This window comes from Prosopis cineraria, unplaced genomic scaffold (assembly GCF_029017545.1).
Source record: "Prosopis cineraria cultivar Desert tree isolate PC_DT_omini unplaced genomic scaffold, ASM2901754v1 PC116, whole genome shotgun sequence".
NCBI lineage: Eukaryota > Viridiplantae > Streptophyta > Magnoliopsida > Fabales > Fabaceae > Prosopis > Prosopis cineraria.
This window is the reverse complement of record NW_026555443.1, coordinates 1-72,089: the sequence shown is the minus strand read 5'-3', so window position 1 is coordinate 72,089 and position 72,089 is coordinate 1. Positions and strand designations below refer to the sequence as shown.

The following is a 72,089-nucleotide window of genomic DNA, read 5'->3' as shown; positions in this document are numbered from 1 at the left end:
AATCATCTAGAAGATGATGACATTCATTGAAAACCACAACATTACTTACTTAGCTTTTTTCTAAATGATATTTACATGTCCTTGGAGTTTTCTTAATCAATAATTATACACAATCATTATTAGCTTTTTTATTTTTGCTTTTCGGGTTCAACACTCTATAAATATATGCGCAGATTAAATCTTATTAATTGGGTGCACAAGCATCTAATACGCTTTAATATTTTCCTGAGTTGCGTACGTAGTGGGATGAATAAATTCTAAGCTGTAAAATATTCCCAAGAGAATCAAACATAGACTGTAAGAAGGAGACCAATTCAGAACGATTAGTTTTGGGATTGCCACTTTTAATTAAAATAATTAATAATTAATCAGACAACACATAGAGATTCCGACTCCACCGTTTCAATCGCCAATATCATATGGAGAATATATTTCTTGTCGAAACAAAGCATCTCTCCAATAAGCAGCTCAAATAGATATATATATATATATATTTGACAAACAAATCACATATATATTAACGCCCACTATATATAGTTATGTGTATAAATAATAAAGTGATTTTTATTTTCCTAGTAGGTGATAAGAGAACCTAACAGGGAAGGAGTTTTAGAAGTGAGATCCTGATCATGGGAGGATTAATTAAAATATTATACATTATCATCAAATTAAATTCCAGGTCTTGCCATTCAATTACTGCAATTCGTTCTTTTTCTATCGGCTAGCTTTTGTTTTCGTGTGTTTTCTTCCGGTTCTTGGTTGGCCAGCATGTTGTTTCTATATTTGTCCATACCATAATCCCTGCCCAGTACTCTGATGTAAATGAATTTTTATATATGGAAAAAATTATTTACATTTATTTATAAAAATAAATATGTATAAAAATAAATATGTATAGTATCCATTACATCTTTATTATTATAATATTATTATTATAGATAACTATTTTTTTAATCATTTTTATCTTATGGTACAGAAATATATGTTTCTCATTTAATATATTTTCGTGTCAAACAAGTTTTATATTTTCGTGTCAAACAAGTTTTATATTTTCAGGAATATGAAAAAAAGGAAAGGGAGGGTGTGTAATATTCTGAAAATTTACCTCCAATAATAAACATAATTAAGGGTAAATAAGTAAGATTTTTATGGTGTGTGGTCAGAGAAGACTAATGAGCGATTTTAATTGGGATTCCAAGTATAAATTGGGTCTAAATTGAAATTGAATCATTTTGAAATCAAAAAGTGAAGAAAACAAGTAGAAAAAATTTTGTGTTACATACCACAGCGCATAAGGCCAAGAGACATAAGATAACCTTCTCTATACCATATGCTACAGCGTACGGTATGATTTCTACAAAATTTTGTCTTGAATTGATGCGAAAAATAGAAAAGAGATAAAGGAAATGAAGAGAATGCCTTTTACTTTAACAAGTTTTTTTCCTTTGAGATTTGGAAGCATTTTGAAGCTAAAAACACCTAAGGTAAGTGTCCTAAAGTCCTTTCCTTCCTTTCTCTTCCATTTTCATAAAGATTTAAGTTAGAGTTTGACAATGGGAGATAATTTTGGTCCATATAAGTTATGAGTCCAAATCCGTTGAATGATTTAATTGGAATTGTTTGAGGTATTTAAACTTAAGGATATTAGTTTACACATTTGATAGTTATAGGCCCATTAATGGTTGAAAATGTCATTTATTATAATAGATAGACTTGGTTGGAAAGCCATTAATGACAATATGGGAGTTTAATGAAGCTATTCGAAGCCAAAGAGAATTAATAAACCTAATGAATAGGCTCAACTATGAAAAATAAGGGTAATGAGTAGGACTTGATTAATTGTAAATTAATCACCGGAGCACTGTATGTAGCTAGGAAAGCAAGCTTGGAAGCATATTTTGAGGGGTAAAATTTTAACCTTTCAAATGTTTGAGGTAACCGAGAAACCTTTTCTTAAGTAGTTGTGTATTAATTGAATTGTGAAGTGAAATATGTTTATTTGTATATATATTTGTGATTATGAATGTGTAAACATGCTATGAAATGTGTGATAGTGTATTCACTTTGATTTGAGCTAAAATATAAGGGTGAAATGCAATGAACTTCAAACTATAATGTTGTATTGAAATGAAAAATTTATAATGTGTAATACATGATATGAATGATGATGATGTGGTTGTATTAGTATTTAGTTATGATGTGTGAGGCTAAATGAGAATTGAATAGGATAAACTAAGAATAGAATTGAAGAATGTTGTAAAAATAATATTGGTGCTCATTGGGTAGCGTATTATCGTAAACTTAAGTGTTAAAATTGAAATAAATAAAAATTGTGAAATAGTAAGTATCGTATATTGTATGATCAATTGACGGGAGTTCGTATAAGGAAAAAAGTAGGTAAAATCTATATGATATATACGGTTGCCTTTCGGTGCACGAAGGCATAGCTTTATCCCACTGTTTATTGAGGGATTGTACTATAGTTTGTCAAGAGACTAAAACTTAGCTATTTTCACCTATTGTTGAGGAGGTTAGCTTAGGGTATACGACACCCCAGAAATTTAAGACTGAGTGTTATGATCTTTAGTCAGGTCACATCTCATAATTAGTGATTTTAGATAATCCATTCATACGGACGAAGTCCTATTTGATATTATAGCTCATGATTTCAGTTAGAAGATATAAGGAGAGTATAAAGATGGTTTGATCATATATATATGTTTATTCGAAGTGTCACATGGTTGTTAAGTTTGCAGCAAGTCGTGATAAAGATTATGCCATTATAGTGGCAAAGTGTATTGAGATGATGAGTTGAGTCATTGTTGCATGTATGTGTGTTTTGTGACAATGCACTCTGTGATTGAAATGAGAAATACAATTATATATATCGAATTGTGAAAATATAACTTGTATCATATGTAATTAATACATTTGAATAATCAACTCATAGTTATATGTGTTGTTTCATTTGATATAACTTTTAAACTGTATAGGGTGGATGTACCTTAGTTACTGAATGTTAAAAAATGTGCCTTAAAGCCAATCATTGTACTATGCACATTGTTATTTAATGAATTTTGTTATCATATCAATTGCATGTTTACCGTGATAATTGTATTCTTGGATAAACTGTAGCAATTGTCCTAAATATCCCTAGTCGGTCATCTATGAGGGATTATAGATGAAACATGACTAGTATGACTTTGATTAATTATATAGATACAAATCAAAGTTATAAACATTCAAAAGAGTACAAGGTGCTGGATAGACTCGCTATGAAAAAGTTACATGGTACAAGTCATAAGCTTATTTCATATATAACTATATTACTAAACTCTTTGACCTGAGATCATCATGAATTCTTACATAATGATCACTGAACTTTGACTTAGTCAAAAGTTACCTTTGACCGAGCGATCATAAAGCCTATGATTGAGTTTAGTGATATTCATGCATAGGAATATGAGTGGTTAAGATAAAATTTTTCCCTCACATTAAGTGAAAGATATTACTGGGCCCCTTAATGAGTAAGACTGGGAAAACATATGGTCATACTACAATGGAAAGAATTTTTTCATTACTATAGTCATTTCACTTAGAGATCGAGAAAGTAATGATCAGGTAAAAGAGAGTGACAATTTTATGTCTCATACTTGACCAAAATATTGCGTGACAAAAAAGATGTGATACGGTTGTACGATAGGTTACATCGAATCATCAATCCCTATGTGAATTGGGTAGTTGCAATGTCTTGCTAGAAGCCACTTGTAACTTGCGGGCTAATAGTATAATTAGCCTACTACCAACTTTATATGGGCTTACAGGATCGCACACAAGAACAACCTAACTTAAGCTATACTGTCCAAGTTCATTAAATCTAGAATATGTCTAGATTCAATGAATGTAATATAGAGTGAATGAATTATATATATATATATATATTTATTTATTATTTAATAAATATTTATATATTTTTTATATGAAATATGAAATATAAAATATAATTATATATATATATATATATATATTTTTGTGTGTATATATCTTATATATATATATATATGATATATGTATATGATATATAAAATTAAATATATACAATACAATATATATTTTTGAAAAAATACACACACACACATGTATATATATTTGTGTAGATATATATATATAAAAATATAATTTGTATATGTGATATATATTATATTATATTATATTGTTTTTGTTTTAAATTTAATTTTATATGATAGATTAAATTTAATAACTAACATGATATGAGAGAATATCATGTCAGTTTTATAATTTAAATTTATAAGATAAATTGAATTAGATATGATATCATGGATTAAATTTATCTTATAAATTTAATCAAATTTTTGTGGGCTCTTTAAGTGAAAGACGAAAACCCTAATCCATATAATATATATAGATAGGGACGTGCTTCATAAAGAAATAGAGTTAAAAAAAGTTCTAATGGAAAAAAATATTTAAGAGCCATGAAACACCCTATAGAAAGAAAAACTAACGTTCAAAGAAGAACGGATACTGGGAGCACTAGTACGCTAGTTGAGTTAGAAAGTTGTTCATATGAATACTGATAGAGGGAGCAGATTTACATTATTAGCTTTTGAGATCCAAACTTTTAAAGAGAACACGCGCCAAATTCGAAGAATTAAAAGATAATTTTTCTATTCACCTTGAATTAAATGAGTTCGTTCGATTCACATTAGGATAGAAACTTTAAAATTTTAATCTTCCGTTACTCCTCCTTATCCAACACTAAGTGGCTAGACTCATCCCTCTCTTTTAATTTTTTATAGGCTCTAACTCTAGTGCAGAAAAGGGAAAGACTTTGGAGGTTTAGTAATTCATAAAATTCCTACTATAAAGCCTCCTCGTTCTATTCTTTTAAGTAATGCATTGGATATTGCCAAATAAGTTATCTTTTGCATGTACTTGCATTTTTTATGTTAATGACTTTTAGGAATGTATTTTGGATCGTGAGATGTTCGTATGTTGTCCAAGTGTTTTATAAGGTTAAAATATTAGTGTAAATGTAGGGTTATTGATTTGAATTCAATTGTAAACATTGATGGTAAAGTTGCAATGCTAAACCTCTCCTTTCAGTTTTTGATATAAAAAAGGTTGAGGAGTGAAAATTTATTATGGTTGGAAATATTTGCATTTGGTGTATTGTATAGGTAATCTTGAATCAATTGAATATGATCTAAGTATTAGGAATGACATTGGTACTTATGTGGGTTTTTGAACACCTTAGAGTTGAGAAAATAATTGAAAATGTGTTTGGGTGTTTAACTCGTGACTTAATATGGAAATAAAACCTATGGCATTAGTTAGTTTGTGTAACACCCTCAAAACTTACAGACCGATTTTTCGCAAATTATTAAAATCATTATCATGGTAGAAAATTTTCTTACCATGATACATCCAAAACATGACGCAAGTCTTAAAATATCCAAAAAGGCAATTAAAACCATGAGGGACAGATATAATCCTCTTGGTCATATAAATACTTTTAATAAAAAGGATTAGAGTTTACATGCTTTACAAAGAAGATATGTCCTAAGTTGGCACAAAATACATTGTATAATCCAAAATAAGAGGCAACGTAAAAGATGGTGTCTCATACACCATAGTTATACCTCTGGTGCTTTCTCTGCCGGACTCGATCCTGTAAAAATTTAACCACGGGGAATGAGACTTAAAAGTCCTAGTAACTAAAATTAATATGTAATGATGCATGCGGTTGTAACTAATCATGCGATTGCTAAGTGGGCACACAAAACATTTAACCGAACAATATTTTCAAACAAACCGAACAAGTATTTAATTTGCATGACTACACCTTATATCCTCCTTTCGCCATACTCGGACGCCAAATCACCCGGCCAAAGGTGAGTTGGACCAAGCGACACGCCACTCATTGGGTCCAATGAGGGCTTACCACGTGGTAATAATTAACTGAACAGAAATTCCCATTAACACCATACATTAAAATACCCTGATAAGTCATGCATCATTCAAATATCCAAACAGGAATATATCCGAACAATAATATCTCATCATGATAAATAAAAATAAATTTTTGACCCACTTGACAATAATTTCAAATAAGTATATAACAGTATTTATTTTCAATAACTCATAGTTTTTCCAAACAACAAGTCAACACATAATCATTCACAAACACACTCATCACAATACATTAATAATGGTTACCTTGTGTCTTGAATAACAAGTTTCCTTCACAACTCCTTTTTCACCACTATCTTTGTCAATATAATCTACATAATTATTTCACAATACTATATATTAATTTTACATTAAAATAAATAACTCTAATTTAAAGAGTTAGAAAGTCTTAGATCTATAATCCATATTAATACTAATTTAAGATTTATTCCTCATTTAACTTCCCAAATTCTTTTTCTAAAATTCTCGTATCCTAATAAACTATTTTTTTTATCCTCAAATCACTTCTCGTATCACAATTTCATCCTTCTATATTCTAAAAATTCGTCCAAAAATAAATTAAAAATTTTAGAATTATCCTGAAGCCTCAAATCACCTTTCTATAACCTCAAAAATACCTATCCATACTTAAATAAATATTTAATAATCATAGGTTTATCCCTACATCTCAGATTCCACATAAATTCAACCATATAGATCTAGATTTTAACTCAAAAATTCTTAAACATGAGTTTCAACCTCAAAAAAATATTCTATAATATTTATTATATCCCTAAGAGTTTTAACCTATATTTTTAATCCATCATATCATCAGATTAACTATCATATAGAAAAATTCTAATCAGAATATTTACTCTATCCTACAAAATAATCATATCACTAGAAAGCTAATATTATTTAGAAAATAACAATAAAATTAATTTTGTAATTAAATAAATTTTTAAATGCTAATCTAAACAGGAAAGTTAGAACATACCTGAAGAAAAAGAAAATAATCTCCCCTTGCGAGAAAACGCCGGGCAACGTGAGAGGAAGAGAGAAAAATAATATAAAAATGGGATTGTGAGTCCCAAAATTATATTAAAAAAATTATAGGTTTGAATTTAATTATTCAAACCTTTGGGCCAAAAGTTGCAATTTCCTCTAAATTGCATCTTAGCCTCTCATGCTTCCTAATGCACACACCCCCTCCTTTTTATACATGAAGGCACCTCTTCTCTTCCCTCATCTAACCAATGTGGGACTTAGAAACAACAACCTTCCACCCCCCTTTTTTTTTGTTCCTTCTACCTTCTCTTTTTTTTTAACACACACATAAAAAAAAATTATTTATGTATTATATCTTAACTAAATATTGCTTATGTGGTTTTAAATTTAAATTTTTAAATTCATAATTAAATACCTAATCATAATATTATTTCTAAATAGCCTCAAATAATATAAATTCCTATTATTATCATTTTTTTCCTCAAAACCTAAATTCCACAATTTCTTTATTATATAAAAATCAGGATGTTACAGTTTGTGAAAAGAACTTTCTACAGACACTTAAATCGTTTCATTCGGATGTTGAATGAAGAAATAGGGCACGTTGAAAGTTACTTAGATTTGTTGTCAAATAATGACAGAAATGTTGTTTGATATGGTGCAACACGCCGCAGGTGCATGTGGCATGGAGGAGAAGTCCTAGCGGCACATGTGCACATGCCATGACACACTGCTCTATTTTTCAATCTTTGATATTTTTCAATTGTTTTGAATTTTTTTATTCCTTTGAGGTATCTCATGCTTCCGATACATTATTTTACTCTGATTGAAAGTTTAATAAATGATTTTGAATTATTTTAAACTATAAAAACTAAGGATCCCATTTGTACTAATTACAAACTTGGTAATTCTTATAAGATTTAGACCCTTGATTACTTTTGATTTGGTAACTAAATATGCTGAGCATTTGGAGATTTTACAAGGTACAAAAATATGATATTTTTTATATAACATTGATCTATTTAATTATTATTTAATGATATCAGTTTGCATATTTGTTATTTATAGTGAAAACAAAAAGGTCATTTGCTATTTTTTTGGGGACAAAAAGGTCATTTGCAACCTTGACGGAGCGCTTTCTAAACATTCCCATATATATGAAAGTGCTACATTTAGGAGCCTTTTTAAGGTACTTTTGTAGGCAAAAAAAAATAAGCTCTCATATAAGTTTTTATTGTTGTAATGCATCCAATGTAAGTTAATAATAATAAAAAAATATGGATAAATTTTTATAAAGTCATTAGTAATTTACATTTGATGTCACATAAGCTACTATATAGGTTTTTTAAAATATAATATGACAACTTCTGTTAGTTGGATAATTAAAAATAACAATAGTGGAGTTTGTCGCAAAGAAATAAAAAGGATAAAAAGGTTTTGTTTTAAACTTTTAAATATGAGAAATTATATGCAATTATTTTAAAGTTAAGGTGAATTTTGCATAATTTAACGTTCTTTTTATATTAAATGTCTAACATTTGAATAAAAGCATTTCATTAACTTCCATCAGGTTCATACAACTTCATATCTGAATTTTGATTCAAAACCTTACAATTCAAAGTCTTTCTTTTATTTATCGCTTTAGCGAAAAGATAATGGCTTTTCGCTTTGCCTTCCTTAAAAGAAAAAAAATAAAAATATCAATGCAAAAGCCTATATATATGTATATATATAATTATTAAGTGAATCTAGATCTTGTACAATGTAGCGTATAATCATTCACCGCATTAGAACAAAGTGGTGGATGACTTTATAATATATCTTTTATATTTAATGTAAGATGCATTGATGTCGTTAATTGGGGGAGGAACTTCAATTTGTTAGAAAATACAAAGTCTATGCTTTTCAAAAGTATTACTTTCTCAACTCAATGCTGAGCCTAAATTAACTTAATACTCTCTTCGTCTTAAATGATAAATTACTTTTAAACAAAATTTTATATATCAGTAAATCTTATTAAATATATTTAAGTGCTTACAACTTTATATTTTCAAAACAAAAATATAAACTTTCAAAAATACCTATTATATAATATATTAAAAAGAGAATGGAGGAAATTTAATTACAAAGAGAGAAAAGTAATATTGAAATTTGTACATTTAATGAAACTTTAATATACCTAAAGTATTTTATATTTTGAGATAAAAAAATTTCTTTAAAAGTAACCTAAAATTTGGGATGGAGGGAATAATATGAAGGGAAAATTTATAATGCGCATGTCTCTTGACTTTAGATTAATTACGATTTTGATATAAGAATTTTAAATACAATATCATATTTTTCAAACCACTAATGTTCCAAAATGTTAGGATCATTGATTTTTACCATGAAAAATAAAAGTTTTTTTTGGTAGAAAAGACAATCACACAAGTACACAACTATGACCTACCAAAAAAAAAAAACAATCACACAACTATGCCCATTTAATTCTCCAGTGGCATGTGGTTGAAGAGGCAGACCCCCCTCAATTTTTTTTAATTTAAAACTTGTGCTATATAATACAAAATTTTCATATTAATTTTTCATGCTTTAAAAATTTGAATTTGAAAAGCATTAAATTCAGGGATTTTTTTTGCTTTCACATGTGTATTTTTATATTATTTGATGTTTTAATTTAAATTCAATGAGTTTTAAATATGTGTATCCTTTTTTTTTTTTATCCACTCCACTTGATCTGTCTCTGTCTCACAATTCTTTTTTTCTCTTTGCATTTTCTCCTTGCCTTTATTTTTATTCTTTTTTGTTATACTATTAGGTTGATTTGTCCTAGACTTAGGTGACTTTCTTTTTGTTCTTCTCATTCATCTGGACTTTGGTTTGTTGGATTTCCCTGAGTTTTGGTGATACTATAAACTATAAAACTCCTAAAATGCCTATTGCAAGACTACGACGATGTTATTAAAAGAGCAAATGAACAAAGGCAAAAGACATGCAAGATGAAGCCAAGACTTTAATATCCTTACATTAAGAAATTTATTTTGCTTCACTTGTAAAATGGTTTTTTCAGTGCTTTTCTCCTGATTCGAATTATTTTCAACGTTAAAGTGAACTTTTCACCCTTGAATTTTGGCCAAATATGATTTCTAGCAGACTGTTCGAAAATGTTCGACACAATCTAGAGTTATTTTGAAATTGAACATAACGTATTTGAATTTGTGTCAATTAAGGATCTATTCTGACATCCTTAACTAAATATATTCGAATAGCGCATAATGAATTATGTAACTAATGTTAGAATATTGTAAGAACTTGGTCGAATATTTTTGCCATAGAAAAACTTCGGATGCACTCAAATTAGTTTATCTTTTATGTTTGAATACAGTGTGGTCAACGCATTTGAACAACCTGGTCGAGGTAATTTCTATAAAAATTAAATTCAAAAATTAGTACATCATGGTCGAACAAATCCCCTCAAAGCTCTCAAAATTGTTCTTTGGATATTCAAACTTCACTGTTTTGCAAAGGAAATTATATACCAGAATATCTTCTGCTATGTTGTCAGGTAAAACAATTCTATATAGTAATCATGCATTTTTATATTTCAATTTTAAATTTAAAATATTTCGAGTTGTTATTTGTAATGATAAATTATTGGGTGATAGTATTTTTTTTTTAATATATCCTCATCAAGAATGATAAGATTATTGATAATACTGACATGTGTCATGACGGATATTTAATACCAGACACTAAGACAAAGGACATGTTTCGTGTTTGGTCGCGAGAATTTGATGTCAGGGAAAATGAAATACCTCTCCATGTGTTCCCACCTGAAACGAACGTTTTGTTAGCCTGAACTCGTTTGCAAAGGGCAAAAATAAGGGAAAATTACAATTAAATCTCAAAGTGAATTTATTATTGGGAGATTACATAAAATTTATAAAATATTTTTAATTTTTAAGTCCTGCATATTTACAACTTCAATGCTTGCTTGATCATCACCTAAATCTGGACCATTAATTTAGGGTTATCAATTAAAGCCACATCTATTGAGCCAATCCTTGTAAACTTAAAAAAAATAAAAAGTTAAGTTACTACTTTAAAGTATAAAATAACAATTTGGACTTAAAAGGGCCCTATTAAGTCCTAAAATAAAATGTTAGTCTTTTTAAACCATTTTATAATTTTTTTTAAATTTTAATATTAAAAAATTAAATATTACATTAATTTTAAAATCCTAATCTTATTTCACAAAAATGAAGGAATATATGAAATTTTTGATATCTTTGCCACTGATGAAGCTCTATAAAAAAATAATAAAATTATATTGATATTGATAATAATAAAAATTATCAAGATTTAGTTGATAATACTAGTAAAGTTTGATTACTATCAATGTTAATTCTGTGATATTTTTATTTTTTATTAGATTTAAATTTATTGTTATGTGTATTGATTTAAGTTTTATTTATCTAAACTTAATATTATGTGTAATAACTTTTTAAAATTTTAAATATGTTATTTTTTAAAATTTTTTAATTTAAAAATGAAACAAAAAATTGGGTCGAGGCTTTAAGGGATAGGGACGGGCTGACCAAAATAAAGTTCTAAAGTAAAATCAAATTTAATAAGGCTAGCCGATTGGATTCTACTTGATAGCTCTATTTAAATTGGGTGGTTCAAATTTTTTCATCGATTACTAATATTTTTCTATTAAAGACAATCCTATTTAAAATATTGTTAAGCATTAAATATGAGCAACTCTCTTTATTAGGATTTAAATTTTAGTTTGTCACGTTGTGAAAGTTAGCTTTTTTATTAGACTCAACTCCGTTAGAGAGTCTAAATATAATATAATTTTATTTGTATATGATCAAAAATTTTAATATATACATAATTTAAAACAAAAGTAATCTTTTCACCGTCATTCTGTCCGGAGATAGTTTTTTATTTAAAATATAAAGGAATTGTGTGGGGATGAAAGATGAATGGTGTTTCTAAGGAGGGGTTGAATATGTAAATGTTTAGAACGAATCTGCGCACTGCGCTCAATCATTCTAGAAGCCACGTCCCCTGTTGGAACTTGGAACAGTATATGATGAGGCTGCGGAGAGAGAGAGGGGGGGGTGTGATGAGGATCTGTCGTGTCTCGCCAATTAAGTGGGGCCCACGTGGGGACGCCCACTCTTTCATTATTGATCTTCTCAATGTCACATCATGCTGCCTCCACTTTCCTGGCTTCCTGCCACGTCACCCCTCATTTCTTTCTATCTCCCCACATTTTTTCCCACTGCTGGTGATTTTATCGGAAGTGACCTTGTTAAAAGAATGGTCAGATTCTAAATATCTACAAGAACGACGGATTAAGTGCTTCCACTAAACTCAACTCCGATGGCTTTCCATCATTTTTCTTGTGGAATGAAGAAAGAAACAGCAAACATGTCATTTCAAGAATTGAAAAAACAAGAAAACGAAGGACGAAGGGTGAGGTGGGCTTTTTCTCGTGGGCTGTGACTGGTTCCAGTTTGCCTGTCTGCTCCTCCTCCAGCTCCGTACAACAATGTCACTTTGTTTTGATATTCAGGATTTTGTTTTTGTTGCCCCCTTAAATTATTTTGTCGTCACCTGTCACCCTCCATTTGACATTTCAACTCTCAATCCATTCCTACGTATATATATATATGATCGCATTTAGTTGGCCCGAATTGTAGTTTATAAGCTTAAAACTAGTTGTTGTAAGGAAATAAATGTTTGAATAAGAGTACTTAACAAATTACTTTTTCTTTCAAAACATAGTTAGGGTAAATACGAGTTTTTGAAGCTTTTATATTGCTTCCGTTGTCATCTAATCACTATTAGCACTTCATCCGTTTTATAATTACTGAACAACTCTTTTACTCTTCCCTTCCCTTCCCACTATTGGTCCGTTGTGCTTAGAAGTTTCTTCCCTCGCTCTGTGTTTGTTGTTAGTTACTCTTTTCTAATCCTATTTATTAATCACTTTTAGCATATGTCATCTCGAATAAAAAAAACTTAAATTCTATTAAATCTATATTAAAATTTAATAAATTTTTAATTTTATTTCTAATAAAGATAAAAAAATTATTTTTAATAATTTTTCCTAACATTTTATAAAGACAGAAAGATAAAGATAAACATAAAAAATAATAAAATATATACCTTATAAATATAATATATTTTCTCTCTCTTTCTTTCCCTGATCAAAGAAATATTTATTAATATAGAAATTTGATATCTTTATTATTAGTAACTTATATATGGTTTTATTTTGGCATTTTTATAACAATGCCAAAATAGATAATAAAAGCTTGTGTTTCAAAAAATGGCACTGTTAGTTGATTGGGGTTAGTTAGGTGTTAAGTTTAAAAGTATATGATTTTATTCATTAAATAGGTTTAATTAAGTGTTTAGTATTTGCAAAATGTTTTTCACAATAATATATGAACTACTTTTTATTTTCATAATTATAATGTTAATTTTAATATTTTCTTAAATCTATTCACTTTTATACTTATAATACACACACACACGCATGTCTTTTTTAGTTATTGTACATCTAAATTTATTTTTATCTTATATCATCCATACAAGTTTTAATTTATTAAATTAACTTTTTTTGTAAAAAAGTGTTTAAATATAAACCATGCACTTACTTTTACCCTACTTCAATTTGCAAACTGTAATTTGCATAAACTTTAGCTTTACAAACATTAAATACCAGATATCAATATTCTTTGTCTCCTTTTAATATTTTTTTTTTTTCACTGCCGTGGTCTGTTTTAGAGTTGGGAATCAGGCCAATCCATCCCAATTCAGCTCGCCAACCTACCCAATACACGCACATGAATAAAAAAATTTTAATGCACTTGGTTGGCCACTTGTTAATGTAATTTTTTAGTGCTATAAATGAAATTAAGTTTCTTTCAAATTAATTATCTAAACAAAAATAAAACTCCTTTTAAATTATTAAAACACATTACAAGTTCTAAATAATCAGATATCCACCGCGAATACAATAAAAAAGTTCAATCCAAACATAATATTTCAAATATACAAATTAAATTAGTACAGCATTTTGCATAAACAAATATTCGCATCGAGCACACGATCCCTTTCTGTGAACCCCCTACTGCTACTGGAGTGCATTTATATGACATTCGTGCACACCATGTTTTGCAAAACCTTATTAGACTAACCACGTGTCCAGTTTGGATTGATAATTTCTTTGAGTTTCAGTTAACTTGGGGTGACCTTGTGTTAACTCACTCAACTCCATGAGTTAGGTGGGTTACCTTTTTTTTTCTTAGAAAAAAAATCTAAACCCCAAAACAATGTCATTTTAAGGGTTTGAAATAAAAAAAATTAACAATCAAAAGCCCTAGGTAAATCGCACACATTCAAACCTTCTCTATCACTTCTCACCCTCAAACCTTAGTCCTCAAGTTTATCAACCCTTAGACCCTCACTTCTTGCATGTGTTCTCAGTGTCTCCTGCATTAGTGGCTTCTTTCTTCTTTGTCATCTTCAAGGCTCAAGTAGCTTTTCACCCAAAAAAGATGAAGAAAGAAGGAGGAAGAAGATGAAGACACAATGTGTGAAGGAAGGTTTAAAAGGTGAGTTAACTGATATATATAGATGCAAGTCTGCTCCCATGGTTCAGCCTCATTGAACCCTTGATCCTTGATGTTGACAGGTTTAATGATTGATTCAATTTTCAATGCATTAATATGTATGTAACCATCAAGAAACCAATAGAAAAGTTATTCTAGCAAAAAAAAGAAAGAAAGAAACGAAAAGAAACCGAGAAAAAAGTAGTACCTTGTGTAATACGTGCATAACATTGGGCATGTTATGTTGATCTCAATGTCCGTATTAGTATCTACCTACGGTTTTTTATTGAACGTGGTCATGCATGGATTCACATATATGTTTTATCTTCTTGAGTTTGGTTGTATATCAAAACGGTCTCTGTGTGATAGATTTGCCTCATTTTTGTATAACATATTCATTATATATATGTATATATATGCATGATGGAAATGCGTATGTTAATTCTACTGTTTATATACATGCATAGGGAATGAATAATTAAAAAAAATAGTAACAATGCAGGCCAACCTGTGGCGGGCTCAGGCAATACAGTACGGGCCCAAAAAAATCCACATATAAATGAGCCTCAAAATATGCAAAACTACCCGTTATGAGTTTAATCAATATTATCAGTTCTAGTATTTCATATTTAATACCCTCATTGAATGAAAAATATTCTAAAAAAAGCGATACTCTTCCATATTTTGCCAACAATCATAGTAAATAATCAAGTAAACTAATTTATTTATTTTTTGTAAGTTACTTAATAAGGTCTTATAATAGGATCCGAAGGAGCAATGAATAAATTGGAGAACTCTTTGAACTCTATATTGCAAACTTCTATAGATGTTTAATGTAATAGTTATAAAAAAAATGTCTCTCATTTTTTTCCAATAAATACTACTCCCTTTATTTCAAATTATAAGACACTTTTAGAATAAACCTTATTAAATACACTTAACAACTTTATCATTCTAAAATAAAAATATAAGCTTTAAAAAATATTTATTATTTAATATACTGAAAAGAGAAGGGACGAAAATTAATTATAGAGAGAGAAAGGGTAATATTAAAATTGGTGCATTTAATGAAACTTTAATATACTCAAAGTATCTTATATTTTGAGATGGTGAAACTCTTTTAAAAGTGTCTTATAATTTAGGAAAGAGGGAGTAATAATCATTCTTCCAACTACATATGCCATTATTGGGGCAAAATAGGAAAGATAAAATACCCTTTTAGATATTAAAATGTTTTTAATGCGTGTCTTCCGTATCAAAATATGAGCCTTAATTTTCGCCTCTGTGTTGTTCATAAATATAAGTCCTGACTTCTTATACAAATTTCCAACTATAAATAGCAATTTAGCACTTATTTCCGAAAGTATCTCATGCAATTTTTAAAATATAATTAATACTTGTTTCCAAAAAATAATATTGCAGCATAAAGTAGAGGATAATTTTTTTTTTTCAATCATACACAGATTTTGGTACCTTCTTTTTTGCGCATTTTTCAATACATTAGAACTGATATTTAGGAACGGTATTCGATAACTGGAAGTAGATCCATTGCAAGTCACCCCAGCTTCATATGGAACAACCGAACAAAACTCCCATCTAATTCCCAAGTTTGCATCCTTTAGCTACAGTAATAATCTTTTTGTTTTTGTTTTGTTAAAGACTTCATATATAATAAAATTCTTTGCCTTTATAATATATTTACTTTGTGCCTTTTTTTTTTTTATATAATCGATTGAAGATGGAATATATGAGATACCCGTGTCATCGACCAGCTACTCCAGTAGTGATGGCACAATTTTTTTTTTTTAAAAAAAAAGAGGTCCTGAACTCAAATCCTGCCTTGATATATTAATGCGCATATGTTTAGAGGCAGAATATGATTTAGAGAGGTGGATTTGAACTGGAAAACGGAAATGATACGATCCCTTGTTCTGGCATTAGAGCATCATGTTGCCTTCAAATTAAAGTAAGTAATTCAATTTATTCATTGAACGTTATTAATTATAAAATATTTTCTTTAATTTTAATGCTTTTTATTTTGAGGATTTGAACCAAGATTCTATAAATAGGTATGAGCACATCTTAAATTGTAAGCCTTTGATTATAAGTTGAATAAGATTGATATTTGAGTTTCTTTTCTGCTCTCTCAAATAATATTTGTTTGGTTTTCCCTTCTTTCTTTCTATCCCTCCCTCCTCTCTAGTCTCTCTTTCCCCTTTCCACCACTATTTCTACATCAACAAGACTTATTAAAAAGAATGCCATTTTTCGGCAAAAAAATTTTAAAACATAAGATTCATGAATCTTTTCATTTACATACTTCTTTATTTGTTGTTGGTTAGCTTAACTTTTACCATAATAAATAGACATTTTCTTATATAATTCACTTGTGACGTGAGTCAATATATGACATTAATTCGAAATAATGAGAACAAGAGTCCAGGCATGTCCTAAATCTTTTGTTAGGTAGAAAGTCTGAGTTTAAAATTACCCGGTAAAGAAGAGACCTAATTTTTTTTTTTTAAAAAAGGAAAATAAAAAAACAGATTGCATGAAGCTAAAACCAAGTAAAATTTTTTTGGCTGAATTATAAGAATTGCTATTTCTTAAACAATCTTAATCATTTTTTTAATTTCTATGTTATTGGGCGCGTAGCAAATGTTTTTATTTTATTTTATATTATTATGTATATCGCCTAGTATGTCCATAACTCGATACTGACTTGACTCTTAACAAACAACATTAAAACCAATTGTAGAATTGCTTGTCATTGCGTTCCAAATTCTCATTATCGGGGTTGAATGATGAGATATCAATAATCTCATTATTAATTGCATTTTTAAGGCTTTTTTTTATTTTTCATAAATGTTCTTCTGCAAAAAGCAAACTCTATTTGAGACATGGTTAAGTATTAAATAAAAATAAGGACTAACTTATTCATTTAAAATAACTTTATGTGTGTAAGGCATTTTTAGTTTTTTGAAATATAATTATTATCTTTTTTCCTTCAAAAATACTCCTATTAATAATAATTTTATATTTATTATAAGGTGTTTAATAAAGATAAATATAAAAAGATAGAATTAATTTAAAAATAGATAATTACTTTATTGAGAGATGAGATTCGATTAAAAATAATTTACATTTTTGAACGAAAAAAGTAGATGTTTTTTAACAAAAGAAAATTTCATGTGAGACATGGTTAAGCATTAAAGAAATACAAATACTAACTTGTTTCGCTGGATTCAACTTCATGAAGGCATTTTTAAGTTTAAAGAAGCAAAAGTGTGTGTGGTCATCTTCCACAAATTCACTCGATACAGTATGAGAAAGCTCTCATTTGCTAAGTTGAATTTGAATTTCCAAGGAGTGTCATTCCAACATCATAATGCTTCATCATGGCAGCCCATCAACTATCTCTGGCTCCATCAACCACAGTGAATTACTATACCCCACCAATTTCATCCCCAAAGCACCTTCATCAAATTAAAATCCAAACCAATGTCCCCTCCGTTTTTTTTTTTATATGCAATCTAAGGTATTTTCCATATTGATTAAGAATTATAATTAATATATTAAAATCGATATATGTTTTAAATCTATTTTAGTAATTAATATTACTTTGAGTAAAAATATGGATTATAAGTTACTTATCTGGTACATCGTACGTTACTACTCCCTAGCAATTGATTATTTGATTTTTCCTACCACAGGCAATCACTTCACACTTCCATTGTATATGCAATCCAATGCATGATTGAATAATGTGATATTGCGATTCTTAAATTGGCTTCAAAATGTAAATGTAATGGAGTGCTTCGTATCTGGTTGGGCTTTGAGCATTGTCCTCAAACAAAAACTGGATTAAAAGGGGCCACATCAAGACTTGAAACAGGACCCATAATCACTTTTATTTTTCTTTTTTTAGAAATTTACTTTTAATGTGATAACTAATTAATTTTAACTATGCCAATTACTGTATAATTCCCAGTAAACTAACAAAACCTTTTACTAGCAGAGTTATGCACTCATTGCTTGTCTTAACTTTTAATTTTTATTATATTATTTTTCCTCAAACCAAAAGAACTAAATATGTACTCCTTTCATTCAAAAATATAAGATTTTTTAGTCTTTCGAGATATAATCATTGTTTTTTTTTAAAAGTATTCCCATTGATGAATGAATTTATATTTATTGTAGGGTATTGAATAAGAGTAAATATAAAAAGATAAGGTTAGTTTGAAAATAGGTATCCACTTTATTGAGGGTGAGTTTCGGTCAAAAATGTCTTATATTTTTGAACGGAGGGAGTATGGCTTTTAATTTTTAGGGACATTATTGATAAATATTAATTTTCAAAGATGAAATCAATATTTAAAATAAATTTAAAGGATTCAAAATGCTATTATCTCAAATTAATATTTTGCCAAAAAGTTAGATCTTCATCTTGCTACTTTCCTTACTTGTTTTTTTTTTTAATTACCCACACGTATCTTCCTATGAGGGACATTAAGTGGGAATATCTCTCTCAATGAGTATTTGAATATTGATTCGTTATGTTATAAGGAGCTAACCCCTTCCACTAGACTTAACCCCATTGGTTCCTCACATGTTTTTTTTTTTTCAATTTGACCAATGGTCTTCTTCTCCATTTTTATTAGGTTAAATGGCAATTTAAACTTTAAACTATAAGTTCATGAGTGATTTAAACCCTAAACTCATACTTGGTATATTCTAAATCTTAAACTATTAAATTTAAGACAATTTTATCTCACTGTTAAATAAAAATAAACGTCCGTTCCCTTTAAATAAAAAAAAAGAGGCCAAATGTGCAGTTTCCTTCAAATTCTACTCTCCTTCTCTCTCTTACCCTCCTCTCTCACTCCTTCCTCGTCTCTCTCTACCCCCTGGGGGGGTCTTGCTCTCTCTCTCTCTCCTCTCTTGCTCTGAAAATACCACACTAAGCTGAAGATGATGTTGAAGCAGAAGAATGACATAGAGTCGCTTTGCTCTTAAGACGAGGAGGAAGAGATTGAAAGCTACAAATAAGGGCAAAAGAGGCTACCCAAATAAGGTAAAGGTGCAAATCTTGCTTCAAAGTATCACCCTAGGGGCGTCCAGTATTAACTAACGAAAAGGGCAATGTTGGCTCTGAGCTTTATAAGACAATGCAATGTGGCCCAAAGTTAATGGATGGGGCAAACGGCGTGTGCACGTAAGTTGGGCCTGCAAACCACTAGCATAAAGCTGACATCATCCTTCTTTACTCAATCCTTCCCATTCTAAGTATCAAAGCTCTTCACCACATCATTCCTAATGGCTTCCTCACGTTCACTTGCATGACATCGGACGGTGACACTCAACATCGATATAATGGACCCAGATTGTTTAGCGTATGATCACCCTCACCATGCGCTTGATTCCAAGGGCCACGCGGCCCACGCCCTTCATGTTCACTCACATGACACAGTCGAGTTCATCGACATCGAGGTTCACGATGCTCTTTTTCTTCTGCTCCATCATCATTTCCAAAGCACCACGAGTCATAGTCCACAAATTCTTCTTGGTTCAAAAGCACGCGACCCGATTTGTTCACCTTTATGCCAGAGAAATACAAAAGCCCATTTATTTGGTTGAGTTTTATTAACTTGTCATTCTCTCTCTAGATCGTGCTCAAAAGTTTTAGGGAGAGAAGGTGAAATCATGAGGAAGGCTTCCAGGCAGTTGAAGGCATTGTCGGGGTTGAAGAAAGACAGGGACGGGATCAATATTTCTGCCTTACTGGTTCCTGATTTCGCTTGGTTTAGATCCTACATGTTCGAAGCAGAGAAAGAGCAGAACAAACACGCAACTGCAGTGGCCGCCGCCGCCGCAATCGATGCTGCTGTCGCCACCGGTCAACCCACCGTTTCAATGAGAGGAACTTTGTTTAGCGGGAGTAGAGACTTCAGTTCTAATTAGAACTCGGACTTCAGTTTGATCACACCGTCGTTTCGTTAGTAGAAAAGTTTGAATTCAGAGTAAGAAGATCAATGGTGAAAACTTGCTTTCATTTCAATTGCTCTTAGAATCAAGTTTTGAGGTTTTGTTTTTCTGGGCTTGTGGGATTTGATGAAATAATAAGTGAAATCTACATTATATAGGATAGGATATGTTTTTGGAGACAGTGACTGAAGGTGAATCCATGTTGTAGAATTTGGTGACTCAAGATACATAATGATATATTTTTTTAATTTTAAAAAGGACATTTTACTCTTTTTTATATTTTAAATGAATGTATTAAATCAAAATTATATCATATATATCCTACTTGGCTTGCCATCATGGCATATTTTTTGTTAAAAAGTTAGCACTTTAACTATCAACCTTTTTATCTATTACAATGAGGACACATTGGACTAATTTAGAAAGTTTGGGGGCAATATTACCTTTTCATTAGTTAAGGATATTGGGTGTCCTCATGATATTACGGGACAGATCTACACCTTTACTCTCAGTACATATATCTCCAGTTTCTTCGAAGCCTCGCTCCAACTTATTGACCAAGACCAACCCATCAACTACTTCCCTCCGGTTTTTTTCCTCCTTTATCATCATCCCGTTATTATTCATTACCCAGTGAAAACATCTCGATCTTAGCTTTCAATCTTGTACATTAGTCATACAACACGTTTATTGTTATTGTTTTTTTAGTACTATCGTTTGTACTACGCTTCCCATTTCTTGAACCGGAAGCCAGACCAAAATTAAGAAACATAGCCAGACGGAAATCACGAGCCTACTGGGAAACAAAACCAATAGAATAATTTAAGTTATGACCTAAGAAACTTTCAATAATGCACCCGTTTCAGTTTGGCTAAACATTCTAATTTCCATTATACCTAGTTTATGCTTCCATCCAGTGATTCTTCTCAATTTCCCTGGAGCACACGATACGCCATGTGGCATGTGTTGAGGGCAGAAGAGGCTTCTTAAATGAGGCATGGATCAGAAATTTCCATGGTTTTCTCGAGCACCGTTTTAATATCGGACCTTGCAGCCATCACATCCTTCCTTCCTTGTCTCTTTCCTCCCTGCAGCTTTCAATCTCTTCCTCACCATCTTGGAAGCTGCTTTAACGTTGTCTTCGACTTAGTGTGGTATTTTCAGAGCGAGAGAGGAGAGAGAGCGAGACACGGGGGAGAGGGAGGGAGAAGGTAGAGAGAGACGGGGTAGGAGTGAAAAAGAGGATATGAGAGAAAAGGAGTGTGAAATTTGACATAGATTGCAGGCCCCATTGTTTTAATAATGAACATTTGTTTTAATTCAAAGTAGGACCAAAATTACCTTCAATTCAATTATTTAGAGTTTATTATTTGAAGTTTGATTTATAATTTAAAATTTAAATTATCATTTAATCTTTTTTTTTTCATTCTTAATTTATATCCTCTAAATATATTTTCAAGTTACAAAAACTGATGTGTCTGTCTAATTAGAGTCGAAAATGAGGGTTGAATTTGGAGATCCGAATTTGGAAGTTCTATTTAAATAAAAGTTCAAGTTTTGAAAATAAATTTTTTAAAATCATCCAGCTTATGAGTTTGACCTTGATAAGCTCTGTAAAAAAAAAACTCGAGCCCGAATGATTTTTCAAAGTCTATTACATAATTATTATTATTATTTTTCTTTGGTGAAACATTTGGTTGAAACCAATAATCTACTAATCCTACATGCATTATATTATTATTAATTTTAATTTATTTTAAAATTAATTTAATATCATCAAATAAATATAAGTGTATAGTATAAAATTTTTGATATTTTTTATTTTTTTATAATTATTATGCTTGTGTATTTATAAAAAATATTTTTAATTAAAATTTAAATTTTATCACTAAACTAATTTAATTTTTAAAAAATTAAGAATTTTAATTTTTTTAATTTTAAAATATTTTAATTAATTTATAATATTTAATTTTATTTTAATTTTTTATTTTTTAAAACAACACTTGCAAATCTGAACCTGAGCTTTTTATATAAAGGCCAGACACTTTCCTAACTCTACATGTAACAGCATTGGATTGATGACATTTAAACATCTGTCAACAACTTTTCCTGATCAACAACGAAGGTCATTTTCAATTTACCCTAAACAAAATTTTAGAGCAGGATAAATCAAAGCGGTGTTCTGATGCGTAGAAGCATATTGCGAGTTGAATAATAGGCATGTCACACGTCAATATTCGAACATTATAACTCTTCTAACTACATATAAACCAAAGTAATGAAATATTCTTCAAACATCAGAATAAAGGCTAGAATGGTAGAACTTGCACTAGTTAGTTACATTTCAAAAGGGCAGGGTAGAAACATATCTACACATTGCAGGAACAAAAGGAACCTAAGAAACTACCAGAAAGGGAATACGTTATTACGTAGGCTAGGAATCAAAGAAAGGCACTAACTACCAGTTGCATCACTGGAATCTCTCACTTGTTCGTGTGGAATTCCACAGGCGCCACAATCCTGGGAATCGCTCTCAGCTCTGGATGCCCCAGAGAGTGAAGCTAAACCCATGGCTGCTATGCTGTTAGCAATAACATCAACGTCTCTGGTTCCGGCATAAAGACCGCGGCTGCCAGTCACAATTACACTCGGTTTTTCATCCGCATTTGTTAAAACTGCAGGCAAAGTGTCCATAACCTGTTTGCTGGTCTGGCTTGAACGGCCCATTAGCAGACGTAGAGTCTCTCTTGCGCCCTTTACCACAGAATCAGATTCAGAAATCAGTGGCTTCACAAGATTTGGGTGCAATGGTGGAATGGCGGTTGACATGGCAGGGCCAGCGCTTACAAGATAGCCCTGACCTCCTGAAGAGCACACATCAATCACTGGGACATGAACGATTGGATCGCATATCAAAGGTGTGAAGGTGGGAATCTGCTGAGAAGCTGGCAGAGGCATTCTGATCAAGGGATCAGGCAGGAATGGAGGGAATTCCATAGGAGTGCTTAGACTAAGGGGCGGTGTTGGCGCCAATAGGCTACCTGGAATGGCGTTAGGGAACAAGGAGGCATCCAAGGGAAGAGGATGCGATTCAATTGACGAGACAGGAAATTTTGAAGGTGCCGCTGGGGATGGATGAGTTGAAACCCCGGGGGGGCACCAACAATAGTGGGGGGCAAAAAGTGGTGTAGCCAAAGGAGGGACTTCCACTTGTTGGCCAAGGTTTGATGGGACAGTAAGATTTCCTAATGACCCAAGAAAACTTAAAGGAGGAAATGCTTTTGTGACTTCTGGAAGTTTATCATGACCAATATGACTTGAAGTTGTATCTGAGGTATTCAACGAATCATTTGACAAGTCGTCAAGTGCAAGCTGTTGGCTATCACAGCGACGTTTTAGCTTCTCCCTTACAATCCTGAAAGAAGAAAAGTTTCTAGGGGTACCCTCTTTGAACGAACTTGATTTTGGACTAAGACTACCAAGGTAAAGTGCATTTCCCTTCATTGCTTGACTACCACTATGTCGAGATCTGGCATATTTTGATGCGGACAGAGAAGCATTGTGAGCCATGGCATTTGCAGATGGTGTTGAGGTACAAGCCACACTTTCATGAATACTGCCCATTGACGATCCCATGAGAAAAGCACGAAGCTGAGTAGCAAAACAGTCGAGCCTTGATTTGCTAATCCCACTCAAATCTGCTACAGAAGGTTTCGTCTTGAGCAAGTCCTTCAACTGGATTAAGGGGGGAAAAGTTTGTAATATTTGTATGAATCTCTTACAAGGGGAAAAAAGATACAACTTAAAATATACAGATGAAGAGGACCGAGAGGGAAAATTTAATGGAAGACTAAAAAAGGTGCAACCCAAATTACCTTTCCTAGTAATTCAGTTCCTAACAGCTTAGATTTCTCTGAGCACCAGAAGTAAAAGGTTACACCATCTGGAGCTCTAATAAGGAAGGAACGACCAGAACTGTCTTCTGGGATTTCTTCGATCACAACAGCAGCACAATGTGATTTTTTGGTTAGGGTAAACATCCTTTCTACATTGCCATCATCTCCAATGAATGAGAGACGAAGATCAGAACTTGGCAGCAGTGTAAGACCCAAGTTTCCCCTGTAAACAACTCAAAATAGAATGATACCACATTAATAAACTAGTAGAAAAAGAAAAGTATCAAAAAGAAAACAAAGTATCAAAAAGAGATACCATGTCACAACTTTCACCAAAGTATAAAACTGAATCAAAAAGCAGTAACCCAATGATAAAAAAGCCTTGTCTAATTAACCATCACTATCTATACAAAGATTCTAGGAGTTTGTACGAAATCATAAGTTTAGTTTAGCATTTAATTTCACATTGAATATAGCCTCTGATGTTTTAAAAAAAAAGTAAAACTGCAAGAGTAAACAAGTAACCCCAGGCTATAACCACGAACATATGTGCTCCATACCAATGCACTGGTGTGTGTGTGTGTGTGTGTGTGTTGTAAACTATAAAATCTGCTTCTTTTAGATCTCATGACAAAAATATATTACCTTTTAGTAAGCCTCTCAAATAACAAGTCATAATAAAACTAGTAATAGGATTTGCAGAACATCAATATAATTTTATAGCAAAGTTTTTATGCAGTTAGCTCAAAATACTTATCAGTTCTAACTGGCTCCCCCACCTGCATGATAATCATTGCTGATCAACAAGAATCATAAAAAGGGACTTATGGGCACATAATTTATAGCCACATACTCTCCATTTTTATTTGTAAGAAAAACTATCACTTTTTACTTGTTTTTTATATAAAAAAATCACCCATTTCAATGAGCATTTATTACACATTTCCTAAATCACCTCTCATAATTTACATTAACAAGAAATAATGCATCCTTATGTTGATTAACACAAGGCATTTTGGTCCAATTGTTCTATTTTCAGACACAGTTGTTATAGTTAACTAACTTACTTAAACTATGTGATACAGTTTTTTCCTCTTATATATAGAAATAGAGGGAGCACAGCATGCAAGAACATTCTGTTATATACACATGTATGTACTTGTGCGAGTGTGCACACAATGCATGCTTCAAAATGAAAGATATACTCTTCAAATGATCAATAACAAATTTTATGGAGTAAGATGAGGCTTCTTCTTGTTGTTGTCAACATATACCATAAAGAGTCCTGAATCCAGAAATTAATGAAACAAATGGGATATTATTCCACAGCATCTCAACATACAGTATATATACCATATTTTGCTTCGCAAAAAAAAACTAGCATATCAACACAGCCAAATACCAAATGGGATCTTATTACAGCTGGGTGGTCTAAAACTAAATAAAATAGATTCTTAGCATAAGCAACCACGTTAATGAAAATGAAAGAAAAATAACATGTCTATCATCCTAAAGCAAACATTAAAAAACCAACACACACAACAAAGACAGTATACAAATATGATAAGCAAACAACAACTACAATACTGATTAAAGGTGGACCTCAGCACAAGATGTTAGTTAATTTTATTCGACAAAAGAACTTCAAACCTCAAGATCTGAAAAGCAAGACAGCAATATGTATAATATAGGATCATGGAACTACCTTTACTTCTTCTTAATTCAGAGATCATAATAGAATACGCCCAGTTACCTACAAGCCAAAAGACATATTTACTTGGAAGAATGAACATATTACCATTAATAATCTAAACTATGGACTCCTACAATTTCTATTGATCACCCAACAAACTACGCACTTCAGTAAGAAGACTACAATTAAATTCAGAATAACAACCAGCAATTCAATCTCAGATAATGAAAGCAAGTCGCTATAAGAGATATGTGAATCCATGAATAGCAAGTCAATAATTGCTACTTCGAGCTTGACCGGACGTGTCAATGTAAGCAGAAAAATCATCACTGTAGTTGCAGAAAAGCCAGTTAAGACAGACAAAAATGTAACGGCCCAAAGAAAGAGAAATATGCAGTGAATGGAATACAATCATACATGATGCCTAAGGAATAAATTTGTATGCGAAACATAAAAGGTATCAATTAAAAAATTGAAGAAACTGTAAACTGGAAAGTGTTCGTGGCCATGTGACAACTGGTTTCCAATTGAATAACATAGAGAAACCAAATGAGAACTCTTGAAGGCAAATAATCAGAAAATATCAAGCTTTGCAAACAAATAGTTTTAACATCCAAAACCTATGCACTAAAGGAGCTAGTTTATATATTTATAGCAATCACTGAATATCATAAATGGACCAAAAAGTCATAGCTTATCTTGAAGTTGAAGGAGCTATAAAATGATTTTATTATTGGCTTCTGTTGAGATATGAAAATCAAGGATAAAAGCGGTGTCACAGTCCTATTGTCAAAAAGATTGGAAATAAGATAGAAAAAGGACGTTGCCACAAAAGAAAACAAGCAACAGAGACCCAACATAAAATCACATATAATTTGACAAAAGATTTACACACAGGCGTGCAGGAAACAAATGCATGCTTCAATTATCAACAAGGAATGCAGAAGCACAGAATGTGCAAGCGTGTAAGGGATAGAGAGGTCAATGCTTTCAAATCATACTTAAGTACACAGAAGATCATACACACAGACACTAACTTACAGGTACATTTAGATCCGTGAGCAAGAGCGAAACATCAGAAAACTATTATAACAACATGGATAATCATAAACCCAGCAGCCTGCATAGTTTATGAAGCATAGTTTGAAATACAGAACAAACTGCTAATAGATATAATAATTAAGAGGACATATGGCAATGAGTCCAAAATTTGAATACGTTCATACGACATTGAATATATAACCATGGCAACAATAAATCATAGGGACAGAACGGTAAACTAAGATAATTAATAAATCCTTCAGGTCGCAAAATGCACTCAAGCTTTATAACTACATCCCTCAAAATGCACAGTACAAATGAGTTGTGTTTGTGTAAACGAAACGCTATAATATCTACAATAATATCCATACAAAGATTCTCCCCTTGACGAAGATATAGGGGAACATCTAACAAGTAGATTTTCACAAGAGTTTAAATGAGATTACCTATTGGCAGTAGGACACAAACGTGACCCTTCCTTGTGAATCGTTCCAACTCGTATCGAAACAAGAGGTACACAGAAGCATCTGGCAAGCATCCCAACCTCTGCTGGCTCGAAATGCTGCACAATTAAGAGAAATTAAAGGGCGGTTAGCCATTTACATGACAAATCTGACAGAAGTTGAGGAGAAAACAAATAAGTTGTTGGTTCGATGCAAACTCGAACAAAAAAGAAGTACGAACAAGTCGTTTGTGCAATCTCGAAAATTCAGGCTAAAAATGAAATTTACAGTGGCCTCATCGCTCAGGCCGCCAAGACTCAGGACATCTTTCAGATAAAAACACCGGGAAACAGAAATACAACTCTTACCTGACTTAATTGGGTTAGCAGGGGATCTTCTGCGACGCCGCCGGAGACGTTCATCTTCAACAAGGGTTTGAGCCTCTCATCAGCGCGACATGCCCCCATAATCTGCATATTAAGAGCCTGAAACCACTGCAACAGATGATCATCCGGGTTGGTCTGCTGGAGCAAAAGATCACCATCGCCCTGATCTACAAGTATATCCGTCAACCGCTGCGTAAGCATCGTCTCCCTCCTCGATCCACCGCTCTCTCCTGGAAGCCTACAACTCGAACCGGCGGATTCGACGCCGTTCAAAGAAACGCTATCCACGGACGAAGAATCCTCAAAATTTTCAGCAATCGCTGGATGGTCGGAGGGATCAGATCCACTGGCCTTGTCAGCATCAAACAAATCTCGTCGTCTCGCGTTAGACATTAATTTCAGATTATCTGAAGACAGAGCAGAAATCGGGAAGCGCAGCTAGGATTCGTTACGAGATCGGAATCAAAAGGTTGGAATACCGAAGCCAAAATCCTATGGATGGCGAGGGCAGAGAAAACTGATAGAGAGGGGAAAGCTAAAGGTGGGGTTTGAGATGGAAAGAAATGACACCTAAAAGCAGAACGAAGGGCGATAAGAGAGGGCTGGCTCACATTTATAAGGCAAGTTCGATTTCAATTACAAATGAAGGTGTGGTTTTGGGGTAACATTTAAAAGATATTTGATTAAAGTATATATTTAATTTTTTAATTTTATATAATATTTTATTTTAAATTTTTTAATTTTATAAAATATTTTTTAATCCTTTAATTTTAATATTGTTAATTTTATCTCAATAATTTTTTATATTCCCTCCATTAAAAAATGTAAAGTATTTTTAACAAAATCCCACCTCTTAATAAAGTAGTTACCTACTAACAAATTAACCCTATAGTTTCATATTTATTTCTATTAAACACTTACAATAAATATAAAATCATTCATTAATAGAGACACTTTGAAAGAAAAGATAATAATTACACTTTAAAAGATTAAAAATGTACAGGAAGTATTAAACTTTTAAATATTAACATATTAAATTTAATTTTTGTAAAATAATAATGAATGAATGGTATAAAAATAATCATTTGAAACTAATAATGTTAGCATTAAATGAATAAAAAATAATTTATACAATTAAAAGATTAAATTAAAATTTTATATAAAGTTAGAAAATTAAAAATATATTTTAATTAAGATATTTTTAAAATTATTTTTATGAGAATATTTGTTAAATAGGTATAAATTTAAAATTTTATATATTTTATTTTTTTATTTTTTATATTGATTAGTATTGATGAGATTGATAAAATTAAATTGTAGAGAGGACTAGCAGAGCATATAATAATGCGCACGCAAACTAAGCATAATTAGGTCGCCCGGAAACGACAGCGTAAAGAAGTGGCTTAGCCGCTTGGGGCTATCGTGTGCCCATCCAATGCCAGTGGTGATTGATGAAGACGTAGGTGATAGGCCGGTGAACTGCATTAAAGAATTTCCAGGTGGCGAAACTTAAAAACAAAGTGGGGTGACGCATGAAAATGAATGGAAGTAAATCTTTAACCCTGTATTTCCAAGGGGGGAAAAAATTCTTACTCCCTTAAAGTTATTTTAATTTTTCAAATTTAATTTTCCATGAATACGATATCATATATAATTTTTAAATTATTTTATAACTTTTTTATATTTTAAAACATAAATTGACCTACAAATTAATCTGATATGTAAAAGAAAAAAATTATATAATTAGCTTCATATATATAAAGTACTTATTTTTAATTAAATTAAGACATACATATCTTTTATAAATTATGTATTTCATAACAAACTCTTGTTATTAATATTATAATCATATTAAAATTTACTTGTTTTGATTTGATTAAATAAAAGTATATTAAGTGCAAAAGACTAAATACATAAGTAGTCATATGTAAAATATGTAGATATATGATTAAAAGAGTATGAATTTTGTTTGTTATATTATTTTTTTTCTAATTTTATTATACACGATGCTTTTATTATTCACATCAGAAAATTTTAATAGTCTTTTATCTCATTTTTAAATGACCAAATTTATAACAAAAATAAATTTAAAGGATTAAACCAATAAATAAGATAAATTTAAAAGACTAATTTTATCATTCCTAAAATTTAAAATTATATTTACCAAAAAATACAAATAATAAAAGAAATGCAAATAATTTATAAATTGATTGCACATATTTGTAATAGATGGAATATGCTTTTTATTTTGTGTTGAATTTTTCTTTCTTTTTGTTTTTGTGTCTTATTTTGGGTGGGGTGGGGAATGGACCGAGCATGACTTTAATAATTGTGGTGAACCTTCGTGGGCAGATTAGTGAGTGAGTGAGTGAGAGATGTAGCAGCATGTCCCATGAAAAGGACAGCTTAATATATTTAAAATAAAATCTGTGAATCATAGACATGTGGGGCCAGCTTTTCGATCCACATCTCTTCTCCGTGGGCCCTCCTTACATATGGTACAAATCCATTCCACTTTTGGACAACAGAATTTTTTTTTTTTTAAAAAAAAAAGAGTCCATTTTACTTTGCGTAAGACTACTATTAAAAATTCAGAATTCTTTAAATTTAAAAATGAAGCTATCCAACCAAACGTTCCAAAAATGATAAATATTTTATATCATCAGATTCTATTTGCTATTTTTTAAACAAGAATAAATATATTAAATATTTTGGCACATTGGAAGAATCTTATCTTACATGTTGTTTATTTTATGGCATAAGAAGTACTAATCTTTTATATAATATGTAACCAATCTTATTTTATTCAAAAACCTATGCTATGTGGAAATTAAATTTCATTGCTAAGATGGATTAAAATAGAGTCAAATAGAACTGGAATTTTTATGAATTTAAAATCTTAAGTTTAACTGCTATGTAATTTTTATGAACTGAATATTATGCATAGAATTATAAATTAATAATAATATAATATGAGAAAAAGAATAAATTTTGAGGCCCGTTGGATGAGGGAATGAGGATGAGCCATGTGGCACAGGCACAAGACCTAGCGAGAGGATTGGATTCCAAAATGGCCTATAAAATAAGGTTCCAACTTGGAATGATTAGTGAGCCGGGCAGTCACTGCTTTTGCTCCCGAGGAGGGATTTTTTCAGAGAAAATTGACCCACTCACATGACACAAGGTACCCTTTTTAAAGCAAATTGACTCCAGTATTACAAATATGTGCGCTCGCGCGCGCACGTCTAGATTCTATACTTTTGCAAATATTTTCCTATATACTACAAATTTAAAATTCAATTCATATCAAGTTGAGTTTCTTTTTTCTTTTTGTTAAATATTGGAATATAGAAATCGGTCTCTACTTCTCATCCCAAAAAGTTTTCTTACCTACTTGTCTTTTCTACTGTGCCCTTCCCCAGCTGGACTTGGCTTTGATCCTCTTACCTCCCACAATTCCGCTGTATTTTGGAAAAAATCTTGACCATATAAATAAAATTCAGATAGTTTAAATTTAATATTTTTATTTTTATTTTATAGTTATTAAAATAAATCTAAAATCAGTTTGCACTATTCAAATTTAATATGAATTTTAATTTTTTTATAATTTTTATTAATTGACTATTCAGATATATTTTAAATAGTGTAAATTTAATATTAAATTTTTTTATAATTTTTATAAATTTTTAACATTAAATTCAAGCCACCCATATTAAACCTAAACTATTGCGACCAATGATCGTGTTTACTCCATTAATTTTCTTTTTATAAATTTAAATTATTCATATTAAATCTTGAATTGTTCAAACTGCTAATGAGATTTATTAAGTTATATATAAATACATGGATCATCCATGCTAAAACTGAATTGTTCAAATTGGTGATTAAATTTACATATATATCATCCGTAAATTTAGATCACCCATGTAAATTTTTTATCTTAATAAATATAAAAAAATTAAAATTAAAATATTAAATATAAACCATACAAATTTCATATTTTCTCCTAAATGCAGCAGAGCTGTGAAAGGTAAGAAGAGCAAAGCCGAGTCGTCCAGTCCCCTCTCCATGTGATATACACGTGGGATTATGATTATAACATAAGCATAATAATTTGGACAAAAAAGCAAAAATATGATATAAATTTATAATTATAATTATTTTATATTATAAAACGAGTAAAAAATAAAATTATTTTATATCATAATCTATAATTTTGTCAATTACAAATGAACATGAATTTATGTTTATAACTTCTGTATTATTTAAATTATCAATATTTACATGAAAATATATGATTGATTTTTTATGTTAGTTAACTTTAACTGCTTTCTTAGCAAGTGAAAATTAGATATAAAAAAAGTATAATAGGAATCCAGTGAAGTATTATTGATATAGATTATGAGTCAGCTTCCATCTTTCCATTCTTTTATCGAGCCCATTTGTTTTAGCTTTTTTCTGAAAGAATAATTTATTTTGGAAAAAAATATATTTTTCAAGTTTTTATTATGTTTATTAAAAAATTTTAAAATAACCAAAATATGAAAAAAAGAATAAATCTAATTCTTTTAAGAAGTTATTTTGAGCTTTTAAAATAATATGATATAGTAGATGAAGCCATTTGTAAGCATATTTTTTTAATATTAGAATTCTTTTAGCATAAATATAATATATTATTTTGAGTACGCAAAAATAAATTATTTTTTATTTTTTCATTTAAAAATTTTTATCTTTTAAATTGTTACCGTTTACCTACAGTTAAATGAAGACTAAAACAAATTTTAAAATATAATAAATCTTTATTTAAATTTAAATCTATATAAAGTAACATATCACACATCCACAAAAATAATTTATTTTAAAATTTTTATTTTTTTTATTGTATGCTCACTCTTCAAATGATAAAAAGATCCTTACAAATATTCAAAAAAACATTTCAAATGAGTTTTTTACAGTACTTATAAACAAGTAAAAAAATATTCTCATACATCGCCGGGGTCAAAATCTGGTTAATAAAATAATATATTATTTTTTGATATATAATATTAAAAAACATATATGTTGATGGAAAAAAAGCAACTCACCAGGGATAACACGTGCTCGCTCCATTTAAAAATATAAGGTATTTTTAATTAAATTTTACTCTCTAATAAAATAGTTACATACTGTTCATGGTTAAACAATAAATACCAAGCATATTAGAAATGCTGAGTTTCAATAGATAATGAAAAAAGTCCCAAATTCCTTTACCACAATTCGCTTGGATGTAAAAAGATAGAAGATTTTAGTAGAATAAGTGTGTAATTTGATTAAAGTGTAAAAATTATAGACTAAAACTCAAAATTAAAAAAGGGCTAATGAATGTAAAATATGCGAGTCTTGATCGAGCATTAACTAAACTTCTCTATTTTTCTTCTTTCTATTTATAGTGTCTAATAGTAGAAGCCTTTTCTTTGAGACTTAGCATATTCTATCGAAGAATCAGGAATCCCGCAAAATTTATGGCATGGTCTCTCCATTTTTGATAAACGGCTCGTTTCACCGAACTACTTAGGCATAGATTTCAACATTACTTAGGATCGTGTCTTCGTGCCAACGGTCTGATATTTGAAGCTGATAGGATTTCAGCATATTTATTTATTGTGGACTTTATTGAGCTTAAGGGCCAGCCTCTTTTGTTTCGGTTGGGCTTGACGTTTCAATTACTCAGCCCAACTAGCCTCATGACCTATTTGAGCGACGTTTTATATTTAGCCCAAATAATGCCCCTTAAGTGCCAATGGCTGGTAACAAAAGCTGTAACATCCTGATTTTTTATATAATAAAGAAATTGTAGAATTTAGGTTTTGAAAAAAAAATGATAATAATAGGAATTTATATTATTTGAGGTTATTTAGAAATAATATTATGGTTAGGTATTTAATTATGAATTTAAAAATTTAAATTTAAAACCACATAAGCAATATTTAGTTAAGATATAATACATAAATATTTTTTTTATGTATGTGTTGAAAAAAAAAGAGAGAGAAGGTAGAAGGAACAAAAAAAAGGGGGTGGAAGGTTGTTGTTTCTAAGTCCCACATTGGTTAGATGAGGGAAGAGAAGAGGTGCCTTCATGTATAAAAAGGAGGGGGTGTGTGCATTAGGAAGCATGAGAGGTTAAGATGCAATTTAGAGAAAATTGCAACTTTTGGCCCAAAGGTTTGAATAATTAAATTCAAACCTATAGTTTTTTTTAATATAATTTTGGGACTCACAATCCCATTTTTATATTATTTTTCTCTCTTCCTCTCACGTTGCTCGGCGTTTTCTCACAAGGGGGGATTATTTTCTTTTTCTTCAGGTATGTTCTAACTTTCCTGTTTAGATTAGCATTTAAAAATTTATTTAATTACAAAATTAATTTTATAGTTATTTTCTAAATAATATTAGCTTTCTAGTGATATAATTATTTTGTAGGATAGAGTAAATATTTTGATTAGGATTTTTCTATAGGATAGTTAATCTGATGATATGATGGATTAAAAATATAGGTTAAAATTCTTAGGGATATAATAAATATTATAGAATATTTCTTGAGGTTGAAACTCATGTTTAAGAACTTTTGAGTTAAAATCTAGATCTATATGGTTGAATTTATGTGGAATCTGAGACGTAGGGATAAACCTATGATTATTAAATATTTATTTAAGTATGAATAGGTATTTTTGAGGTTATAGAAAGGTGATTTGAGGCTTCAGGATAATTCTAAAATTTTTAATTTATTTTTGGATGAATTTTTAGAATGTAGAAGGATGAAATTGTGATACTAGAAATGAATTGAGGATAAAAAAAAATAGTTCATTAGGGTACGAGAATTTTAGAAAAGAATTTGGGAAGTTAAATGAGGCATAAATCTTAAATTAGTGTTAATATGGACTATAGATTTAAGACTTTCTAACTCTTTAAATTAGAGTTATTTATTTTAATGTAAAATTAATATATAGTATTGTGAAATAATTATGTAGATTATATTGACAAAGATAGTGGTGAAAAAGGAGTTGTGAAGGGGAACTTGTTATTCAAGACACAAGGTAACCATTATTAATGTGTTGTGATGAGTGTGTTTGTGAATGGTTATGTGTTGTTTTGTTGTTTGGAAAAATTATGAATTATTGAAAATAAATACTGTATATACTTGTTTGAAATTATTGCCAAGTGGGTTAAAAATTTATTTTTGTTTATCATGATGAGATATTATTGTTCGGATATATTCCTGTTTGGATATTTGAATGATGCATGACTTGTCAGGGTATTTTAATGTATGGTGTTAATGGGAATTTCTGTTCGGTTAATTATTACCACGTGGTAAGCCCTCATTGGACCCAATGAGTGGCGTGTCGCTTGGTCCAACTCACCTTTGGCCGGGTGATTTGGCGTCCGAGCATGGCGAAAGGAGGATATAAGGTGCAGTCATACAAATTAAATGCTTGTTCGGTTTGTTTGAAAGTATTGTTCGGTTAAATGTTTTGTGTGCCCACTTAGCAATCGCATGATTAGTTACATCCGCATGCATCATTACATATTAATTTTTGGTTACTGGGACTTTTAAGTCTCATTCCCCGTGGTTAATATTTTTACAGGAACGAGTCAGGCCGAGAAAGCACCAGAGGTGTAACTATGGTGTATTAAACACCATCTTTTACGTTGCCTCTTATTTTGGATTATACAATGTATCTTGTGCCAACTTAGGACATATCTTCTTTGTGAAGCATGTAAACTCTAATCCTTTTTATTAAAAGTATTTTTTTGACCAAGAGGATTATGTTTGTCCCTCTTGATTTATGACCTAATTTAAATATCATGCCATGAGGATCCTGACTGTCCCTCATGGTTCTAATTGCTTTTTGAGATATTTTAAGACCTGTGGTATATTATCTTGGATGTATCATGGTAAGAAAATTTTCTACCATGATAATGGTTTTAATAATTTGTGAAAAATTGGTTTGTAAATTTGAGGGTGTTACAAAAGCCACGCTGAATGACCGAGGGATATTCTTTCTATTCTACCACAATTACTTTTATGGTGAGTTCAGGTGACAACCTTAGCCCTAACGCTATTTAAGCTAATTCATTAGCTTCTCAGTTTTGAGCTTGAGGAATGTGAATCAACGTTATTGTTTCAAACTCCTTTAAAACCTGAGAAGCCCCAGCATAAAACATCACTAGAGTTAGGCTCGTGCACTTTTACTGGCCAGTTAACTGTTTGATAACTAATTGAGAATCCCTCTCTATGACTACATTATGGGCCTTCATTTCTTGAAGAATCTCAAGCCCTGTGAGCAGTGCTTCGTATTCCACTTGATTGTTAGTACACTCAAAATTTAATTGAATAGATAGTATCGTTTTTATCCCCATAGGAAAGGTTATCACTATACCGGCCCCGGATGCCTGTTCATTACTAGATCCATCGAATGTAAGGACCCAAGGCCCCAGAACTATTGAGAACACAGGTAGTTCCCGCTCATCTTCAAGGAACCCAACTGAGGGATAATCAGCTAGGAAGTCTACTAACGCTTGGTCTTTTACTGATTTTTGAGACAAAAATATTAAAGAAAATTTTGCCAAGGTGAAACTTCATTTTCCTATACAGCCCGTCATGACCAGCCGATTAAGCATGTACTTAATTAAATCAAAATGAGAAACCACATACACAACAGCGTTTATTATATAATGCCTTAACTCAGTACAAGCGTAATAGCGCACTAAACACACTATTTTCACAGCTGAGTATCTAGCCTCAATGGGAGTTAAACACCTACTTAGATAATAGATTGCTTGCTCACATCCCTTATCCACATTTTGGGCTAATATACAATCCATGGACGTGGCGGTAGAAGCTAAATACAGTAAAAAAGGGGTGTTCTCCCTCAAGGCTGCTAAGACTGAAGGTTTTGTCAAATGTTATTTTATCTTGTCAAAGGCCGCCTAATGATGTCCGGTCCAGGCGAATTCCTCAACATTTTTAAGTTTCAAGAGTTTGAAAAACTCCTTCATCTTTCCTGTAAGGTTCGGGATAAAATGCCTGAGATAATTGACCTATCCCAGGAACCTTTAAAGTTCTTTCTTATTGCTCAGCGCCTTTGCCTCCAAGATGGCTCGTGCTTTATTCCGATCTACTTCAATCACCTTTTGTGGATCAGGAATCCAAGGAAGTTACTAATAGTTACACCAAAAGCACACTTTAGGGGATTTAACTTAAGGCCGACCTCCCTCATTTAGAGGAAACTTGTCCTCAAATGTTCCATATGATCATGTGCCTTCTTAGATTTTATCATTATGTCATCTATGTATATTTTTAGATGCTTTCCTATCATATCATGAAAGATGGCATTCATAACCCACTGATAGGTGGCCTCAGCATTCTTCAATTCGAAGGGCTTAACTACCCATTCAAAAGTTTCAATGGAGCTTGGACACTTGAAAGCGGTCTTGTGAATGTCTTCTTTTGTGATAAATATTTGATTGCATCAGAAGAAGAAATCCATAAATGACAATAAAGCATTTTCGAACCCAACATCTATTAACCTGCCTGCAATAGGCATTACATACACGTCTTTAAGTGTGGTTGTGTTTATGTTTTAAAAATCTATACAAACTCACAGTTTCTCATTCTTCTTAATTACTGGGACTATGTTTGATAGTCACTAAGCATACCTGCAGGGCCGTATGAATCTGGCTCGTAGGAGGCGTTTGATCTCCTCCTTTACTCGTAGCTCCACCTCTACTGACATTCTCCAGGCGGGTTATTGGTGTGGTCTATAGTTTGGCTTTATAGGAAGCCTATGTTTGACCAGCTGCCCAGCCAGCCTTGGCATTTCATCATAGTCACATGCAAAGCAGTCCTTGAATTCCAGTAGTGTTAGCTTCATGGCATCCTTTTGTTCTTTATTTAGTAGTGAGCTGATAAATGTGATCCTCAGCTCTTCTGGGGATTTGAGGTTTACTTCTTCTAGTGGATCCTAGATCTCTGGGGCTATGTCTTCAAATTTCAGAGGTGCAGGGTCTAGCTCGTGCGGTTATGCTATTTTATGGGTTTCATCTTTATATACAACTTTGGTCCCATAGACCTTAGGTCCGCAATCTTCTAGTTTCTTTTGTAGATTGTGTAACCATAACTTTTGGATGGCCGCAGCTGCTACGGCCTTTTCTTTATTTCTTTTTGTCATCAATCAGTTCTATAATGGGCTCGCGCCTCTATGAGGTTAGAGGCATTATAGCGTCTGTTGTTATTCTGCATGAAAGGATTCCTTGAGCCTTTTGGAATGTGAATAGGTCCATGTTAATGTCGTAATACCTTGCATCCGCAAAGTCAGTAGCTACTGTGAATGGCTTGTCTTCAGCCCAAACCACTTCTACCTCCTCTCCTTTCCACATAAAGAGCATCTGGTGCAGTGAAGAGGGTACACATTCATTAATATGAATCTAATCCCGTCCCAGGAGGGCCTGGTATTGTGCTATGGTGTTGATCACAAAAAAGGATGTCAGTGATAACTTGGTCCTAACATTATCCTGTAATGGTAGTACGTCGAGGACTTTAGATGCAGTCCTAGTGAACCCTACAACTGATACCTTAGTCGGCATCAAGTCGTGCTCTTCTGGCCCCATCTTAATCATCATACGAGTTGGCAAAATGTTCACCGCCAAGCCATTATCAACGAGGACCCTAGTCATAAGTCTCCCATCGAAATGTGCCCGGATATATAAAGGCTTTAGGTGCTGAGTCATCTTCGTGCTGGGTTTCTCCAAGACAGCCCGCTTTGATTTTTCTTCTATTGCTTTCGAAGTAATTTGGTAGACAGGCTCTGTAATCTCTTTCTGTGCCTGTGTGCTTATAAACTCATACTCTTCCTCTTCTCTTGGCTCCATTAGGCAATACTGGTACAGGCCCGTCTGTGTCGACCTTGAGGAGTTCTACTTTTGCTGGCCCTGGTTATTGCCAGTGGTGGATCGGAATTGAGAAGGTAGTGTTAACGAGACCACACAACAGAGGTTGAGCGGTATCTCTCTAACGTGAATGGTCTCATTTTTCTTATTTTTGACCTCGCTTCTTTCATCTTGATCCTCGGTGGACTTCTTTCTGAGTTCTCTTGTTAGATGTCGGGGCTAGCCTATACCTCAATTTTTTACTGTTCAAGGCACCTCTATGTACCGCATTTTCATTGAAGACGTTACTTTTGGGTTCTTGTCAAAGCAGCTAAGAACTTCTTGTGTCTCACCACTCTCCATTTCAAAAGTGGCAGGTTGCCAGGTGGTGTAACAATCCTACTCGAGCCCTTAGCGGCTTTTAGTTTTGAAGGAAGCTCTGTGCTATTTTCTGATGGCGTTAACGATAGTAACAGTAGGCTGATGGGGCCTACATCCCAGCCCATTGGTGTCCCCGTGAATTGTTTGCCTGATCTAGGGGGTGCTGAGTACTTTATAAAGAAGTCGAATTTGCCAGCTGGTTCCCTAAGCGGTCCCAAACCACTTTAGATCCATTTGATTCTGTTATCACTAATCCCCTTGGGCCCACATCCCATCCTGAGGGTCGTTTTTCATTTTTCTTCCTTTTTTGCTGACTGTCTCTATTCTGGGTTTTCCCAAGTGGTCCCAAACTACTTTGGAGCCATCCGAGCTTTTCATGTTCTGCCCCTCGTGGCCTATGTCCTATTTAGAAGACTTATTCTTACTGGACCGGCTTGTGGGCTTCCTTAAGCGGTCCCATACTATCTTAGAGTTTCTTTGAGTCACTTCACCCTTGTTTTAGACGTTCTAAGGTCTTCCATCCTTCTGCTTACCATCACTTTTCTTGAGCCGTCATTTGCCAGAGGTTATCTCCACCATGTTGACCATAGCAAATAGGGGAAATGAGTACTCGTCTACCATCATGGATTCTTCCTTAGAAAATTTCAGAAATTCCTTATTGATCTGATCTTGGATAACATTCTTGAATCCTCATCATGCCTTGGTACTGTGGCTCTACAAGTGATGATACTTACAGTATTTTTTCCCTCTCTGTTCTTCCTTTGAAGGAATCTTATGATCTATAGGCAAGGAGATGAAGTTTCCCTTGAGGAGAAAATCAAAAATTTCCTCTGTTTTAGTAGTATCAAAGGTATAGTGGACTAGGTTCGGTCTTTTGGGCAGTCCTCCAGCCTTCCTAACTAAAGCTAAGCATGTGTAGTTGCCAGCATTCTTCAGTTCTGCCATCGCTACGTCCAAGTCCCCAAAATAAGTCCCAATTGTAGTCCGTCGACGATGGTCCTCTCCTTGAGTAATTTCTCATAACGCTACACCTTAGCCGTGAGTTCATAGAAATCTCGAAATTCTATCCCCTGAAATTTCTTTCGGAGCTCTATATCCAGTGCTTGTACCAGCTTGACAAATTCAGTTTCTAGAAGCAACATGTGGCACCTGCTCCTCAAACGTTTGAACCTCACCAAGTATTGGTCTACAGTCTCTCTAGCTCGTTGTGCGAGCTTGCAGAGTTTCGCTATGCTGATTTCTGGCTCTACTTTATAGAATTGGATATGGAACTTCTACTTCATCTCCATCCAGCTGATGATTGAGTTATGACATAGAGACGTATACCATGTGAACGCCGGGCCCGTGAGAGTATTTAAAAACAACCTCAACTTTAAGTTAGCAAAGTTCTCATAATTAGCAATCTCGCTGCACTGGATTGTGAATCTCCCAATGTGCTCCAGGGTTGACTGTGTCCCGTCTCCTGAGAACAATGTAAAGGCAGGGATTCTGTACCCCTAAGGGTATAGGTTGTCCCTGTCTATATACTTCAGATAAGGTTTTGAGAAGGTGGGGCGATCGATTGGCCTCAACCCTGGTCCATATATATCTTGAATGGCGTCCCTCAGAGCCTCCATGTTCACCAATTAGTTTTAAGGCTCAACCATATATTTTGGGATCACTGCTGTGACCCCTGTGCCACTCGTGCCAAGATTCTGTAGATAATACAACTGATTAATTAAAGATGAGTGTGTGTAAATACTTGGTGGTTAAGGATGTCTCTTATAAGTGTGCAGCCTTGATGGCTAGCACTTATATTGACTCCAGCTTGCTGCCCCCTGAGTGGCCCTACACTTGAGCCTGCTTCCAAATGGGTGCCTCTTAATGATACAGCTATATTCTTCATACCTTTATATAGAGCCTGCATCATAATCTACTGTCGTTCTTTCACCTTGCATTTTGAAGTTTCCAGGGAAATTGTAAAGAACCTTTAGTTCTCTTCCAGCTACTTATCCATCCGGTCTTGAATTCCCCGCAACACTTCTGCCATAGGTCCATTGGATATGATCAGTAGGTTAGGTTGGCCACTTCCTGACTTTGAGCTAGGGCTCGTGCTGCTGCTACCTGTTATCACCAACACTATGTGCTCACAATGTTCAGCTGCTCCAACATCGGGCGATAAGTGTTATGATCCTGCGTGCGTAGAGATCCCTTTTGGTTCATGAGAACTAACACCTATTTCATCAGTCCTTTTGTCTTTTCATGTCCTTGCCATCTTTGTTACACAGGTCCCACCGGGCGTGCCACAAATTATTTGTGGTTGAACAATAAATATTAAGCATGTCAGAGACACTGAGTCTTAATAGATAATGAAAAGGGTCATGAGTTCTCTTAACACAGTTCGCTCGGATGTAAAAAGATAGAAGGCTTTGGTAGAACAAGTGTGTAATTTGATTAAAGTGTAAAAATTACAGACTAAAACTAAGAACTGAAAAGGGGCTAATGAATGTAAAATATAGAGTCTTGATAGAGTGTTGACTAGATTTTTCTGTTTTTCTTCTTTTTATTTACAGTGTCTGATAGTAAAAGCCTTTTCTTTTTGAGACTTAGCATGTTCTACCGAAGAATCAGGAATCCTGCAAAACTTATGGCACGGTCTCTCTATTTTGTTAAACAGTCCATTTCACCGAACTACTTGGGCGTATATTTCAACATTATTTAGGGTCGTGTCTTCGTGCCAACGATCTGATATTTGAAGCTGACGGAATTTCGGCATGTTTATTTGTTGTGGACTTTATTGACCTTTAGGGCCAGCCTCTTTTGTTTATATTGGGCCTAACGTTTCGATTGCTCAGTTCAACTAGCCTCATGATCTATTTGAGCAACGTTTCATATTTATCCTAAACACCTACTTTCAAACTAACCATATATTTTTATATTTACTCTCATTAAATACCCTATAATAAATATAAAGTTAACATTAATAGGGACACTTTTAAAAAAATAAATAATGATTATGCCTCAAAAAATTAAAAATATTTTATATTTTTAAACATTTAACTTTTTAAAAAATATTTTATATTTTTAAATGAAAGGGGTGTATTGATATTTATCACTCACGCGCGGAAACTGAGAAGCATGGAGGGATAGAGGATGTTGGGGGGCAAAGCGCAAAGGAAGTCTGTCAGGCTACACTTGGACTTTATTTTATATATATATATATAAACAGAATCTATACTCCAACATAAAAGAAAAAAAAATTGAAACTCAATTTGACATGAACCAAGTTCTAAATTTATAATAAAAAAATATTTTTAAAAATATAATATTTAGGTAAATATCTTTTTACAGGAATCAATTTGGCCCTTTTTTACTGAAACATCAATTGCGTTGATCCAACGTGTTAAATGATACAAATTTTAAATAAAAATATTGATATTAATCAATGGAAACACCTTTTCCCCATGAAAACTACGCTTCAGGGTGGGGCGGGTTAACCTTCCTGTAAGGCAACAATGATATCCGTACACACGGTTCATCTGTTCTTCTCGACGTATGGTCTATGGAAATAAAGTCTCGGCATCCTCTTGAATGCATGAAACATGAATCCCGATGCCCTAACGAAGATCACCGTTTTGCATTTCAGATATATGTCATCCAATCATTTTTTATTCTCATTCCCTTTTATTTTTATTCTTACCCAACGGATCATACTGAAATCGGTCTCTACCAAGCGGAGTTCTATAGCTATATATTAAAAGAAATTAAAACTCTAAATGTAGCCCGTCAAGCTATACTGCTATGTTTCTCAACCCCACCAGTTTTCTTACCCACTTGTCTTCTCTACTGTACCCTTCCCCGGCTAGACTTGGCTTTGCTCCTCTTACCTCCTGCTTTTCCGTTGTACTTTAGAGAAAATTTGGACTATCTAAATAAATTTAAATGGTTGAAATTTAATATTTTAATTTTAATTTTATATTTGTTAAAATAAAAAAAATTATAATTTTTTTTAATAAATCTAATCAGCAGTTCAAACAGTCCAAGTTTAATATTAATTTTAAATTTTTTTTATAATTTTTATCAATTGGCTATCCATATATATTTTTAAATAGTGTAGATTTAATATTAAATTTTTTTATAAATTTTATAAATTTTTAATGTTAAATTCAAACCATCCATGTTAAATCTAAACTGTCCCGACCGATGATCATATTTATTAATTTTCCTTTTCTAAATTTGGATAATCCATATTAAACCTTGAATAGTTCAGATTGCTAATGAGATTTATTAATTTTTTTTATAAATATGGACCATCCATATTAAACTTGAACTATTTAAATTGGTGATCAAATTTAAATATAGATCATTCATAAATTTGGATCATCCATATAATTTGTTGTCTTAATAAATATAAAAAATTAAAATTAAACTATTAAATCTAAACCATTTAAATTTTATATTTTCTCTAAAATGTAGCGGAGCTGTGAGAGATAAGAGGAGCAAAGCTAAGTCCTATCCAGTTCCCCTCTCCCATGTGACATATACATTATGGGTTTATGATTATAACATAAGCATAATAGTTTGGACAAAAAAGCAAAAATATGATATAAATTTTATAATTATAATTATTTTATATTATAAAAGAAGTAACAAAATAAAATTAAATTATTTTATATCATAATCTATAATTTTGTCAATAAAAATCAACATAAATTTAAATTATCAATATTTACATGAAAATACATGTTTAATTTTTTATGTTATTTAACCTTCACAGCTTTCTTAACAAGTGTAAATTAGATAAAAAAAATTGTAATAAGAATCCGGTGAAGTATTATTGACAGATTATGAGTCAACTTCCATCTTTCTATTTTTTATCGAGCCCATTGTTTCAGCTTTTTTCTGAAAGAATAATTTATTTTTGGGAAAAAATCTATTTTACAAATTTATTATGGTTGTTAAAAAATTTTAAATAATCAAAATACGAAAAAAAAGCATAAATCTAATTCCTTTAAGAAATTATTTTGAGCTTTTAAAAATAATCTAATATTACCATTTGTAGGCATATTTTTAGTCAAAATATTTCGTTAACAATCACAGTTAACATTTGTCAGATATCCGTTATTTTCTCTATTGTCTGCAAATAGGGAATAGTTGTAAAGTCTAAGTACGGTGAAAAGTATTTCATTTCTATATTAGTAGATAATAAAAAAATAAAATATTTTTTTTTGAAAAATAACAATTTTTCTCTTAAAAAAATTACTTAAAAATGATATTGTCCCACTTTATAAAGTACCCAAACATTGATAGAAAAATGTTAAGGGAAAAATAATCTTTAATGGTTTAACTCTAAAATTATATATTATGATTTAAATTTATACAATTTTATAGTTGTTGGTTATGTAGTTATTTTATAATTTGTATAATTTTTTGAAGTAGATAACTATTGTAATTATAATCTATATATATATATATATATATGCACATATAGTTGCTGTTCACCTACAGTGAATAAACAGTAATAAATATATTTTTTTAAAAAAATTATTGTAAACTAAAATCTAACGTGGGTTGTCCAAAAAAAAATTTCATATGGGACCCATGATAAAAAGTATTTGTGAATATAGGATTCACAATAAAAAATAATATAACGCATACTATTTTTGGCAAATGTAAGAACTCTACTTATTATTTGTTACTTTTATTTTGTGTATGTATAATATAATTAATTGTATTATAAAATATACATTTAGATAATAAATCATTGCAATGAAATTACAAACTTAATTTATATAAATTATAAAAAATATACGTATAATTTGATGGATAACTGTTATTATTTCAAATTATAACTCACATGAAATAACATATTCTAAGTAAAATACTTTTTAATTTTATTTAAAAAACATACATGATAATAAATTATAAAATAAAATAAACTTGTATGGAATAAATATTGACTTATTTTTTAAAACAAATTGCACATTGAAAGATTATGCATGGCTTATAGTAAAAATGATAGGTAAAAGACCTATCATGAGTAAATTGTATTTTTTATATTTATAAGATAATATTACAATAATTTTTTAATTTTACTTCTAATAATATTACAATTAACATGTATGATCAAAACTTTAATATGTATGGTCAAACCAATTTTTACTATAGAATAAATTATTTCTTAAATTTTAATTTATGTAAATCATCAAAATATGTTACTTTGAGTACACAAAAATAATTTTTTTTTATTTTATCTTTTAAATTATTACCGTTTATTTATAGTTGAATGAATAGTAAAATAAATTTTAAAATAGAATAAATTTTTATTTAAATTTAAATTTGTATAAAGTAACACATCACAAGTACAAAAAAATAACTTATTTTAAAATTTTCATTTTTTTATATTATGCTTACTCTTCAAATGATAAAAGATCCTTACAAATATTCAAAAAATATCTCAAATAAGTTTTTTACAATACTTACAAACAAGTAAAAAAATATTCACGTACAGGGGTCAACATCTAGTTAATAAGATAATGTATTATTTTTTGATACATAATATTAAAAAACATATATGTTGGAAGAAAAATAAGCAACTCACCACGGATAACACGTATATTGATATTTATCACTCACGCACGGAGATTGAAAGCGTGAAGGTACAGAGGAACTGGGGGGCAAAGGTAGCCTGTCAGGCTTCACTTAAACTTTATTTTATATATATATATATATATATATAAACAGAATCTATACTCCCATATTTAAAAAAAAAAAATTGAAACTCAATTAGATATGAACTAAGATATAAATTTATAATATGAAAGGAAATATTTTAAAAGTATAATATTTAGGTAAATATTTTTTTTTTGGGTAGTACGGGAGTCAATTTGTTCCTTTTTGACTGAAACATCAATTGCGTCGATCCAACGTGTTAAATCATTCAAATTTTAAATAAAAATATTCATATTAATCAATGGAAACACTTCTTTCCCCTGAAAACTACGCTTCAGGGAGGAGCGGGTTAACCTTCTTGTAAGGCAACAATGATATATACACGATTCACCTTTTCTTCTCGACGTATGGTCTACGGAAATAAAGTCTCGGTATCCATTTGAATGCATGAAACATGAATCCCGATGCCCTAATGAAGTTCACCGTTTTGCATTTCAGATTTACGTCTTCAAATCTTTTTTATCCTCATCCCCTTTTATTTTTATTCTTACCTAACGGATCACACTGAATATGTAAAAATGTAAATACTCATTCTTCCTTCTCCAACTGCAACCATATTAAATATGATCTGGACCTGTTTTACCTCACCCATCCAAAAAAAAAACCTTTTCCCTTTCCCTAAAGAAAGCCTCGCAGTCGCTGGTACCAAGCATGACCTTACGGCAAACCATATCGAGATTCATCTTTCCTCGCAACAAAAGGTAATAATAAGTTGTGTTCTAATACTAAGGAGTTTTATTGCCATAATTCCATAATCAAACGAAACAAATCTACAGTTATAAACTTCAACGTTTGTGAACACGTCCAGATATAATATTCCTCCTACAAAATGTGCAATGCTGTCTCCACATCACTTGCTCTTCTTTGGTTCTTTAGTATATTGATCTATCAATGCCTCGACGTCCTTCCAGAATAGGCCCTCTACCAAGATCCCATCCTTAGTGAACCTAATTCAGAAGAAACAAAAGGTGATGCACAACAAAAAGTAGATTCAGATTTTCCATTCTGTCATGCACACATGCTTGCATGTGTGTGAAAATTTTTATTTTCCAGACCTCTTGTACCTGCCTTAAACCTCAGTTTTTCACCATTGATGTAAACAAATTATATGTTGAATGTTGGTTATTAAAATAAAAAATAACATATTAGAGGTAAGCAGGGGTGTGAAGGAAAGAATGTGTGGAAGAAGAACAAGAATAGCATTACTCTGCATGGCCATAAGCAAAGAGGAAAAGTAGAGGGAGATACCATTGAGTAACACTTTTGGTTAAATGCACTGGGTCATTCGCAGAAATTGATTTTGGATCTGCACTTGCAATGGTTAGAGTGTACATGTCAGAGAATCGAGGCAGTTTGGAGGAGACTATCAAACCAGTACCAACGTAGGATCCCTGCCGAAATAAAATTACATGTAAGTTAGAATATCCAACAAAATTTTAGCACAAGTTGAGAGTATCAAAGGTTTCTGCTGGAAGCATGATGTCTGACTCATCACAGAGTTTGGCAACTAAATTTAAAGATAATCTTAAATTGTTCTACAAGTAACATATAACCCGCAAAACAACATTTCCCAGAACGAGACAAATATCTACATCAATTAAGTCATACAGCAGCCAAGAGCAGAATCAAATCACACTAGCAGTATACCTTTGAACATAGAAAACATACAATCTGCCGGGCAACTTTCAAGCCATTTCTCACCGAGCACATACTTCCAGTGAGAGAATTCTCTTTATTTCTATTCAGAAATCACAACTTTCTTCAAAATCAGATGTTGAAACTCAGAAACGAAATTACTTTTTTTCAATTTTTATATTCCATCTACTGTTCTAATCTGGGTGCAGAAGTTATTTACAAGAACTACTGGATCAGAACTGTTGACATTTATTCACAATTTTACTCTGATTATGGATGCAGATACCATAAACCAAATTTATTATTCCTAATTAATAGGGCATGAAAATATTAATTGCATGATTCAAAGCTAGACTATTGAATAACGGAAATTATAGGATAAAGATTAATTCTAAAGAAGATGTAGAAAGATGCCAAACTGATTTCACGCAAGAGTAAGGAACTGGAGACTTGCAAATAGAAAATTGAATTCTCATAAAACCAAAGATTTAAGCTAAAATTATTAAAACATTAGCATGACTGCAAACTAAGTGACTGTTCTGCACAACATATGATATGATACCAGACAATTGCATCCAACAGAAGCATATACAATAATCCAATTACATCAAGACACGGGTGAAAAAGAAATGAAAACCTGTTTGTTAATACACCAAACGAGCCTTTAGAAGAAATGGGTATTTATTAATGATACCATCATTATTGTGTTCTGTATTATTAATTAATTATGATTGCAACAAAATCATTTTGTTGGTCTAAAGATGAATTCTGGATCATAAGATTAACAAGTCATCTATAGCCAGTTTAACCCAAAAGGATGTTACAGAGTTATCTTTCCAAAACTTTTGTAACTTTAAAACTAGATTCCTACAGAAGAAAGATTATTTGATAGGCTATAACTAGTTCTTTACGATCACTAATTCATAGAATATATTATCAACCACACATTTCTCAGTTTGATGTAACCAGTTACTTGGCAGGAGCATGCTTTGCATCTGTTATGAATATCATGATAAAAAACATTCGTGTCCAGATGACCCAATAAATCTTAATTTTCATTCTATGGCCAATCCTAATAAAAGGAACCTTTGGAAGAATTATGACCCCTAGAGGCTCTCTCATGAAGTTAAGAGCCCAGGTGATAAAATATGAGATAATGATTAATTAGAATAATTAAGGCCTACTTAAGATATTAGAATCATTCATTAGGGATGTTCAAATAAGGATATTTATCCATTAGAATTAGGATTTATTATTTTATTTTATCGTTATCTTAGAGTTGTTTATGTTTAATAAAATAGGATATAATCATCCTATCAATAACAACAACAACAACAACAACAACAAGCCTTTATCCCACTACGTGGGGTCGGCTACATGGATTGCAAGACGCCATTATGCTCTATCATTTATCAAGCTTTTAGGAATATTATTAATTAAGAGATCGCGTTCAACAACTTCCAAGAGTGTTCTCTTAGGCCTTCCTCTACCTCTCTTAATCGGACTCAAAGTTATATGTTCCACTCTTCTCACTGGTGCCTCCCTTGGTCTTCTTTGTACATGCCCAAACCATCTCAACCGATTTTCTACCATTTTTTCCTCAATAGGTGCCACCCTCACTTTTTCGCGTACGTGCTCATTTCGAATTTTATCTTTACGTGTATGTCCGCACATCCATCATAACATTCTCATCTCTGCTACTCCAACTTTATGCTCTTACTGTCCCGTTAGAGCCCAACATTCACTACTATATAACATTGTCGGTCTAATAGCAGTGCGATAAAACTTTCCTTTAAGTTTACTAGGCACCTTACGTTCACAAATAACTCCTTTAGCTTTTCTCCAATTAAACCACCCAGCTTGAATTCTATGTGAAATATCTCCACTGATTTCGCCATCATTTTGAATAATGGCTCCCAAATATCTAAACTTTTCCACTTGAGGTATAATTTGATCTCCCAATTTCACTTCCAAATTATTGTCGAATATTCCTTTACCAAATTTACAATATAAATATTCCGTCTTACTTCTACTAAGACGAAAACCTTTCGACTCCAATGTCCTCCTCCATAACTCAAGTTTACAATTAACCTCTTCTCTTGTCTCTGCTATAAGAACTATATCATCCGCAAAGAGCATACATTTCGGGACTTCCTCTTGAATATGTTCCGTCAAAACATTTAAAATCAAGTTGAACAAATAAGGACTCAGAGATGATCCCTGATGTAGTCCAATCTTTATAGGAAAATCCTTTGTTTGACCACTAGGTGTTCTCATACTAGTTTTTACCCCCTCATACATATCTTGTATGGCTTTAATATAAGTAATCCGTACTACCTTTTTTTCCAACGCTTTCCAAAGCACTTCTCTTGGTATACGGTCATAAGCTTTTTCCAAATCAATAAAAATCATGTGTAGATCTTTATCTTTACAACGATACTTTTCCATTAATCCCCTTAGTAGATAAATCGCCTCTGTAGTTGATCTACCTGGCATAAAACCAAATTGATTCTCAGAAATACTTGTCTCCAATTTCAACCTGTGCTCAATTACTTTCTCCCACAATTTCATTGTGTGGCCCATGAGTTTAATCCCTCTATAGTTAGTACAATTCTGAATATCTCCTTTATTTTTATAAATAGGAATTAATGTACTTCTCCTCCACTCATCAGGCATTTTCTTGAACCGTAAAATCACATTAAATAACTTAGTTAACCATCTCACCCCTTCTTCACCTAAACATTTCCACGCTTCGATAGGATATACAATCAGGTCCGTTGGCTCTACCATTTGCCATTTTCTTAAGAGCTTCCTTTACCTCCTTATCACGTATTATTCGATAGAATGACAAATTTTGTTCTCTTTCACCAGTTACTAAATCCTCCAAGTTACTAGATGAATCCTCTCCATCATTGAAAAGTTTAGAAAAGTAAGTCTCCCATCTATTTTTAATTTCATCATCTGTAACTAAAATTCTTCCCTCTTCATCCTTAATACACCTTACCTGTTCTAGATCTCTTGATTTTCTTTCCCTACTCTTGGCAATCTTATAAATATTTTGCTCTCCTTCCTTCGTCTCAAGGTTCTTATAAAATTCTTCAAAAGCTTTAGAACGAATTTCACCCACAGCTCTCTTAGTTTCCTTCTTAGCCATACGGTACCTCTCCCAATTTTCCTCATTGTTACACAAATGTATGGCTTTAAAACAGTTCTTCTTATACTTGATTTTGTCCTGTACACTATAATCATCCTATCAATATCTTTTTAAATTAGATTAAGGATTTAGATTTAAATGTATTATTTTATTATTATTTTATCATTTGAGAACTCTATAGATAAAGTTAGGATTTTTATTTGTATTCAGTTTTGAGTATGATTGAATAGAAATTCCGAAAGTTCCGGCCTTCCCCCTTCTTCTTTCTCTCTCCTCCCCTTTTCTCTTATTTCCCTTCCCGTTTTACATCGCCAACCCCAAACTTCCAATATGGGGCTCAAGTCCCGTACCTTCCAACTGGGTGCTAATATCCTCTCAAGCCCTGTAATCATGCTGCATGATTGCAACTAGGTCATAGAGGGACTATATGATAGTTGACATCAATCGGCTGGAGCCTTTTGGGGAACCATACCTGAAAAGTAGACCTAGGAGGTTGGGGAGCCAAAGGTCCATATAAATCCCACATTTGAGTTGAATACCATACTTCTAATGTGGGACTCAAGCACCATGCCTTGCAAATGGATCCTGATGCCCAAAAACACTCACACCTTGGACATCACTTCCACTGATCACAGTGGAGAGCAAGAAGAAAACATGATACACATTCATCCAACCCAACAAAGGCATTCCCCTCTATGCGCACAAATATAATCCCAATCTTTTCTTTCTAAGGATGAAACTACAAATAGTTATGTATAAACAAAGCTGGCCACAAAAAAAAAAAGCAAAAACAAAAGTTATGCATAAACGGAGGGGTGGTACAGCAGATAAACTTTGTTTTTTCTGATTTAAATATCAATCAAATTTAGTATTTTTCAATCGAAATGAAGGGTTATATCAACATCACCATGTATTCTGGCAGTCCACACCTAAGGGGAGTTACCCATATGTGTGTGTGTGTGCCTAAGGGGAGGGACACAAGTCACAACATCACCATTATGCAGACGAATGCAGGATAAAAATTATACATATTTCTAACATAGATACTATGAAATAGAATTCCCAAATTCAACACCTAAGGAGGAGGTACCCATATACAAGTATCAAAACTGCGGGGAAATAGATGGAATATCTAGAATATAACAAGTTACAGAAGATGGTTTCATCCAGAACAGTGGCAAAACAAATACATAGCATATCATCTATTCCCCAGTCTCCATATATATAAAAGGGAATTTATAGTTTCAAAGCCAGTGCTTTTTCTGAATTGTGAGAAACTTACAGCAGGAGGATAAGTAAACAGAATGGCATTCTTCTCCTTAGTGTATATGATCAGCTGCAACAAGGCATTGAAGACTACATACTTGCCAGAGTCAAGGATCAAACACTGACCCCGCTGAAGAAGCATAAACAAAATGCCAATCGATGCCTGTACCTTAAACTCTCACGTGTTTATGCACCCCACAATTTTTCAACTTTCAAGAACTCGATTCCATATTTCCCACTGGCAATTTACCCCCAAGAAAGCACAACAAAAATAAAAGCTCAGAGAAAGACCTTTCCCCCTCTTAAAACAAAAGGTAAATCCATAAGTCTTCCCCTTTTCAAATTTCCTTCATCCAAAACAACATAGCCAGGATCAATTGTTCTCCTCATCAGGTTGTTTATCAAGTAAATAAAAAAAGATGCATACATATAAATATATAATTAAACCAGGAAAAGGATATAACACGATGCAGGCAATGAGGAAATCCCGGTTCTCAGGGAATTTCTTCTTGTAAAACTGGGCGAACAGAGCAATGATAATTATGATCGTTCCAAGGAAGAGTCTAACGTTGCTCAACCTCACGTCTTCCTCATAGCCACGACTCTTAACAATCTAAACAAAGAGAAAAATGAAGAACGCAAAATCCAATCACTCAACTCAAAGAAGAATCCGAAGAATAAACATAAGAAAGTCATTAACATGGATGAGATCCGAAATGGCGAGAGGAATGTTAGGGTTAAGTGGACCTCAGAGACAGACTCGTCGAGGATGTTCTTGATGGAATGAAGATCTAAGAGATTGGCTTTCTTTGGAGATTTGGACACCATTTCTGCCCTTGAGAGCTGCAAGCGTCCTTGAAATTGAAGCCTTTCAATAGCAGATGCTGCTGAGCGCGTTGGAAACTCTGACTTCGAAACTAGCCAGTGTTGTGTTTTTGGTGCTGTTGCCGATAACCAGTGTACTTCAAAGAAAACGGAACCGGACCAAACTGATGGGTTCACAAAAAATTGGGTCCTATTCGTTGTTCGAGACAATCCGTTTGGTCTGATGTTTTAGGGATCCGGTTTCATCAGCCTGGGAAGATCTGGACCATCCAGATTATCTAATGTTTTAGGGATCCGGTTTGATCATCCAAGGAAGATCTGGGCCATCCAAATTTTCACAAAAAATTGGGTCCTATTCGTTGTTCGAGACAATCCGTTTGGTCTGATGTTTTAGGGATCCGGTTTCATCAGCCTGGGAAGATCTGGACCATCCAGATTATCTAATGTTTTAGGGATCCGGTTTGATCATCCAAGGAAGATCTGGGCCATCCAAATTTTTTAATTTGGATGGTCCAGATTTTTTCAATTTTAATTTCAATTTTATATTTTATAAAAATAAAATTTATAAGCTGGTAAAAAAAATTTATCAATTTTTTATAAATATATTTATCATTAATCTGGATAATATTAATTTAATCTGAGATTCTAGATTTTTCAATTTAATATTATAAATTTTATAAACTAACTATCTATATGTACTCTAGATAAGACAAATTTAATATTAATTTTTTTATTTTAATAAATATAAAATAAAAATAAAAATAAAAACTTGAAATTTAGACCTTGCAGATAAAAATTTAATATTGACTGTCCAGAGCATATCTAGATAATTAATTTATAAAAATTATAACAGTAAATTGAACCATTTAAATTAAATTAGTACTGTCTAGATTGATGATGAACATATTTATAAATATAAAATTAAAATTAAAATTGAAATTGAAAAAATTATAAACTTTTTTATAAATATAAAATTAAAATTAAAATTAAAAATTTCTGGACCGTCTAAATTTTTTATGTAAATGGCTTAGATCTTTCTTAAGTGATGAGCACTGAAACGAAATATGATGTTTTAGTGGGTTTGGAAACCGAATTTGATGTTTTTGCGGGTTTGACTTCATTAGGCTCTGTTTGGATCGTGTTAAAATTATCTTTTACACATTTAAAATATACATACAATGATGTTATTTTTTATAATTATCTATATTCTTTTTTATTTTAATTTTTATTTTTTACTCCTACAATCTAAAATTATAAGATATTTTTGGCTAGTTTCTACTGAACAGTAATGTCATTAAAAATTATACATTTTTATATTTATTTTTATTTAATATTACAGCTATATCACAAATGATTACAGAAAAATTATTAATTTCAAATATTCATTAAGAATATTTCTGAAATATCTCATTAATTATTTCTAAAAAATATAAAAATGTTTTATATTTTCAAATTTGACTCCTATGTGATCGGAAACTTCCTATATCAGTATATCCAATGTTGCGGGACAGGGCCTTGTTGCGTCTGCATTCAACGATAGGGTGATCGGGTGTGGGTCTGGGAATTTTGCCATTTTCTTAATGCCCAAATTAATGTCAAAGTAATGTTCGATTCATACTGTTTTATATAAAAACACACAAATCTTTTTTTTTTTGTCTTGAAAAAATAATAATAACGGCAATGTCTCTCCCTCATTAAGTTAATTATTTTTTCGGCGACATAGATCCTTGCAAGTAGTTAATTCATTAATTTAAAGGTGCCAAGCTATTTGGGAATCAATTTGTATGTTATAAATAATTGAAAAAAATTAATCATTTTATAACTTAATCCCTGAATTTTGACTTATTGTAAATTAATTTTTATACTTTTGACTCTCTTACAATTCAATTTCTAAAATTTTTACAACTCAACTTTTATAGTTTTAACTATTTTAAAAATTAAAATTATAAAGATTTAAATTTTGTTAAAATTCAGGACTAATATTTTAAATTATTAAACTCTTTTAATCTTTATAAAGATTATAAAAGTTAAAATTTTAAAATATTTTTTATTTTTATAATTTTATTTTTCAAAATATAGAGACTAATATTTAAATGGTTAACTATAGGGATAAGTTGCAAGGAGTAAAATTTAAAAATTAAGTTATAACCAAATTAAAACTATAAGGATCGAATTAGAATAAGTCAATATTTAAAAAATTAAATTATAATCGGGTCAAAATTATAAAAAATATATGATTAATCTTTCATAAATAATTTATTTTGATGGTTACAAACTTTTCAAAACAAATAAAGTTTTCATTTAATTCTTCATATTAAAAAATATATACATAAAATTAAAATAGTAATAAAATTTAGCCGATTTTATGACGCTTGAACTTTGTTGGATGTCATATCTACAAGGGATTGTTCTTAATATTGTATTTCCCATACACTGGTATCTCCATCCTCCTAGTATGGCAACTTCAAATCTCACAGATACCAAAAGGAAGAATTTTAGTTAAGGATTTATGTAGAAACTTAATTTCAAATGAGTTTAATGGTAAAAAAATTAAAATACTCTTCACTTATTATACAAAATTACTAATTATTAATTTTCTTATTTCACCTATTAATTTATGAATATGAATTGCAAATTATACGAGTTGATATGTTAATAATTCTATAAGATTCGACATCAACTTTTTAAATTATAAGCAACAATATCAGTTGTAAATTATTAATAGATCTTGTAATTTACTAACATTAATTACAAATTATTAATAAGTTTGTAATTTATAACTAATGTTAGTAAATTAACTATTAATGTTACTGATTGTTTAACAAATAGATATAATTTACAAATGATATTAATAAATTAATAAATATAATAAAAAATTAATAAATAATGATTTTGTATAACAAGTGAATGGTATTTGGTTATTTCACTGTTAAAGTTCTTTTAACTTTTCACTCATAGGTTGAATTAAAATTTTAAAATTTTGTTAGACCTACGTAAAATTAAACTCTGTACAATGGTTATTAACTGAAATTCTCCGTACCAAAAGCTAACGAATCGTCCCTCAAAGTTGTGCGTGGATCTGAACTCGATTACAAAGTTACAGCCTCGAAAGATCTTTGAGAAATGAACTAGAATTCCTCTTGATATTTGCATCGCGCATGATTGTTTTCACCTGTGCATGCAAAAATAAAAATAAAAAATCAGATAGTTATTATGAATGTTTATTATTGTGCTGGTTCTTTTTCCCGTTATTTCTTTTTCCCTGGCCACGAGCTCTTCCTACTTGATCGAGTTTCACAGTTGAAGAAGTACGGACAGATATATTTAGACAGCAATAGGATATATTATAGGTATATATATCTCTTTGTCCTATGAAAAATTAAGGGGGGAAAGATGAAAGCCATTTTTTCACACACAAACAGAACTTCGCCGAAAAGCCACAAAGAATGTCTTTGACGCCAATAAGATCATGGTATAGATTCCCTCTCTTATGATATCTCCACTTTCTTCTTCAAGGGAATTTTAAACCATTCGATAAGATAATATATGGTGATTCTTTTCGCAGAATGAGATGCCTTTTGATTGATAGATGTATCTCAAATATCTTAAAAACTAGTTTTAATGTAGTGCTCATCGTACAAATGAACATGGAGAGCTTATTACTTTTAGACCATTCAAACTTAATTTGAAAGGTTTAGATTTATAGCTTTTTACTTTTATTTTTTTAAAAAATTATTTTAATAAATACAGAATCTAAAATAAAGACAATCTCTTAATTATTAATTTTATTAAAAAATAATTTTTATTTAAAAATACCCATTGAAAAATTATAAATATGAACCATTCAAATTATATCTTAACAATTTAAACAAGATGAGCTCTCGGTACTTATATGTATGATAAGCAATGAACTTGGTTCCTTAAATAATGTAACTTGATTATTTGATAAAAAAAAATAATGTAACTCGATTATTCATCATGGTATAGAACAATTAACATCAATTGTAATTGTTTTTTTATAACAAAATAATATATCTTGAAATTTTGGATTATTAGTTGAAGGCTAGATAAATTGTGTAGACCGTACTGACTCCTGGTGATGCCTTTACACTGTCACTATTTATAAATTCTACCTACTTGTATACTTGGATATTTCTTTAAAATCATCACGAGCAGTATTTAGATATATATAAATAATTAATTATTTTGTTAACTATGAAATAATAATATCTAATTATCTTAATCACTAACCTAGCTACTTTCTTTCTTCGTTCTCTTCTTTATCTCTCTTTCATTTTTATTTTTTTTTTGGCTTCCTGAATTTAGAGGTAAATAGAATTCACTGCATGAAAAAAAAAATAAACAACATCATATTTGTTCTAGATTAAGCAAATCTAAATAACCAAACATTAACATGAATTCTGTAATAATAATTAGTTTCCTCAATTACTACTCGGATACATTTAATTTATTATAAGGCTGTGTTTCACTGCACAAATGCGGCTTCATGGCACACCCATGCAAACACAAGCGCTATTTTTTTATGTGTCTTTTATACATGTTTCTCAATCCCTTCACGGAGCTTATCATCAAATTAACGTAAAATACATCATTTCATAACTTTGGATGCCAAAATTGTCACATAAAAAGGAAATAAAACCAGTTTTGTTCTTCAATATTCAAATTTTAGCATACAACAATTAATATCAATTGTGCTTGTTTTTTGTAACAAAATAATAGTGCATCTTAACAATTTCGATGGTTAGTTGAAGGTTGGATAGCTGACCTGGGCCGTACCAGCACCTTATTATGAACCTTTTATAATTGGATTTCAGCATTTTTGGGCCGTCTCATACATGTTACCCTACCCGTATGCTCTGATATTTCCTTGAAATTTTCATGCCGCCGCGTTCATATTCATTCCTTGAAAGGGAAAACAAAAATTAAAGATTGTGGGGCAAAAAAAAAAAAAAAATTCTAGTCACCGTAGAACTTTTCCCCGGCTAAGCCAAGATTCATTGGAAGTCAATTTATGTCAAGGGGTTGTGTATGTTGAGATTGAAGATTTGGATACATTGTTGTCAACAAAACCTCAACTATCCAAGTCTTGATATCTAATATAAAATCCTAATCCAATAAAATCACCGGGAGATTATTAATTATTATTATAAGAGAGCGAGAGGGAGCGCCACCCACCTTTTTCGTGTTTGGCCAACGTCGCAGAATCTTCTTCTCTCCTGATTCGGTGTCCCCTTTAATCCCCTCAGGTGCTATACTTTCTCTGAAATCTTGATCCTCTGATCTTCTGAGTCTTGCAGATTTGTATTCCTTCCTCGCTGCCCTAATTCATGATCCAACAGAAACAAAAAGAAGCCCAGAGCGTGTATCTTCTCGCAGATCCCAATGGAGATCCACAGACTCCGAGAGCACGACGTGGCCGTAAACGACGACAACAAAGAAGACCAAGAACCAGAAAGCAGGAGCTGTAAAAAGAAGAAATCAGAAAAAGACGATCTCTACCCGCGCCTCCCAATGGAACTAGCCCTGGGCATTCGCGGAGCCGTCGGCATCGACGACGTCGACCCGGTGGTCACGGCCGGAAGGTGTTACTGCGTGCTGTACTGGATCGAACCGGACAAGGTGTTTCACACTCGGCCGGTTCAACCCTCGCGGAACAACCCGGTCTGGGAGGAGCTTGATTTCCTTCCGGTACTTGACTATGCTCCTGAAAACTGGGGCTTCCTCCACGTGGAGGTCGCTAGGTTGTGCTCCGACACCGACCCGGGACCCTCCTCCGGGTCGGTGATCGTGGGTAGGGCTAGAGTGCCCTTACCGAAGATACCTTACTGTACGATTGAAGATCGCTTTGGCCTCGTGAAGCATATTGGCGAAGGGCACATGTGCCTCGCAGGAGATATTATTCTGTGCATGAAACTCCAGAGAGCGTGGCCTTTCCAGCGGCCTGATTATATGATCAATGATCAGCAGTTAGAAAATTCTGACTCTGTCTGGTTTTGATCAGCTCACAGAATTAATTAAGGCTTCTTTTTTTAGGCGCTGATGATTTTGAGTCGGTATAGCTAGCTCGAGAGATATTGAGGTGGAATTAAAATACAGTTTATGTGGTTTCTGGCACACAGACGATATTAGATTCGTGTTGGGTCCCAGAAGAGAAGGAAACCCTTCCGATATTGTTCTGTTTTTCTTATTCTTCTTCTATATTTGCAAAACTGATCAGAATTTTGAAGTTTTATGATAAAGGTGTTGAATGGTATCTTATATGATGTGCTGTGATTCTTCGTGTTTGTGCTTTGGACGATTTACGAGCTGATAGGGATATATTGCGTGGTTTTAATATGATGAGGATTAAACTCAGTACGATCGAGGAGGAGACTGGATGGTCATTTTCAAATCTCCAATCCAATCAAAGGCTCAGAACAGAATGATACGTGTTATATTAAAAACATACACTCGCTCACTTTTTTTCACCTTTGACGAGATGCATGCATCCTTTGATCAATTGGCTAGTGAACACAAGTATTCGGCATCCTTATGTGCGCAGGTTTTAATTTCTATAGGATTTTAACCCACTTTAAACTCTTTTCTCTTAAAGAATCATCTAATTGATAAGCGTATTTATCGTTAATTTTTGAAAAAGTTCTAAATAAATATTTGATGCATGCATTCAAATGATTCAAATTTCAACCCAATTTATTTTGGTTTGATTTGATTTGATTAAATTCACTTTTATTTTACCTTTTTTAAATATGCCTAGTTAATTAAATTTATTTCTTAATTTAAAACTTAATTAATTTATCCAAGACGTGATGTCCCTCATACACCCACATTTTTTTTAATATCTTATACACTCATATTTTAATTATTAGTTAGTTATATATTCTCTTATGGCGTGTTTGGATTAATGAAGATTTACATTTGAATCAAATCTGTTATTTGGATACACAAAGATTTATGAATTTAGATTTAGTTCAAATCCAAATTTATTTCTAATTATAATTCATTTGCGATTACAAATTCTGTTTACACCCTAATTATTTAAAATTTTAATTACTTTAAACACCTTGTTCTTTTTATGTTTTCAATATTATTACTTTTATGAATCTTGTATATTTTTTCTTCTCTTATTAATTATCAATATAAATAAATTCGTCATTTTAAATTTTTCATTTTTTATTTCAAATTTCAGGTCATCTCTCTTTTTCATTTAAAATTTTTTAAAATACCCAAATAAATAATTTTAAATACATAAATTTTCAAATGTTGAAATGTAATATTTTAAATGTAAAACCTAAATTCAAATCCACCAATCTAAATGATGTCTTAATTATTTTAGTAAAAAAAGGGTAAAAATGTTCTAAAACTTTTCTCCCAAAGACTCTTGATATTCTAAACTTTTTTTAAGAGCAATATCACCTTAGAACTTTTTAAAATCGTGCAATATTGCTTTGCTATTAAATACACCTATCTTTTTCCTTGTTGACTAAGCATTAACCATTGCTCCATTGTGCCACTGTCTCCTTCCTTCTCATTCTTCATCTTCGTTGTCGTCTTTTAGAACCAAATTGACCAAAGCAAAGGATGGGAAACCATGGCTCGAGCTTGGCTTTCTTATTTCCCTAAGGCTAAAGAAGTCACCATGGTCAAGGTCGAAGCCTGGATCGACTCCAACCATGATCCTTGAGGCATAGTCGTCTTCATGGTCTACAGGCATGGCCATCATCTCCAAACCACTCCAATCTTCCTTGCTCAATGGGTTTCACTTGTTTTGCGCTTGACCTCCAAGGGCATGGCCAATCTTAATAAGTTAAATGATTTGTCAAGCACGACCCTTGACTATTGTTGCGATGCAACGTGATTGGTGTTGTTAAACAAATCATGAAGCTCTATTTCTTGCAGTGGTGGAATCGCAGAAAGGGAAAACAATCAAGAGTGGGTAAGACTTAAGAGAGATAGTCAATGAAATTTATGAAAAGGCAAATTAGACCACCACTAGACTGACTATAGAGGAAACGAGGCTTTGTTGGAAAATCCTAACCAAAGATGCTTAGATTCGCTAAGAATATGGAGTTATTTAGATTAAAAACAAAAATGAAAGAGGGCATAGGAGTGAAGAAGACCGGGAGGCAGCATTTGCAAGATTCAGAGAGCCAAGAACACTACTAAAAAACCATGCATTTTCCACAGTTTTTATAAACCATGGCTCTTTGCATGGTTTAAATTGAAAATCATGGAAAAAGTAATTTTTTTAAAAAAATGTACTATGTTGAGAGAAATTGTGGGAAAATATCTTCTTTTGTCAGAAGATTTTCCCATGGTTTCTGACAAAACCGCAGGAACATCCCATATATTTCTCTTTCTCTCCTCAGCTTTAATTTGTACTTGCTCTTTTGTTTTTGCATTTGCTCCAAATCTTCTCCCTCATTTTTCCATTGGCACTCAAGTGCTCACCAGATTATTCTCGCTACCAACGCTTAGCCTCTATTTTCATTTTACCAAAGTTCTACCTCTTTATCTTCTGAAACTTCTTCATTTGTGTTTCATCTTTTTCATTACATTGGATATATTTCTTCTCTATTTTATTTTTTCTGCTCCTTCATCTGGTAAAACTTCTTTCATCCACCTTTCTTCTTCTTCATCCTCTGGTATATTTCTTCTGTACTTTTATCTTTCTGATATATTTCTTTAATATTTGTCTTTCCTGTTCTTGAAGTTGAAGGTATACTGTGTAGAGTTAAAAAACATTGCCACTTCTTTAAGGATTTTCCCTCTTTTATATGTTGTGCATAGTTTTTGCATAGCAAACTAGAGATGCAATTTTTTCTCTTTCTTCAATAATTTATAACTCTCCAAAATGCAAGCTTCAGTGGGGTGTTTGAAAATTATTGTTCTTTCATTTTCTTTGATTTCCCACCCAGATATAAATTTGGTTATATTTATTCTGTTTTTATCATTCTAACTATTTTTTTAGGTTTGAAAAAACAAATTTCTTAGTCCTTCCAAAGAACTCTCAGTAGCAGGATTCTCGTATTGTTGGTGGTGTCCTTTAGTTTGTGTTTTTTGTATTTGTATGTTTTTAATTATCATCATTTGGCTAGATGTTTCGATAATTTCATTTGTATTCTGGTAACTAATTTTAATGTAATATACGATCTTCAGTTTTGCCAATATGTATATATGACCAAGTAAATTATGGATCAAATTTTAATAAATTTACTCATTTTTATTATTAATCAATGCTTCTTAAATTAATTAAATTTCTCATCAGATTAAATTAATTTGTTTGGAGTGAGTTAATTAAATCATTGGCTACAGAATCATAAAACCAGCACATAATCAATTATGTGGGATTAAATTTTAATTTTCTGAACTAATTAAAATATTAATTGGATTGTGGATTTTTTTCATTACATGTAGACAATTTTATTATAGCATATAGTGATATCAAAATATTTTTTTAATTTTATGTCCTTATTTCTCATGGTTTATTTAAAAGCCATGATTTGACATGGAGACAACCATGGTTTTGACACAATCGTGGCTCTTTCCATGGTTTTTGACAAAACCATGGGAAATCATTTCTCATGATAAATATTCCCACGGTTTTCAAGAACTGTGGGAAATTATCATTTCCACTATTTAGATCGTGGCTAATGAAGGAGAAAAATTGTGGCAATTACCATTGTCACACCTAGAAAATGTGATGTGGACGGTGCGCGAGTGGAGGTTCCGACTTTTGGGATAGAAACCAAATGGAACAAAGTCGCCATCAACATTTTGAAAAAAATCTTGGAAAACCAATTAAAAAAGAATAAGGATGGTCTGCGGAAACAAAAAATAGGTTCGGGAGTCGATTGAGTGTAGGGAAGATGTTAAGCACCTCACAACACTTATTAACGGTTACTTAAAATTTGTTATGCTCTATTAATATAGTTTTATAATTATTTTAATTATCCCTTTTATATTCATGTGCTTAAAAAAGGATAAGAATTAAGTAAAAAATATTTATTTATTTACAAAAGAGGACTTGACTCAGAATTCAACTCTGAGACCTACATACCCTACGATAGAGATTAAAGTTCACATAGTTCGAGCTTAAAAATTATAAGTGAAAATATCTTTTTGAAGAGAAATTAATTATAAATAATTTATTATTTTACAAATAAAATAATTTCTAAAATTTTGGTATGTGTGTTTTAAATTGTAAAAAGTAATTTAATTTTAATTATTTTTTAATTTTTGAAATAAAGAAAAGAAAAGGGTTTAAAATTATGTTTTTATATATGATTGGGAATTTAATCGCTATACCTACAGAACCTTATTGGTTCATATCGTAATATAATTATTTTAAATATCTGCAGAGATTCTGAAATCTTACACAATAAAAGAATTCAACAACTTAATTTATTTATTTATATTTTTATGTATATTTTTAAATGTTAATAATATATTTTAAATGTGTATATATAAGTTTTAAAGACTCTTAATCGTCCTATTTGCAAAGCCTTATAGACTTATATGGTAATATGATTATCCTAAATATCTGTAGAGATTTCAAAATTTCACACGATAAAGAAATTAAATTTATTTAAATATATCTTTAATTTAATTAATTTAATATATAATTTATATATATATATATTTTAAAAACTTAATCATTATATCTGCAGACTCTTATTGACTCATACGATAATACGATTATCTTAGAATTCTACAGAGATTCAAAAATCTCACATGACTAAAAGATATAATTAGTAAATATGATTATAATTTAAATACATTAATTTGATTAATTAATTTTTCTAAATTATGTATTATATCATTATTTACAAAAATTATTTATTTATTATAAAAATTGAGAACCATTATATCTGTGAGGACTTATTATCCCACACGATGATATGATCAATTTAAGTTTCTATGAAGATTATTGAAATATCACATGAAACTTAAATAAATTATTAATTTAGATTATAAAAAGAGAGTTACTTTAATGATGGGCCTTTAGAACCCATATTAACATATAAGTTTTACTCTCATATCTGCAAAACCTTATTGATTTACGCGATACAAGATTATACTAAATATCTACAGAGAATCAAAGTCTCACACGATAAAAGGATTAGATAATACAACAACAACAACAAGCCTTTATCCCACTAGGTGGGGTCGGCTACATGGATTGCAAGACGCCATTATGCTCGATCATTTATCAAGCTTTTAGGAATATTATTAATTAAGAGATCGCGTTCAACAACTTCCAAGAGCATTCTCTTAGGCCTTCCTCTACCTCTCTTAATCGGACTCAAAGTTATATGTTCCACTCTTCTCACTGGTACCTCCCTTGATCTTCTTTGTACATGCCTAAACCATCTTAATCGATTTTCTACCATTTTTTCCTCAATAGGTGCTACCCTTACTTTTTTACGTACATGCTCATTTTGAATTTTATTTTTACGTGTATGTCCGCACATCCATCGTAACAATCTCATCTCTGCTAATGTTAAATATATTTTAATACATAATTATATAATACATATTTTTAAATATAGAAATCTTAATCGTTATACCTGCAAAGCTTTATTGACTCACGCGATATTACAATTATTCTAAAGGTCTATGGAGTTTAACAAATCTTACATGATTAAAAAATCTAATTAAAAAAATTTGATTACAATTTAAATTTATTAATTTAATTAATTAAAATTATAAAAATATTTTTTATTTTATTTACAAAATTTATTTATTTATTTATCATATAAATTGTGAATTACAATATCTATGAGGATTTATTATTCTACACGATAAGGCAATTAATTTAATTCTCTATGAAGATTCTTAAAATCTCATGTGAGACTTAAATATTTATTATAAAAAATTAATTTTAATAATGGGCCTTTGAAATTTATATAAATACCTATAAGATTGATCATCATACCTGTGAAATTTTATTAATTTACACGGTATAAAATCATTCTAAATGCCTACGGAGATTTTTAAAATCTCACACTACAAATAGATAATCAAAACATTTGCATTTATAGTCGGTGCATAATATTATGGTTGGCTAAACGATTCACGCAATAAAGGCAATAGAAAGAATAGAGAAATAAATTATTTTGACAATTCACTATTCTTTTAACTCGGGGATATATTCTAAAAAAAATCTAAATTTGGCATAAACTTGTCTACGTATCATTCCATTCAATCTTTTAGGTCCATACTTTGCCTCGACGATTATGCCACGATGTCCTTAAGCCTATATGTGATGGATAGGCTTTATTTCTCTATTCTTTCCATTGCCTTTATTACGTGAATCGTTTAGCCAACTATAATATTATGCACCGACTACTAATGTAAATGTTTTGATTATCTATTTATCGTGTGAGATTTTAAGAATCTCCATAGGCATTTAAATAATTTCATATCGTGTAAATTAATAAGATTTTGGAGGTATGAGGATCAATTTTGTAAGTATTTATATAGGTTTTAAAGGTCCATTATTAAAATTAATGTTCTTTTTATAATAAATATTTAACTCTCACATAAGATTTCAAAAATCTTCACAAAGAATTGAATTAATTGCCTTATCGTGTAGGATAATAGATCCTCATAGATATCCTAATTCACAATTTATATGGTAAATAAATAAATAAATTTTATAAATAAAATAAAAAATATTTTTATAATTTTAATTAATTGAATTAATAAATTTAAATTGTAATCACATTTTTTAATTAGATCTTTTGGTCATGTAAAATTTTTTAAACTTCGTCAACCTATAGGATAATCATACTACTGCATGAGTAAATAAGATTTTACAGGTATAACGATTAAGATTTTTATATTTAAAAATATGTATTATATAATTACGCATTAAAATATATTCAAAGTGAATATTATTTAATCCTTTTATGGTGTAAGACTTTGAATCTCTACAGATATTTAGGATAATCTTATATCGTGTAAATCAATAAGATTTCATAGATATGAGAGTAAAACTTATATGTTAATATGAGTTCCAAAAGCCCATCATTAAAATTAACTCTCTTTTTATAATTTAAATTAATAATTTATTTAAGTTCCATGTGAGATTTCAAGAATCTTCGTAGAGACTTAAATTAATCACATCATCATGTGAGATAATAAGTGCTCACAGATATAGTAATTCTCAATTTTATAATAAATAAATGATTTTTGTAAATAATGATATAATGCATAATTTAGAAAATTTAATTTATCAAATTAATGTATTTAAATTATAATCATATTTACTAATTATATCTTTTAATCATGTGAGATTTTTTGAATCTTCGTAGACTTCTAAAATAATGTATTATTGTATGAGTCAATAAAATTTTGCAGATATAACAATTAAGTTTTTTTTAATATATATATATATATATATAAATTATATATTAAATTAATTAAATTAAAGATGTATTTAAATAAATTTAATTCCTTTATGGTGTGAGATTTTGGAATCTCCATAGATATTTAGGATAAATCTTTAAAACATATATATACACACTTAAAATATATTATTAACACTTAAAAATATACATAAAAATATAAATAAATAAATTAAGTTGTTGAATTCTTTTATCGTGTGAGATTTCAAACTCTCCGCAGATATTTAGACCAATTGTATTACCTTATGAACTAATAAGATTCTGCAGGTATAGTGGTTAAATTCTCAATCATATATAAAAAAATAATTTTAAATTCTTTTCTTTTCTTTATTTTAAAAATTCAAAAATTGAGAAAATAATTAAAATTAAATTACTTTTTATAATTTAAATCACACATAACAAAATTTTAGAAATTATTTTATTTGCAAAATGATGAATTATTTTTAATTAATTTCTTTTCAAAAAAATATTTTCACCAATAATTTTCAAGCCCAAATTACGTGGACTTTAATCCCCATCACAGCGTATGTAGGCCTCAAAGTCGAATTCTGAGTCAAGTCCTTCCTCGTAAATAAATAAATATTTTAAAAATTTAAAAATTGAGAAAATAATTAAAATTAAATTACTTTTTACAATTTAAAACACACATAACAAAATTTTAGAAATTTTTTTATTTGCAAAATGATGAATTATTTCTAATTAATTTCTTTTCAAAAAAATATTTTCACCAACAATTTTCAAGCCTGAACTATGTGGACTTTGATCCCCATCACAGCGTATGTAGGCCTCAGAGTCAAATTCTGAGTCAAGGCCTTCCTCGTAAATAAATAAATATATCTCATTTAATTCTTATCATTTTTTAAACACATGAATATAAAAGAGATAATTAAAATAATTATAAAACTATATTAATACAGCACAATAAACTTCAGGTAACCATTCTGATGAACACGTGTTATAGGGTGCCTAACACCTTCCCCACACTCAATTGGCTCTTCAACCTATTTTTTGTTTTCACAGACTATCCTTATCCTCCTTTAATTGGTTTTTCAAGATTTTCCTTAAAATTTTGGTGGCGACTCTCGTTTCATCTAGTTTCCCACCTCGAAGGCTGGAACCTCTACTCGCGTGTTATTCGCATCGCATTTTTCGGGTGCAACATGCTTGAACATGTTTTCTTCTATGGATTTTTTGTGATTCGATTGTCTTTGATTATGCCTCTGATCTTCAAACAAATCCATTCGAATCTTCTAAGCTCGAGCGTTTGCCTGTCTCGTCACTAGAGCTTGCATTCTTCTCAATGTATCAGTCATTTGCTTCCTCCCCAATTCTGGTGACCTTTTGTGATCCAGCTTACCTAAATTTTCTACTAAAAAAAACTAAACCTAGTTAAAATAGGGGTCTACCTTTTTCCCCTCATATTAAGAGAATATTATCTAATGATTGATAGATAGAAATATGGTTTTTGGAAAAGAGATGTAATAAATGCACATATCTTATTTTTTGTTAGTACATTTTTCATTTCTTTTCTTAAAAAAACATTTTTTTACATACGGTACGGAACATAACTTTGTTTCTCTTATTATCCTAGCAAAGCATGCTCACACACCCACGCTCCCTCCATAAATAAATAAAAAAACAAACAAATCACATTCAGCTCCATTTTAAGAGAATTAATTATAAATAATGACCAATACAAAATGGATTTTTGTTAAAATAGAAACATTATTTATTTTTTTGAATGAAACTTGTTGTTGATCTTTATTTATGATTAATTTCCATGGGAGAGGGCTAGATATAATTTTCCCATTAAAAAATTATGTAAAATATTTTCTTTCATTAATTGTTTTATATATTTCCTTTACTTTTACGGTAACAAATCATTTTTTTCCTTCTACCCCTTCAAGCTCTCACCATCGTCTAAAAAGGTGGGGATTCCCCCCTTCCATTTTTTTTTCTTTGGTTCAAATTTAATCTCCTAAAAAATTATTGTTAAAATGTTAAATTATAAAAAATATAAAATTTAAAATTTGAACTGCTAAATTTTAATATGAATAATTAAAAGTACAATAAAAACAAAACAAAACGAAATGAAATGTAGGAAAGGGAAAACATATTTACAAGCTAAGACCTTATAATTTACTTCCATTGTAATCAAGTCCCTCTAATTTTATTTGTTAGAATTGGGTCCCTATACTTTTAAATGTTAACCCGTTCGCCCCTATACCATTAACATTGTCAGAAACGAAAGAGCTGGCTAACAGAGAAAGACTTGGTCCTTGATCACTGTCTATGTGGTCGCCACGTAGATCCACTTGATTCTTCATAAAGTTTGGCTTTTGGTGTCCGCACTTGGCGCTCGCTGACCTTCGTCTCAAGAACCACAAAATCCTTCTCCCTATATCATATGCCAACCCTTACCCTAGATTGAGCATCGAGCATTCGGCAAGTGTGCTGGGGAAACATGGGCAAAAAGTCATACTTCATTTGACAGAAGGGAAATCAATGATCGAGAGCTTGACCAGGCACATACATTCTCCAAATGGAAAGATTGTTTGAATTCTTGTATGACTCGATTGGGGCTTTATAAAAGGCCATCATGAACAGCTATCAAGTTCCTCTTCCTCCATAATAGATTGAGCATAATGACAACTTGAATGGCGAGGCTCTATTGATTATTATGAATCAAGAGATCTAGGAAATCATAGACAACTCCCCTAATATCTTCTATTATTTGTAACCTATCAATTTTGATTGATAGAGTTCTGAATCATTACACTCATGAAAAATGACAGAGGGCAAATATATGAATTAAAGATTATCTCTCCCAGTTTACTCAATTGCCCTTCCCTCTTTGTCCTGTCACGCTGTTGAACGATGATGACAGTGTCGATTCCTTTTCGAAATCATCGTCTTTGCTGCTCTTTACGTAATATTCTAAAAATTTTAAGACTCGAATTTATTTTAAAAATAAAATAAAATATTTATAATTAAATTAAAATTTAAAATAATTTGATAGAGGCCCAGAGTTTGAATTTTACTAAGTAAAAGTTTAGTTTTATTTGATTTTTAACTATGAAAAAAATTACCAAAATTGACCCGAGCTTTTGTGCAATAATAAAAAATATTGGGCCAGTTCTTGTAATTTTTCCCAAACTTTTAGATCAGCAATTTAAAGACCATAATGATTGCAGAAAATGCAGAAAATGAATAAGGAAGGAAACGCACAAACGGGGGAGAGAGAGAGAGGGAGGGAGAAGAGAAGAGAAAGAGAGGGAGTTAGGCTTGGATCTAGGAGTCTTTGCGACCGTTGCGAGCTCAGCTACACGATAAGTAAACTTTCTACTTCAATCCTCTTCCCTTTCTCTTGATTTTCTTCAATTTTGGGAGAGAAAATTTTTGGATTTTGATCCCAAAGGCTTTATTCTTGTAAGCTTTTGTTTCTTTAGATCCTAGGGAGTATGTTTGGGTTTCTATATAGTGATCTAATGTTTTGAGTGGATAATTGAATAAAAAGAGGTGTTTTGGGCACAAAATAAACCCTGAGAAATTGAGTTTTTGCTCTTCAATGGTTTAAGCTTATTGATTTAGTTATAATTTTGCTATTTAAGCCCAATAAGATTTAAATTAAGGTTTGATTTTCATTATAAAGGCTAATGGTAAAAGTTGGTGATACTAAGTGAAGGTTTTTAATTGATAAAAAATTATATAAATTGAAAATTAGCCTAGTGATGGCTAATAAATGGTTTTGGTGGTTAAGTGATACTATGTGAATGGTTGGTTTAATATATGGACCATTGGGATAGATTATGGCTCATAGACCCAAGTTTTATGGTATGAGTTATAGTCTTCATTAATGCTATTTGACATGATAAGTGATGTGGATCACTTATATGTTGTAGGGATTGTTGGTGGAATTTGTTCGGAAGTTAAGGAACAAGCCAGGTTCTATTTTGTACAAAAAGACCTTTTGGTACTAAAGGGTTGAGGTAATAGGAAAAATTTATATTTTTTATTACTCTATTTTAGCTATTTTTGAATAAATATTACTAGCTATCATGCATTACATGTTTTAAAAGATTAAATGTGTTTTATAAGGGGTTATGGGATACTAATTTGATTATAGTGCAAATATATTTTCTAATTGTTTATAAACAATGTTTTTATGGATACGAGATTTGTTTACATGTATTTTAATCATAAGGAATAGAAGTTGCACTTAAGGAAGTGTAACTAAGTAATATACCTTAGATAGGCTAAGGAACCATTTAAGGGAGATTTATAAATGTTATACTATCTTAGAGTGTTGAAGTGGTCAATACTTAGGAAAGGTAGATAAGAGTAAAAGGCATGATCTCAATGAGAGTTCACCAATGAGAAGGTGTGAATTTTTGATATTTTATGGCACACTGTTAGTACTCAATGTTGTCTTACGTATTGTGGGCTCAGTGCACTAAAATGGTTAGTGTATTGAATGTTCGACACCTCTTAGTAGGGGAGGAAATCCGACATATGAAGTGTGAGGTTGAGTGCCTAGGCCAAGGTAGCCTTCACATGGAGAGTAAGTCGGGCTGGCTCTTGGAGAGAGTTAACTTTGACTGCTCAGGATTCACGTCGAAAGGGCATAGGCGGTTCGGTGGATTAGATCATGCCTTAGATTATGTTTGTGCCTGTGGAGGTACAAGTAGGTATAAGGTTTACTTGCGAGTTAAGAGTGCCAGGGGGCATTCTGTTGGTCATGAAAGGCCCTACCGGCTTAGGTCATACATTCATGCATTTTAAATGGCTAAATTATATACTATGTTGAATTTATTATTTGATTATGGCTTACTTTGTAATAATCAATGTAGATTTCTCTGTATGAGACTGTGGTTTTTCACCCTTTTTTTTCAATATTCTAGGTCCAGGCGAAGGATCCAATGGTGGACGGGGAAAAGGAGAAAAGCTAGGGGTTTGCTTGTGATTTGTAAAGAATTGCAACCCCTTTCTTTTAAGCAATATATTGTAATGTATTTAGAATTAGGGTGTCAGTAGGATATGATTATGTATGTGTGTGTGAATATGTGTGGATTGTGTGCTTGTGTATGAATTTTTGTCTGGTTGTAGACTTGTGGCTAGGAAACTTGGTTATGGTGTGTGATTTTGATGAATTTACTTAGTAAACCAAGTTTCTATTACAAGCAGATATTTATTTTGATGTGTGTGTGTGTGTGTGTGTGTGTGTTGTGTGTGTGTTATAAGCAAATGCAAAGTGGTTGTATTGCAAATGGTGTGCTATGGGCAGCATACACCTTAGATAGCGAGAGTGGATGCGTGGCCCCACAAGGAGCTCTGAGCCAAATGAAAATGTTTAGCATATGTATTTATCTAAATATATGATATTTGGATTGATTTGTGACCATTCTTGTATTATTGTGCATTTGAGGGTTTAGGATCCATTTTAAGAAATGGCACTTGGGTGGTCAAATTTTGATGTATGTGGGTTTTTCCATCATTTGAATGTTCTGTCATCATGTGTTTTAGTCTTTATTGACATGTCTAAAGTATTCCCATAGGTTTGTGACCATAGGATGAGATTTGGACAATTTTGAAAATGGTTTTTACCCAAAAGCTGCACTTTTGCATCCGGGTGTCCAAATCTTAATTCGACCGTTGGGATTTCTCTAAAATTTGGTCACAAGTAAACCCTTTTATAAGCTTTGTGTGGGATTTAGAATCATGTCGATCGG

General features: G+C 31.4%; 3 protein-coding genes and 1 long non-coding RNA gene across 4 annotated transcripts; 2 read left to right on the top strand and 2 right to left on the bottom strand.

Moving 5' to 3' along the window:
* Positions 1–22,828: 22,828 nt before the first annotated feature.
* LOC129295455 (uncharacterized) lies at positions 22,829–28,647 on the bottom strand. Its single transcript, XM_054933968.1, has 4 exons — positions 28,036–28,647; positions 27,671–27,786; positions 24,470–24,713; positions 22,829–24,329 (listed from the first exon to the last, which is right to left on the bottom strand). Exons 1-4 carry the CDS (start codon positions 28,444–28,446, stop codon positions 23,049–23,051), a joined length of 2,052 nt encoding a protein of 683 aa, XP_054789943.1. The 5' UTR covers positions 28,447–28,647; the 3' UTR covers positions 22,829–23,048.
* A 5,467-nt stretch (positions 28,648–34,114) lies between these two features.
* Positions 34,115–35,873, top strand: LOC129295454 (uncharacterized). Its single transcript, XR_008589579.1, has 3 exons — positions 34,115–34,396; positions 35,061–35,126; positions 35,676–35,873. It is a non-coding gene; the product is annotated as an uncharacterized LOC129295454 (long non-coding RNA).
* Positions 35,874–46,561: 10,688 nt separating this feature from the next.
* Positions 46,562–53,102, bottom strand: LOC129295456 (signal peptidase complex subunit 2-like). Its single transcript, XM_054933969.1, has 5 exons — positions 52,853–53,102; positions 52,567–52,718; positions 52,122–52,203; positions 47,299–47,441; positions 46,562–46,997 (listed from the first exon to the last, which is right to left on the bottom strand). The coding sequence occupies exons 1-5, from the start codon at positions 52,931–52,933 to the stop codon at positions 46,901–46,903; spliced, it is 555 nt and encodes a 184-aa protein (XP_054789944.1). The 5' UTR covers positions 52,934–53,102; the 3' UTR covers positions 46,562–46,900.
* Positions 53,103–58,022: 4,920 nt separating this feature from the next.
* On the top strand, positions 58,023–59,185 carry LOC129295453 (uncharacterized). The gene is made up of 2 exons (XM_054933967.1): positions 58,023–58,197; positions 58,291–59,185. The coding sequence occupies exon 2, from the start codon at positions 58,334–58,336 to the stop codon at positions 58,946–58,948; it is 615 nt and encodes a 204-aa protein (XP_054789942.1). The 5' UTR covers positions 58,023–58,197; positions 58,291–58,333; the 3' UTR covers positions 58,949–59,185.
* Positions 59,186–72,089: the final 12,904 nt, after the last annotated feature.

Bases quoted from the DNA above. Each gene is read 5' to 3' on its own strand.
- LOC129295455 (XM_054933968.1), bottom strand. From the start codon at position 28,446: ATGTCTAACGCGAGACGACGAGATTTGTTTGATGCTGACAAGGCCAGT. The intron at 24,714-27,670 runs GTAATCTCATTT...AGTTGTTTACAG, and splicing joins TTGTGTCCTACTGCCAATAG to GGGAAACTTGGGTCTTACAC. The intron at 24,330-24,469 runs GTAATTTGGGTT...CCCTTAATCCAG, and splicing joins GAACTGAATTACTAGGAAAG to TTGAAGGACTTGCTCAAGAC.
- LOC129295456 (XM_054933969.1), bottom strand. From the start codon at position 52,933: ATGGTGTCCAAATCTCCAAAGAAAGCCAATCTCTTAGATCTTCATTCC. The intron at 52,719-52,852 runs GTCCACTTAACC...CTCTTTGTTTAG, and splicing joins TCGACGAGTCTGTCTCTGAG to ATTGTTAAGAGTCGTGGCTA. The intron at 46,998-47,298 runs GTATCTCCCTCT...CTTCTGAATTAG, and splicing joins ACCAAAAGTGTTACTCAATG to GTTCACTAAGGATGGGATCT.
- LOC129295453 (XM_054933967.1), top strand. From the start codon at position 58,334: ATGGAGATCCACAGACTCCGAGAGCACGACGTGGCCGTAAACGACGAC.